This window comes from Ranitomeya variabilis, chromosome 3 (genome assembly GCF_051348905.1).
Source record: "Ranitomeya variabilis isolate aRanVar5 chromosome 3, aRanVar5.hap1, whole genome shotgun sequence".
Taxonomy (NCBI): Eukaryota; Metazoa; Chordata; class Amphibia; order Anura; family Dendrobatidae; genus Ranitomeya; species Ranitomeya variabilis.
Window position 1 is genome coordinate 725,601,411 of NC_135234.1, and position 72,089 is coordinate 725,673,499.

Sequence of the window (72,089 nt, forward strand, 5' to 3'; positions counted from 1 at the left end):
TCGGGGAGTCTCAGAGCCCCGTCTTTAGGATCGGGGAGTCTCAGAGCCCCGTCTTTAGGATCGGGGAGTCTCAGAGCCCCGTCTTTAGGATTGGGGGAGTCTCAGAGCCCCGTCTTTAGGATCGGGGAGTCTCAGAGCCCCGTCTTTAGGATCGGGGAGTCTCAGAGCCCCGTCTTTAGGATCGGGGGAGTCTCAGAGCCCCGTCTTTAGGATCGGGGGAGTCTCAGAGCCCCGTCTTTAGGATCGGGGAGTCTCAGAGACCTGTCTTTAGGATCGAGGGAGTCTCAGAGCCCCGTCTTTAGGATCGGGGGAGTCTCAGAGCCCCGTCTTTAGGATCGGGGAGTCTCAGAGCCCCGTCTTTAGGAACGGGGGAGTCTCAGAGCCACGTCTTTAGGATCGGGGAGTCTCAGAGCCACGTCTTTAGGATCGGGGGAGTCTCGGAGCCCCATCTTTAGGGTCAGGGAAATCTCAGAGCCACGTCTTTAGGATCGGGGGAATCTCAGAGCCCCGTCTTTAGGATCGGGGGAGTTTCAGAGCCCCGTCTTTAGGATCGGGGGAGTCTCAGAGCCCTGTCTTTAGGATCGGGGGAGTCTCAGAGCCCCGTCTTTAGGATCGGGGAGTCTCAGAGCCTCGTCTTTAGGATCGGGGGAGTCTCAGAGCCCCGTCTTTAGGATCGGGGGAGTCTCAGAGCCCCGTCTTTAGGATCGGGGAGTCTCAGAGCCTCGTCTTTAGGATGGGGGGAGTCTCAGAGCCCCATCTTTAGGATCGGGGAGTCTCAGAGCCCTGTCTTTAGGATCGGGGAGTCTCAGAGCCCCATCTTTAGGATCGGGGAGTCTCAGAGCCCCATCTTTAGGATCGGGGGAGTCTCAGAGCCCCGTCTTTAGGATCGGGGAGTCTCAGAGCCCCGTCTTTAGGATCGGGGGAGTCTCAGAGCCCCGTCTTTAGGATCGGGGAGTCTCAGAGCCCTGTCTTTAGGATCGGGGAGTCTCAGAGCCCCATCTTTAGGATCGGGGAGTCTCAGAGCCCCATCTTTAGGATCGGGGAGTCTCAGAGCCCTGTCTTTAGGATCGGCGAGTCTCAGAGCCCCATCTTTAGGATCGGAGAGTCTCAGATCCCTGTCTTTAGGATCGGAGGAGTCTCAGAGCCCCGTCTTTAGGATCGGAGGAGTCTCAGAGCCCCGTCTTTAGGATTGGGGGAGTCTCAGAGCCCTGTGTTTAGGATCGGGGGAGTCTCAGAGCCTCATCTTTAGGATCCGGGGAGTCTCAGAGCCCCGTCTTTAGGATCGGGGGAGTCTCAGATCCCTGTCTTTAGGATCGGAGGAGTCTCAGAGCCCCGTCTTTAGGATTGGGGGAGTCTCAGAGCCCTGTGTTTAGGATCGGGGGAGTCTCAGAGCCTCATCTTTAGGATCCGGGGAGTCTCAGAGTCCCGTCTTTAGGATCGGGGGAGTCTCAGAGCCCTGTCTTTAGGATCCGGGGAGTCTCAGAGCCCTGTGTTTAGGATCGGGGGAGTCTCAGAGCCTCATCTTTAGGATCCGGGGAGTCTCAGAGCCCCGTCTTTAGGATCGGGGGAGTCTCAGAGCCCTGTCTTTAGGATCCGGGGAGTCTCAGAGCCCTGTCTTTAGGATCGGGGAGTCTCAGAGTCCCGTCTTTAGGATCAGGGGAGTCTCAGAGCCCCGTCTTTAGAATCGGGGGAGTCTCAGTAGCCATCCCCCACCAAACAGCAATTTATCTTCTATTTTTTGGATAGGCAATAATTTATAAAGATGGGAATAATCTCCCCCCTCAAAAAAAAAAAGTGTATGATAGAAAAGAAACAAATAATCCGCGCAGTCATGCTAATTCTTCCCAGTATGACAGTAATTAGGTGACAGGATCCCATCCCTTACACTATGCAGCTGTTCCGTCCACATTTATTCTGACACCGGACGCGTTTCCTATGGTCCGCACAAAGTGGAGGAAAGCTTGGGACAGACACCTGACACCGCGCAGCCTCCCACTAGTGTGCGTGTCAGTGGCCTCCGTGGGAGCCCAGGTCCTGCATCGCCTGCTGCAGACACTGCCGCAGAGCCGCGGGGATGTGTGAGCCGGGCTAGGCAGCGGGCGGTAGGACCCGGGAGGACGCGGCTTGGCAGGAAGGCAGTAAGGCTACCTTAAACCCAGCCCAATGCCTGCTGCTGCGCCACTCTGCGAGCTGGATGGAAGAGCCTCAGCAGCAGCAGCAGCTTCTTCATCAGCGGCAGCGGTGTGCCCGGCACAGACACCTGTTCCCAGGCTGCAGCCCCGGCGCCCTCCTGCAGCTGCCACCTGAAAAGTTTCCGTGCGGTGCTCCCGATGTGTGCGGCGCCTTCTCCAGCCCAGACAGCGCATGCCTCCCCGGGGTCCGCACATTCTGACGTAGCCTGGACATCCTCGAACAAGCCCGGCTGCTGGAAGTTGGCACGAGCACTGCTGGTCTTCTGCCCAATGGAGGGAGTCCACCTTCCCCCCCTGAGCGCCACTGCAGGGGCTGACCAAGGACGCGGAGCCCGGCTCGCCTGCTGAGATGCGCGGACAGCACTATGTCACCAGTGGCTCCTGCTGCTGCTGCTGCTGCTTCTCCCTTCAGGTTTGACCTTGAACCTCTTCAGCCCCACGACCGTGTATTATTGATGGATTGAAGAGGAGAGGCGCCATCCTCCCCCCTCCCTCACTGAGTCACTCGCAGGATCCCGTGTACACATATATACACACCTGCCCTCAGCGCCTCCGAAACCGCAGCTGCCTCCCCAGCGCCCACACCAGGCTCATGGCTCCCTTGGGTGAAGTTGGCAACTATTTCGCAGTGCAGGATGCTGTGTCTTTTGGAAACGTACCTGTTCTGCCAGTGGATAACCCCATGTTGTTAAGTGACCACCTGAGCCAGGCTGAGGCTGGGGGGCTGCCCAGAGGCTCCGCAGTCACTGACTTGGAACACTTAAAGGGGATCCTCAGAAGGAGGCAGCTTTACTGCAGGACTGGATTCCACTTAGAGATTTTTCCTAATGGGACTATCCAAGGGACAAGGCAGGATCACAATAGATTTGGTAGGTCATTGTACACGGTTACATTCCATCTGCAGGTAACTGATGCATCAAGTTTTTGGGGGGCACCAAGTTCCAAAGTTCATGCTTGGACCTGGTTGTGGCATGTACTGATTGAGTACTTGTCAGGACCCTCAAATTGGGGGACACCAAGTTCTGGACCTTGCCATGGTATTTGTTGGTTATTCTAGGTAGTTGTTGGTGCCCCACAATTTGAGGGTCCTAAGTTCTGGACCTTGCCATGGTATATGTTGGTTATTCTAGGTAGTTGTTGGTGCCCCACAATTTGAGGGTCCTAAGTTCTGGACCTTGCCATGGTATGTGTCGGCTATTATTCTAGGTAGTTGTTGGTGCCCCACAATTTGAGGGTCCTAAGTTCTGGTCCTTGCCTTGGTATGTGTCGGCTATTATTCTAAGTAGCTGTTAGGACCCTCAAATTGGAGGACACCAAGTTCTGGACCTTTCTATGGTATATGTTAGTATTTTGCAGTCAGGACCTGCAGTTTGAGGGGGGCACCACGGTTATTCTGAGTAGTCAGGACCCCCCAGATTTGGGGGCACCAAGGTCTATGGTGCATGCCTGGACCCTGCTGTACATGTAGCTGTCAGGACCCTCCACTACAGCGCCCTGTGCAGCCCCCTCCTGGCTATTATTGACCCCTTCTATTTAGAGGTGTGGTGCAGGGGGGTGATGCACAGATGTGTGTGGCCATTTGCTTCCCCAAATTCCTCTGTGATCGCAGTGCAATCTGCAGGATCCCGGGCTAAATCCCAGGGACATGGACTCATTTTACAGCGCACATACCATGGGGGCTGTTACTTCTATAGGGGGCTATTTGTGACTCAGCATTAGCGCTGGAGACTGGAGGGCGCATAGCAATACTAACCCCCAGCCCAATCCCCTGCTTCCTTTTATTAACCCCGGAGATGCTGCTGGGACATTGATCTGCATTGCTGCAAGTTTCAGAAATGTTGCAGCTGCTTGGACTGTGTGCAGAGTCCCATCCAGCCACCTGATCAGTGTGAGGCATGTTCAGAGGACAGTGCTGTCAGCGTGTCATCTGCAGATGCTCTGGGAGGATGGTGGGAGTAGTGGATGCTGGGTGGGTGATGGGAGTAGTGGATGCTGGGTGGATGCAGGGAGTAGTGGATGCTGGGAGTAGTGGGTGATGGGAGTAGTGGATGCTGAGAGGATGATGGGAGTAGTGAATGCTGGGTGGGGGGGCGCTTTCATTGCAGCAGTGGCTGCACTGGGAAAGTACTTGCATGCTGTATTCTAGGAGGTGTGATCACTGCTATCCTGTAGGGGCAGGACTGTGTGATGGGGGTCCAGGCTATGCTGTATGGGGGCAGAACTGTGTGATGGGGGGTCCAGGCTATTCTGTATGGGGGCAGGACTGTGTGATGGGGTCCAAGCTATGCTGTATGGGAGCAGGACTGTGTGATGGGGGTCCAGGCTATGCTGTATGGGAGCAGGACTGTGTGATGGGGGTCCAGGCTATGCTGTATGGGGGCAGGACTGTGTGATGGGGGGGTCCAGGCTATTCTGTATGGGGGCAGGACTGTGTGATGGGGTCCAGGCTATGCTGTATGGGGGCAGGACTGTGTGATGGGGTCCAGGCTATGCTGTATGGGGGCAGGACTGTGTGATGGGGTCCAGGCTATGCTCTCTGGGGGCTGGACTGTGTGATGGGGGTCCAGGCTATGCTGTATGGCGGCAGGACTGTGTGATGGGGTCCAGGCTATGCTGTATGGGGGCAGGACTGGGTGATGGGGGCAGGACTGTGTGATGGGGGGTCCAGGCTATTCTGTATGGGGGCAGGACTGTGTGATGGGGTCCAGGCTTTGCTGTATGGGGGCTGGACTGTGTGATGGGGTCCAGGCTTTGCTGTATGGGGGCAGGACTGTGTGATGGGGGGTCCAGGCTATTCTGTATGGGGCAGGACTGTGTGATGGGGTCCAGGCTATGCTGTATGGGAGCAGGACTGTGTGATGGGGGTCCAGGCTATGCTGTATGGGGGCAGGACTGTGTGATGGGGTCCAGGCTTTGCTGTATGGGGGCAGGACTGTGTGATGGGGTCCAGGCTATGCTGTATGGGGGCAGGACTGTGTGATGGGGGGTCCAGGCTATTCTGTATGGGGCAGGACTGTGTGATGGGGTCCAGGCTATGCTGTATGGGAGCAGGACTGTGTGATGGGGGTCCAGGCTATGCTGTATGGGGGCAGGACTGTGTGATGGGGGGGTCCAGGCTATTCTGTATGGGGGCAGGACTGTGTGATGGGGTCCAGGCTATGCTGTATGGGGGCAGGACTGTGTGATGGGGTCCAGGCTGTGCTGTATGGGGGCAGGACTGTGTGATGGGGTCCAGGCTATGCTGTATGGGGGCAGGACTGTGTGATGGGGTCCAGGCTATGCTGTATGGGGGCAGGACTGGGTGATGGGGGCAGGACTGTGTGATGGGGGTCCAGGCTATGCTGTATGGCGGCAGGACTGTGTAATGGGTCCAGGCTATGCTGTATGGGGGCAGGACTGTGATGGGGATTTAGGCTATGCTGTATGGGGGCAGGACTGTGTGATGGGGATTTAGGCTATGCTATATGGGGCAGGACTGTGTGATGGGGATTTAGGCTATGCTGTATGGGGGCAGGACTGTGTGATGGGGGCAGGACTGTGATGGGGGTCCAGGCTATGCTGTATGGGGGCAGGACTGTGTGATGGGGGTCCAGGCTATGATGTATGGGGCAGGACTGTGTGATGGGGTCCAGGCTATGCTGTATGGGGGCAGGGCTGTGTGATGGGGTCCAGGCTATGCTGTATGGGGGCAGGGCTGTGTGATGGGGGTCCAGGCTATGCTGTATGGGGGCAGGGCTGTGTGATGGGGTCCAGGCTATGCTGTATGGGGGCAGGACTGGGTGATGGGGGCAGGACTGTGTGGTGGGGGGTCCAGGCTATTCTGTATGGGGGCAGGACTGTGTGATGGGGTCCAGGCTTTGCTGTATGGGGGCAGGACTGTGTGATGGGGATTTAGGCTATGCTGTATGGGGGCAGGACTGTGTGATGGGGGTCCAGACTATGCTGTATGGGGCAGGACTGTATGATGGGTATTTAGGCTCCCACATCACCCATTACTTCTCTCCTGCAGCAGCAGATCTCCCCCCACGGGTGACCCACCATGCCTCTAGCTGTCCCACCCCATTAGGCTCAGGCACGATGCAGTGCGGTGTGTGCAGCGCCCGGTACATTGGGGAGAGCAGCGTGGACTCGCTGCATTGCTCCCAGTCCGGGCTCCACGCCTCCAGCAGGTGTCTAGTGTATGTATGTGTGTGCCGCGCCACCGCTGGGTCCTGAGCACCGCCGGCTTCTCCCGCACGTGGTGAAGCCCGCACAAGGGGAAAGAGCAGCAACTGCGGCGCTACTACAGACATTACGGAAATCGCTCAATTTCCCCAGTGTTTAGAATTGACAGGACATTTATTAACCTGTTCGTTTCCGAGAACCACTATGGCAGAAGGGGAGAAACTGTACATAGCAGTTACCTACAATATTAAAGGGATCAAGGGAGTTTCTCATTTATAGAGGTGAAAGTTCTATAAATTGATCATGGATGATGAAAGAAAAAAAAGCTTACTATACAGAGAATTAATAAGAAAAAACTGCACTTTTTAATTTAAAATTACATATATACATACATTAATTTACCTAAAATGCGAGGATGGTGTGTTCAACTATTATGACTCATTGGATAGTCACGTGTAGTACTAATTATTTAATTTATTATTATTATTATTATTATTTTTATTGGGCAACATTTAGGTAATTATCACGGCTGTTATTAAAAAGAAAAACATAAAAAAAAAAACCCAACGGTTATCATTAACTGTTGCCGCTATCGGTCATATGGGGTGAAACATTTTTTGGAAAAGGGGGTGTGATTTCCATCTTTAAAAACTTTTTTTTTTTATTTGTATTTTTTGTTTAGTCTCCCCTTCCCTAAGGGGATTTATAGTTTTGATCTATAGCTATATTTTTTTCTTTTTTTTTTTTTTTTCTGTAAATTTTAGGCAAATAGTTGATGACAGTCTTTTCTGATCATTCATATTGTGTAATTAGCTGAGTTTTCCTAATGTAGCAATGTTAGTATTCAATCCTAGTACAAATACATTGTTTCAGATAATAATAATAAAAAAATAAGTAAATAATAAATTGTAAATAAATAAGAAAAAAATTGCCCACTGTCAGGAAGATATATTTATTTATTTAATTTAATTTATTTATTTATTTTTAAAGGCCTGTTCAGCTTTAAAAGGCTCCTTAATCTATTTGCCTTCCACCTGCTTTCAGGTGGAATGTGTTACCTTTAGTGCACACATCATAAAAGGCCTGCAGATGATAGGAATGTTATATTGTGACCATGCTGCTGGGAATTTCCTCCTTCCTCCTTTTCTTGCCTGGCCTGAGACTTCTTTATCATTTAGTTAATATGTATTTGCTGCAGTCATTCAGTGACAGCCGGGGTTTGAACCTGTGAAGTTTTGTAAATTTTTTTTTTTTTTTTTTTGCATTCTTGTGACTTTCTTAGCCTGGAGCATGGGAAATCTGCATTTCAACTTGAGAGATTACTGCTTATCTTTCCCTTGTTTTACATGTGGATTGGTGCTAATTGGTTTAAGTAATTGTCACTGTGAAAAATCCTGAGTGCCTCGTCATGTCACAACAAATTAATAACGTGGAGAACATTTGCTGCCCCGGCGGATCCTAATTAATAATTGATATGATAAACATGGCTGTGTTTAGACTGTAGGGTTAAAAGCTACATATGTTGGAGAACGCCAACCCTGCGACTCGTCCCTTTAAATGTTTCACTGGGAGGATGTTGTATTCTGTGATCGGCTCTGATTAATAAAATGCTGTGACGGAGGCTTGGAAATGATGAGCAGAAGGGAAACCCCATTATGTTGGTTGTGCTCGGAGCTCGCACCGATTTTATGATCTAGATGTTGATCTGACAACCCGCCTTGTAGTTTCGTCTAGACCTTGATGGAATGGGAGAACCTGTGTGGTCAGGTCCAGATGGCATTGGTCTTATATGTGCATTTTTTTTTTCCCATTGACTTGGCAATATTTTAAAGTACGTCAAGATTTTCGGTGCCGGAGCAGGGATTGATCAGGAGTGATCCCTAACAAATCATGTACCATCTACTTATCATGCACATGGATAGTGGTTTGCTATATTAGTATTTCCAAGTGCATCAGCCCTACAATTTAAAAGGGCAGTCAGTTTATCATACTGCCTTCGGATCAGGCACTATGTTAAAAGAGTAGGGATGACCGGACCTGTGGACATTCAGGTACGTCGTGTTTGACCAAAGTTTGGTTCTGGTACCAGAACTGTACCTGAACCTGAAATCCATAGAAAACAATGTGGACCTGAACTTTCTATCTCTGTCTCGTGGTGTCTCTCATGGTTCGCTCCTCGCTAATAAAGAGCAGTAGGAACTGAACAAATTGATTTAAGTGTAACTCATTTTTTTGTTAAATACCTGTTCCTATGCTTAGGAGTCATGTGGGCGGTGCTAGTTATCTCCGTATGCTCAGTTACTGAGTAGAACTACCCACCGGACTCCCAAGTAAGTGATTAAAAAGAACTTGTAACCAGGTAAAAAGTAGACAGTTTTTTGTTGTTGTTTTTTGCTTTTATTTTATTCCCACTGTCCCCCCCGATTATCCCAGTTTTTGTTTTTTGTAAATCCGCCATACGGTTCCAGAGATATGGGTCTTTTTTATTTAGTGATACATTTTTTTTAATGCCTTTTACTAAGGGGGCATGGCTAACAGGCTATTTATGCTGTGCAGCCTAAAGACACGCCCCCGAGAGTATCCTGTGAGCCACTCCCACCTTAGGACGTGTCACTAAAATTAGAACTAAATAAAAAGGCCCATATCTCTGGATCCATAAGGCGGATTTTCGAAAAATAAAAAAGGTTCACTCAAGGGGAACAACAGGAATAAATTAATCGCAAAACTGGCCACTTTTGACTTGGTGACAGGTATTCCTTTAAGTGAATAAGGAATTCTGAATCATTTCTTAAACTGTACATCGATCTAGGACTTAAATGCTCCAGGGGCTCTTGAATACTGCCCTAAAGCTTGAAGGGGAAGTCTATCCCTGGTGTAGGGTCTTGGAAATGCTGTAATATAACAGATTATAGATGTTGGATGTAATATATCGAGTCTTTATATCCAAATATGCTGAAAAATTAAGGAAATCCTCGTAGGATGAGTTTTAGGGATATACTGTGCTGTGACAGGAGTGATTTTCATATCTATGAGAATGCAGAACTCGGACTGATACTCGAATTATTAAGCATCCAGATGTCTAATTGTCCCGTGTAAATCCAGCCTGAGGTCATTTAGTCTGTCTGCCCCTTATGGGAAAGAGAAGTCTTTCTTCCCTGTAAAGCAAGTACTTAGTGGTCCGTATACCATGTCGGTGACGTGAGGTGAGCTGCACCTATGCAGGTGGTGCTGTAGGAGTGGCGTTCTGTATTGCAGTCTGGCATCGTGTAGGGCATATCTAGTCTTTGTAAACCCAGTAATTCCTTATACAGTGGGCGTACCTCTAGCATCAGCAGAACCGCTGCACGCACAGCTTTACAAAAAAAAAAAAAAAAAGTAAGAAAGAAAAAAGAGAGAAAACCTTGGAGCATGCAGAATGGCAAAGTCAAGACAGGAGGTGACCTCCATCTACTGACGCAGGGCACAGAAAATGTTTTAATGCTGCATCTCCTATCCACACAGAAATGTGCTTACAAAGCCTGGCACACTGACACCGGGCACCGCTCCTCGTTCTACTGCAGAACATTGCAGATTCTCTCAAAGTAGATCTATACATAGGATCCGAACAGAACTGCCATTTTGATTTCGCTCTGCCGTTCCTGATGCCCTCTAAATGTTGGGACATGAGCGCTCACGTGGATTCCATCAGATGTTTGCAGTCACTGCAGTCTTCTTCCTCTGTGCTCGATGCTCAGTGATGCCGAGTTGTCCTCTACTTCTTGTCGTAGGATATAGCTCATGCTCGTTTTCTTACAAAGTTGCCTAAGTAAATATTAAATACAAGTTTTTATATCATATTCACATAGATCATTTTGTACGGAACCTGGTTAATGATCTATATATTCACCAATATGGCTATCACTCACTGTTCGTAAAGTCCTGGATAGTTAATCCTCCTTCTGCAGCCATAAGGAGGTGGTGAATGTATATCTGCATGTCTAACCTAAGTCTGTGTGTGAAATGTAATGAAGGCCATATTGGTCTTAACCAAGCTTTCCAATTATCACTATGAGCCTTGACCCTTTTTAGACTAGCCTTGACCCTTTTCAAACGAGCCGTGACCCTTTTCAGATGAGCCATGCCCTCTTTGAGACGAGCCATGTCCCCTTTGAGACGAGCCATGCCCCCTTTGAGACGAGCCATGCCCCCTTTGAGACGAGCCAAGTCCCCTATTGAGACGAGCCAAGTCTCCTTTTGAGACGAGCCATGCCCCTTTGAGACGAGCCATGCCCCCTTTGAGACGAGCCATGCCCCCTTTGAGATGAGCCATGCCCCCTTTGAGACGAGCCATGCCCCCTTTGAGACGAGCCATGCCCCCTTTGAGACGAGCCATGCCCCGTTTGAGACGAGCCATGCCCCGTTTGAGACGAGCCATGCCCCCTTTGAGACGAGCCATGCCCCCTTTGACGAGCCATGCCCCCTTTGAGACGAGCCATGCCCTGTTTGAGACGAGCCATGCCCCCTTTGAGACGTGCCATGCCCCCTTTGAGACGTGCCATGCCCCCTTTGAGACGTGCCATGCCCCCTTTGAGACGAGCCATGCCCCCTTTGAGACGAGCCATGCCCCCTTTGAGACGAGCCATGCCCCCTTTGAGACGAGCCATGCCCCCTTTGAGACGAGCCATGCCCCCTTTGAGACGAGCCATGCCCCCTTTGAGACGAGCCATGCCCCCTTTGAGACGAGCCATGCCCCCTTTGAGACGAGCCATGCCCCCTTTGAGACGAGCCATGCCCCCTTTGAGACGAGCCATGCCCCCTTTGAGACGTGCCATGCCCCCTTTGAGACGTGCCATGCCCCCTTTGAGACGTGCCATGCCCCCTTTGAGACGTGCCATGCCCCCTTTGAGACGTGCCATGCCCCCTTTGAGACGTGCCATGCCCCCTTTGAGACGTGCCATGCCCCCTTTGAGACGAGCCATGCCCCCTTTGAGACGAGCCATGCCCCCTTTGAGACGAGCCATGCCCCCTTTGAGACGAGCCATGCCCCCTTTGAGACGAGCCATGCCCCCTTTGAGACGAGCCATGCCCCCCTTTGAGACGAGCCATGCCCCCCTTTGAGACGAGCCAAGTCCCCCTTTGAGACGAGCCAAGTCCCCCTTTGAGACGAGCCAAGTCCCCCTTTGAGACGAGCCAAGTCCCCTTTTGAGACGAGCCATGCCCCCTTTGAGACGAGCCATGCCCCCTTTGAGACGAGCCAAGTCCCCTATTGAGACGAGCCAAGTCTCCTTTTGAGACGAGCCATGCCCCCTTTGAGACGAGCCATGCCCCTTTGAGACGAGCCATGCCCCTTTGAGACGAGCTATGCCCCTTTTGAGACGAGCTATGCCCCTTTTGAGACGAGCTATGCCCCTTTTGAGACGAGCCAAGTCCCCTTTTGAGACGAGCCAAGTCCCCTTTTGAGACGAGCCAAGTCCCCTTTTGAGACGAGCCAAGTCCCCTTTTGAGACGAGCCAAGTCCCCTTTTGAGACGAGCCAAGTCCCCTTTTGAGACGAGCCAAGTCTCCTTTTGAGACGAGCCATGCCCCCTATTGAGACGAACCAAGTCCCCTATTGAGACGAGCCATGCCCCCTATGAGATGAGCCATGCCCCATTCTAATGAGCCTTGCCCCTTTCTGACGAGCCATTCCCCTTCCATATAAACCCTGCCCTGCTCCACTCCTTGGATGTTTCTTTGGATGCAAGGGCTTGACATCATGGCATTAGGAAAATTTTGGGGAACACTGCTTTCTGGGAGGTCACCAAAGGCATCTGCTGTGCCCATAGATTTTACAGCTTTTTTTTTTTTACAGTACAAGAAGTTTCCTGATTTACCAGCAGCCTTCCAAATATTTTTGGAGTGTTGGCAATTATGTGGAAAGTACATTTTTTGGATACAAGGAGTTGGCAGGTGTTGTAAAGCTTACTTTTTACTATTTAGATCTAGGATTAGGAAAGACTAGAAGCAATGGGATGAAACTGAATGGGAGGAGACACAGATTAGATATTAGAAAAAACTTTTTGACAGTGAGGGTGATCAATGAGTGGGACAGGCGGCCACGAGAAGTGATGAGTTCTCCTTCCATGGAAGTCTTCAAACAGAGGCTGGACAGACATCTGTCTGGGATGATTTAGTGAATCCTGCTTTGAGCAGGGGGTTGGACCAGATGACCCAGGAGGTCCCTTCCAACTTTATCATTCTATGATCTACTCTACTATATGTAGAAGCTTGGACCACCCATCAGTTCAGTGTTGTTTTTATGGTGGAAACGACCACAACAGTCTCTTCTGGGCAGCATTGTCTGAATGAGCCCAATGGTCCCGCTCTACCATATGAAGGCTTTGTTACAGATTTTACACTGGGGCCCCAGGAGCCCCCAGGAGCCCAAATTGCTTGTGTCTATCAGTAGAATGATCCATAGTCGATTGCATTGAGTTATGAGTCAAGACACTGAAGGCATGCTGATACGTGTAGTATGTCATTAGCTACGAGCTGTATTGGTGAGTCTGCACAAAAAGCAAGAACTGCTGCCCCAGAACTCTGATAGAGCACCATGCCGCTGTTTTTCAAGGTGCGGAATACTGGACATAAGTCTTTGGTACACACACTCCGGCGTTTTCATATATATTTTTACCACCGGTTAGGAATCAGTAATGTTCGTTCTGTGTATAGTACAATACTTATCCGGACCCAGTCTTCTTCTGTTTCAAGCGCCGCTCCAGTCCCTTTCGACCATCTTGTGACCACAGTTTTTACTGGTCCGAAATCGCTGCCAACTGTGACTTACTCTCTTAATGTAAGTCTACGAGAGCCTCATTCGGAGTGTCATAGTCTACCATTGAGAATGACTTCCGATCCACCCAACAAACACTTCAGTGATCCGGCCGGTCACAAGGTGCAGAAGAAGGCCGGAGCGGCGTTCGAAGAGAAAGATGCCGGAATGGGACTTCTTAAAGGGTTGTAGGCGGTTATATATTCAGAGTTTCAAGTTCTAGTTGGGAATATAAAAACAGAGATGGCTGATACTGTATTGCAATGGTTAGATCACTTGGTTCCTTGTATTTGTGCCCCCAACTTCTCATCGCCCACAAAAAAAAGTTCTACTCCTATGCCAGTAACACCTTGACGCCGCGGTTTGTTCTGATCTAATGTGAGGTCAAGGGCTTCAGTGCAAGCAAGGTGAGAGAGGAGTTTCTATCATGTCTAATCTCCAGCTTTGTTTATCATGGCGCAGGCTTTCCTATACAAGCAATGGCACGCAGAAACCTTCAGAAAAGTTTCTATTATTTCTGAAAAATATCTATATATCCACCCAACCCTGCTCCTTGTGAATTGCAGGTGATTTCAGGATCAAAGTGATTGAAGGCTCAGAGCATTGATTCAGGGTTCTGGTATTTGCTTTGTTTCTGTCATTATTTTGGTTGGTGTTTTATCAAGATTCATTTCCTGAGAGTTTTTTTTTATCTGTATAAGCTGAGAAGTTTTTGGCAATTATGTTATTAAAGGAAGTTTCCGGACTGGACGGATGCGCTGCGTTAGGCCAAGTGTGGGGTCTGTCCAATATGTAGTTTAGACAGTATGAGAAGGCGCCAAACTTATGGCAGAGGCTCATGCTGGAGGATAAATGTGGTGCACTTTATGTCAGTTTTACTTTGTGCTTCTTTTTTGGTAGGTGTTTCATTTTAAGCCACAACTATGTTCATCTAAGCCACGCCCCCTTGTCAGCTTGAGGGACAAAAATTGTCTAGAGCGCAGGATGTTACTTCAAGTTTTATATATCAAAGTGAAGATGTCGAATAGTTGCGACATGGAGTTGTGCTAAAATGTTGCCACTTTTGGCGCTTTCATGCCAGAGCTGAGGAGGGGGCGGGATGCTGTGTGGTTACACCCACCTGTCAATTTCAGGAAATTTTTTTTTTTTTTTTGCCAGAAATGATACTCCTGTCACTGACTGGAGTAATATTTCTGCCGAGGTGCACTCCAGTGGTAATAAGATGCACCGAATTCATTAAGTGGCATGTGCCTCTTCATGAATTTGGCACATCTTGTTCCTGCATGTCCCTCATTAAGAATGGTGTATGAAGTGCCATTCTTAAAGGGGTTGCGCAGGATTTTAACATTGATGGGTCATCAAAGTCTGATCTGTGGGTGCCACGCTGATCAGCTGCTCCTGGTGTCGGCTGGAACTGCCCTGTTGCGGAGCTGCACCGCTCTATCAACTAAATATTGGCCAAGGATGGGTACTGCTCATCCACCACCTATTGATTTGAATAGTTGGCACATGTGCAGTACCGGCAGTGGCCACTATTCTGTTGACGGAGCTGTGCTGTGTAGTACCGCAACTGAGCCATTGTGGCTGCCGCTGACACAGGGAACAGCTGCTTGGCGAGGGTGCTGGGTGTCGCGCCCCCACCGATCAGACCTTGATGACCTAGGCCATCAATGTTAAAGTCCTAGACAACCCCTTTAATGAATTGGGGCCTGTGATTTTTCATTACCTGACAAAATGTAACAAGTTTTGGTGCATTTTCTCCAAGGCTAGGTGTAAGCACATTGTTCCTGTAACTTTATGTAACACTTTCAGTAATTCTAATTTATTTCCTAGTATTTTCCAGCTTTTTAAATCGGTTATATGTTATTTTTCCATTAGAAATGCTGTATGATTATTGTGACTTGTCCACTGTTGTTCCGAGTTATGGATCTTTGGGTTTTTGAAAATCTTCATCCCTGTGCTGATTGTTTTTAATATTGCAATGTGTGGGAGATGCTTTGGAATTATATTTATTTATTTTTGCGTAAGATATAATCAGTGATGAAATACTGATTGGAAATCTGAATGAAGCTTGTAGGCTAGTTCATATAAATTTCAAAAACTTGAGTTTCTGTTCCAAAAACTCAGAAAAAAAGACTCATTTTGCCCATACCATAAAAATCTCAAACTTTTCCATTCATTTATCAGTTTTATCCACTAGTTTTCTGTTGCAGCAGACAATACCAGCCTTATGTTGGTGAATATGGTGCAAGGCATGCAGGGGGTAGTTTGGATCATTGTACAAATGGTTCGCCTGTTGTAGGGACCAATGCGTTGTGGTCACCAATGCGTTGTAGTGACCATTGCGTTGTAGTGACCATTGCGTTGTAGTGACCAATGCGTTGTAGGGACCACTGTGTTTTAGTCACCACTGCATTGTAGGGACCACTGTGTTTTAGTCACCAATGCGTTGTAATGACCATTGCGTTGTAGTGACCATTGCGTTGTAGGGACCAATGCGTTGTAGGGACCACTGTGTTTTATTCACCACTGCATTGTAGGGACCACTGTGTTGTAGTGACCATTGCGTTGTAGTGACCATTGCGTTGTAGGGACCAATGTGTTGTAGGGCCCACTGTGTTTTTGTCACCAATGCGTTGTAGTCACTAATGCGGTGTAGTCACCAATATGTTGTAGCGACCAATGCGTTGTAGGGACAAATGCGTAGTTCTCTCTTTAAAGAAATACAAAAAAAACTCTAAACTTGTCTTAACCAATTTTGTACTATATAAGGGGTAGGTATGCATCACTTGCATTAATTTTCTAAAAGTTTTCATCCGTTCAATTCAGTTTGTCAGCATTATTGGCCGTCGTTCTGCAGCCTTAGCTCACCCAGTCTGTTAGATGTCTGTATTGAGGATCATCACTTTTAATGCCTGCCATGCAGTTCTAATGTAAATATCCAGCATTGCGTCAGGCCGGCACTGATTGTATTGCCACTCATGATCACCACCATTCCCATCAGTGTGGTCAGCCTGACTGGCGGGTCCCTAATGTGTGCTGATGGTGGTGGACGGCCGGTGACTCACAGGATACTGTGGTGGTCAGATTTGCTTGATAATATTTCCCATAAACACACACTGAGCTTGCAGTTTCTCATGTATGTAATATAGAAACCTCAGGGGAGAAATGTTCATCTTAATGTTGTGTAGCTGGGAAGTCTAGTCAAACTGGATGAGATTAATAGCAAACTCTGAGGTATAAACAATCAATGAAGGAGCCAGGTCATCACTTCACTTAGCCGCTTCTTGGTGCTGTCACGTTGTGCAGGATGATGTATGCTTATATTAGTACTAGGGCAACAGAGACTCCATTTTTCTGTTTAGTCACAGGAGCAAAAAAACCCAAAACTGACAGGAATTCTGGATCTATTCCGTGATGGACAACGACAACACTCCTAGGAACACATTACAGTACACCATGATCAGTCGGGTTCTGTCATGGTGTCCACCATTTTACTAGGAGTAATGGCTGTGTGTGTGTGTTGGGCTGTCCTTCCTGCCAGATATGACAGAATTTGAGTTGGAGGCTCGTGAAGGAGATGTGAACATGGCTTTAGTTAATTTTAAAAGGGTTGTCCACTAGTTTTATACCGGTGACCTCTACTTAGGCGTTCCCTATTCCTATTCAAGAGATTAGCGGTGGCTGCCAGGTCATACAGATGAGCTCCTAAACGGTGTATGGAGAGTCAGATGTCGGCCTTCCCCCACCAATCTGATATTGATGACCTCTCTCAAGGAAGACTCATCCATGTAAAGATAGTGCACAACCCCTTTTAACTAATTTTTTTTTTTTTCATTTTCTTCTGAGGGTAGCTATTTTGAAAATTGCCTTTGGTTCCAAGCTGTTGTAGCTGTAATTTATTCATCCGCTTTATGGCCACAATTTCTGGCCAAACTGTCCATTTATGCCTATGCTCCAGGTCATGAGATCAGCGGTTCTGCTGTTGAATTGTGTCAGTAATGTGGGGAAGAATAGACGGTTACAACACAACCGTGTATCTTCCACTTCTTTTGTGTTTGTCTCAGTCACTCCCTTGTGCCTTGTAAGGGTATGTGTACACTCTGTTTTATAGACATCATTGTGCCCGTTGAGTTTTTCTGCAAAAACGCTTCTTTTATGATTTTACCTGACGCCTTTTGAGGCCTTTGTCCTTTTTAAATAGTTTGTATTAATAGTGAGCTGTAGAAGAATGGACCGGTCACTTATTTTAAAGAGAACCTGACTGGTACACATGTTGCTCGATCCACAGGCAACATGTTTCAGACAGTGGCTGGGAACCTGATTATCCATCCAGTCTCCCATTCTGCGCAGTCCATGGTGTCTTCTCCCTGCCCGCTCCCCTTGAGTGAAAGGTCTCTCTTTGCGTGGAGAAAGGTTGAACTTGATGGACCTAGGTCTTTTTTCACCCTATGTCTCTAGGAGCCTTTATAGGGAGAACCCTTTTACTCCAGAGGTGTGGGTGGGGAGAAGCCATGGTGGTCCTGCTTCTCTGACTAGTCATCCGTTCATCTCAGACCTCAGATACTTTTAAAGCATGTTTTTGTCTGAAACGTCTCAGCTTTCCAGAATCAAACATATATGGCTGAAATCATACAGCCAGTGTCTGATACGCCCTTGTTTCGGGCAGCATGTATCCACTAAGTTCCCATTAAATGCTTTGTGGCTTTGGGAGCCTGACGCAGTTAAAAAGTTAAAAGAGACAGAAGAACAGCAAGTCGTTGTTACATTACCGTGCATATGTTTATTCTTTTTGGCTTTTTATTTTAGCGCTTTTTCAGACCTGTTCCCAGCAGAATTCGAAAGAAGGATGCAATCTGCAGATCAGTTTGCTTTTGTAAGAACGTGGAAGGTTGGTAATTTAGTTCAATGGGTGGGAAACACGTGGAAGAGAATGATAGAATTTGCAATGAAATAAAAGAAAAAAACTGTTCCATAGTACACTCGTTAGCTAGATTATTTTTATTTTTTAGGAAATGTTTGTGTAGTTGGTTTTTGTTCTTTTTTCTATGACATTCTACTTACCTGATTTCGTTATCCCGCCTTTGAAAAGTTTTTTTTTTTTATACAGATGTGATTAAATACACAAACTAAATTCACATCTAATAAATAGTAGATCCAGTGCACATGCTCCGGCAGTCTTCCCGGTCTCTATTTCTAGGCAAGTGGCTGGATTGGTCACATACCCCACTACTGGCTTCACCTCTCAGCGATGAAAGCTATTATGGCAACAGTACAGCACTTGATCGATGTGGCCACTGCAGCTGATAAGTTCCGGCCTCTCGTACACCAAGACCTGGAGCAGCGCCAAAGTGTCAGCTTAGGATCCTGGGGGAAAAGAAGAGGGCAGTTGTGTTTATTTTATGATGTTCTCACATCTGCTCCCGTTTTTTTTATTTTCTTTTATAGATTGGACGACACCTTTTAATGCGATTTCTTTCTAAACTGTAATAATTTTTAGCTCTTACAGCTCTCTCGAACAGAACCTTATCCAAATCTAGTGGACATCCTAGATGTACTAAAATATTGAGCACCTCAGATACTGTACACACTATCCAGTCTTCTGAAATGCTATAAATAAAGCTCTTAATCCCTCTTTAGATGTTATCGCCTATCCGTGTTTTCATCCTTTCATCTGTTTATCTGTTTTTTTCCAGCAGTTCCATAGAGAATGCATGGAACTGTGGTGCACGTTTGACCAATGCTCCATTCAAACGGAACTTTGCAGAGATCTGTTCTCTGGATCGGTGGGTGTCCTAGCAGTCCAACCCCTACCAATCAGCGAGTTATCACCTCTAGGTATCTACTAATCATGGGAATTATCCTTTACTACCTCTCTGTGAGAATACCTCTGTAACACCAGGTCCAATGGAGCACACCTTATTTTCGTTTTCTGCCATATTCAGTATTCCTCAGTAAAGACCCATAAAGAGGTATTGTAGTGCCCCAAAGAACTCTGTGGGTCCTATACAAATCCTCTGTAAAACTTACAATTAGTACAGAGCAGTAATACAGCCTTGCATATTAGATCTTACTATTAAAAAACTTCATGGAGTTTAACATCATGCACCAAGAGAAAAGATAGGATCCCAAAAATTTGTTAAAATTTAACTTGTCGCCAAGAAATTGCCGTCCAACCTGCAGGCACCTTATAAAGCAGGAGGAGCAGAAGAGATTGATTGTATAGTTTGTGAGAAAAGATTCCGTATAACTTGTGCTTTAATCATTTAAACCTCTTCTCTTTCTGGGATTTTTGTCCTACTAGTGATAGTTATCAATCTCCTTAAGATAGGCCATCAATATTTGATCAAGTGTGACATTCGGCTCCCTCTGCTGATCAGCTATTAGTGGTACTGCCAGAACACAGCAGTATTATCAATTATAGGGGCCGTGGCGGGGTACCACAGATCCACCCCCTTTTCATTTTACTAGAGGGTGGATCTGCAGTACCCGGCCGTGGCCACTATAGAGATGATGGAGCAGCTGTGTTCCGGCAACATCTGAGAACTTCTAGCCTCTGGTAACAGTTGATTGGTGGGAATTCCTGGTGTTGCATCCCCACCAATGAGATATTCATGGCCTATCTTAAGGATAGACTATCAATAAAAAAGTAGTGGCCAATCCGTTCAACTTTACTCCTGTTGCTGAATGTACAACCCATGGATTTACTCCAGCCTTAATTGTCCATCATGCTATCCGTGAACATTCCCAGATGTTTTATCTGTTGGAACAGGAGGACTGTTTGTTACTGATGAGCTGACTGCTTCACTTAACCCCTTCCCGACCCATGACGCCTATGTGGTGTCATGGAATGATCGCGTCCCTGCAGATCGGGTGAAGGGGTTAACTCCTATTTTACCCGATCTGCAGGGAGAGGGGGAGTGGTACTTCAGCCCAGGGGGGGTGGCTTCACCCCCCCCCGTGGCTACGATCGCTCTGATTGGCTGTTGAAAGTGAAACTGCCAATCAGAGCGATTTGTAATATTTCACCTAAAAAACTGGTGAAATATTACAATCCAGCCATGGCCGATGCTGCAATACCATCGGCCATGGCTGGAAAACCTGAAGTGACCCCCCCCTCACCCCACCGATCGCCCCCCCAGTGCTCCGTTATGGGGTCCGGTCCCCTCCGTCCTGTGCTCCGCTCCCCCGTCCTCCTGCCCGCTCCCCCCCTGCTCCTATGTCACCCCCCGGTGCTCCGACGCCCCCCCCGTGCCCCGATCTCCCCCCCCCTTATACTTACCGAGGCTCCCGGTGTCGGTCCGTCTCCTCGCTGGGCGCCGCCATCTTCCAATATGGCGGGCGCATGCTCAGTGCGCCCGCCGAATCTGCCGGCTGGCTGATTCATTACAGGTACATTTTGATCGCTGTGGTAGGTTCTAACACAGCGATCAAAATAAAAAAATAATAAATAACCCCCCCCCTTTATCACCCCCATAGGTAGGGACAATAATAAAATAAAGAAAATATATATATATTTTTTTTTCTTTTTCCACTAGGGTTAGGGTTAGAACTAGGGTTAGGGTTACGGGTAGGGTTAGGGTTAGGGTTATGGCATGTGCACACAGAGCGGATCGGCCACGGATCGGCCGCGGATCGGCAGCGGATCGGCAGCGGATCGGCCGCGGATCCGCAGCGGATCGGCCGCGGATCCGCAGCGGATCGGCCGCGGATCCGCAGCGGATTGGCCGCTGCGAATTCGAAGCAGTTTTCCATCAGGTTTACAGTACCATGTACACCTAAGGAAAACCAAATCCGCTGTGCCCATCTTCCAATATGGCGGGCGCATGCTCAGTGCGCCCGCCGAATCTGCCGGCTGGCTGATTCATTACAGGTACATTTTGATCGCTGTGGTAGGTTCTAACACAGTGATCAAAATAAAAAAATAATAAATAAACCCCCCCCTTTATCACCCCCATAGGTAGGGACAATAATAAAATAAAGAAAATATTTTTTTTTTTTCTTTTTCCACTAGGGTTAGGGTTAGAACTAGGGTTAGGGTTACGGGTAGGGTTAGGGTTAGGGGTAGGGTTATGGCATGTGCACACAGAGCGGATCGGCCGCGGATCCGCAGCGGATCGGCCACGGATTGGCAGCGGATCCGCAGCGGATTGGCAGCGGATTGGCAGCGGATTGGCAGCGGATCCGCAGCGGATCGGCCGCGGATTGGCCGCGGATCCGCAGCGGATTGGCCGCTGCGAATTCGAAGCAGTTTTCCATCAGGTTTACAGTACCATGTACACCTAAGGAAAACCAAATCCGCTGTGCCCATGGGCAGCATGTCAATTCTTTGTGCGGATTCCGCAGCGTTTTACACCTGTTCCTCAATAGGAATCCGCAGGTGAAATCCGCAGGTGAAATCCGCACAAAAAAACACTGGAAATCTGCTGTAAATCCGCAGGTAAAACGCAGTGCCTTTTACCTGCAGATTTTTCAAAAATCGTGCGGAAAGATCTCACACGAATCCGCAACGTGGGCACATAGCCTTAGGGTTAGGGTTGGAATTAGAGTTAGGGTTGGAATTAGGGCTAGGGTTTGAAATAGGGTTAAGATTAGGCTTGTGGTTAGGGTTACGGATAAGGTTAGGGGTGTGTTGGGGTTACAGTTGTGGTTAGGGTTGGGATTAGGGTTACGGTTGGGATTAGGGTTAGGATTAGGGTTGGAATTAGGGTTACGGGTGTGTTGTGGTTAGGGGTGTGTTGGGGTTAGGGTTGTGATTAGGGTTATGGCTACAGTTGGGATTAGGATTAGGGGTGTGTTGGGGTTAGTGTTGAAGTTAGAATTGAGGGGTTTCCACTGTTTAGGCACATCAGGGGTCTCCAAACGCAACATGGCGCCACCATTGATTCCAGCCAATCTTGCGTTCAAAAAGTCAAATGGTGCTCCCGCCCTTCCAAGCCCCGACGTGCGCCCAAACAGTGGTTTACCCCCACATTTGGGGTACCAGCGTACTCAGGACAAACTGGGCAACAACTGTTGGGGTCCAATTTCTCCTGTTACCCTTGCAAAAATAAAAAATTACTTGCTAAAACATAATTTTTGAGGAAAGAACAATTATTTTTTATTTTCACGGCTCTGCGTTATAAACTTCTGTGAAGCACTTGGGGGTTGAAAGTGCTCACCACACATCTAGATAAGTTCCTTCGGGGGTCTAGTTTCCAAAATGGGGTCACTTGTGGGGTGTTTCTACTGTTTAGGCACATCAGGGGCTCTGCAAATGCAATGTGACGCCCGCAGACCATTCCATCAAAGTCTGCATTTCAAATGTCACTACTTCCCTTCCGAGCCCTGCCGTGCGCCCAAACAGTGGTTTACCCCCACATATGAGGTACCAGCGTACTCAGGACAAATTGGACAACAACGTCCGTGGTCCAGTTTCTCCTTTTACCCTTGGGAAAATAAAAAAATTGTTGCTAAAAGATCATTTTTGTGACTAAAAAGTTAAATGTTCACTTTTTACTTCCATGTTTCTTCTGCTGCTGTGAAACACCTGAAGGGTTAATAAACTTCTTGAATGTGGTTTTGAGCACCTTGAGGGGTGCAGTTTTTAGAATGGTGTCACTTTTGGGTATTTTCAGCCATATAGAACCCTCAAACTGACTTCAAATGTGAGGTGGTCCCTAAAAAAAATGGTTTTGTAAATTTTGTTGTAAAAATGAGAAATCACTGGTCAAATTTTAACCCTTATAACTTCCTAGCAAAAAAAAAATTTGTTTCCAAAATTGTGCTGATGTAAAGTAGACATGTGGGAAATGTTATTTATTAACTATTTTGTGTCACATAACTCTCTGGTTTAACAGAATAAAAATTCAAAATGTGAAAATTGCGAAATTTTCAAAATTTTTGCCAAATTTCCGTTTTTTCACAAATAAACTCAGAAATTATCGACCTAAATTTACCACTAACATGAAGCCCAATATGTCACGAAAAAACAATCTGAGAATCGCTAGGATCCGTTGAAGCGTTCCTGAGTTATTACCTCATAAAGGGACACTGGTCAGAATTGCAAAAAACGGCAAGGTCATGAAGGGGTTAAAGACTTTTTTCTTAGGAAAAAAACTTTTTTTTTCCTTTTCCTAGAAACCGTGCCACATGGAGTTACAATACCAGACGCAAGCTATGAATAGATGTGGCACTTAAGACGGTCATGTTTTTCTAATCCAGAACATCACTATCCATATAAAATGACTAAAAATATATATATATATATATATATATATATATATATATATATATATATATATATATATATACTGCTCAAAAAATAAAGGGAACACTTAAAGAACAGAATATAACTCCAAGTACATCAAACTTTTGTGAAATCAAACTGTCCACTTAGGAAGCAGCGCTGATTGCCAATCAATTTCACATACTGTTGTGCAAATGGAAAAGACAACAGGTGGAAATTATTGGGAATTATCAAGACACCCGGTTTGGCAGTGGGTCAGTAATGGCGTTGGGTGGCATTTCTTTGGAGGGCTGCACAGCCCTCCATGTGCTCGCCAGAGGTAGCCTGACTGCCATTAGGTACCGAGATGAGATCCTCAGACCCTTTGTGAGACCATATGCTGGTGCGATTGGCCTTGGGTTCCTCCTAATGCAGGACAATGCCAGACTCGTGGCTGGAGTGTGTCAGCAGTTCCTGCAAGATGAAGGCGTTGAAGCTATGGACTGGCCCGCCCGTTCCCCAGACCTGAATCCGATTGAGCACATCTGGGACATCATGTCTCGCTCCAACCACCAACGTGACGTTGCACCACAGACTGTCCAGGAGTTGGCGGATGCTTTAGTCCAGGTCTGGGAGCAGATCCCTCAGGAGACCATCCGCTGCCTCATCAGGATCATGCCCAGGCGTTGTACAGTAGGGAGATCATACAGGCACGTGGAGGCCACACACAATACTGAGCATCTTTTCCTTGTCATGAGGCATTTCCACTGAAGTTGGATCAGGCTGTAATTTGATTTTCCACTTGGATTTTGAGTATCATTCCAAATCCAGACCTCCATGGGATATTCATTTTAATTTACATTGATAATTGTTATGTTTTATTGTTGTGAACACATTCCGCTATGCAATGAATAAAAATTTGCAACTGGAATATTTCATTCAGAGATAGGATGTGGTATTATAGTGTTCCCTTTATTTTTTTGAGCAGTATATATATATTTTATTTTTTTAAATGTTTAACTGTCATAATAAAAAAATGTAAAAGCTAAAGTGTAATAACTTTCCGGATAAAGCAAAATATTTCCAGTGAAAATGGAAATTTTGTCCCTTTACAGGAACAGAAAAATAATCTTTCTGTGGGAAAACCCAATAATCGCCCCAACGCCTTCTTTTAAGAACCTTGGATGCCTCTGAGATATGCGGGTACATAAAAAAAAAAAAGATTAAAATGGGAGGAATTAACAAATAGCGATTTTTGAAAGAACAAATGTGCTTTTAACTTGGCGCTGTCTGTAGAGCAGGTATTTTGGACAGATTATAGGATTTCTGCTCTTGATCGCACATTTGTCCCGTACATGTTCTATTGTTTCCTCGTAACTGTAAAGCCTGCCCTCCGATTATTCCTCTGAGTTTCTTTTAAAGATTTCCCGTAACTTGTGCAAACCTGTTGGGAAAAGCGCCTCCTCTTGGCTCGACATTCCTAACTTTGTTGACTTCGAGCTGTCTAAGCATCCTATTCTACTGAAAGGAAAAAATAAGGGAAAAAAAAGAAGATAAATGCTGTTTTCATAAGAAAGAAGAAAAAAATGAACAGCAAAAACGTCAAAAGAAGAATGGAAAAATCCATTGAATTACCTTTATGTAATCTCCACCTAGAAGACATGAATTCCTTTCTCTTCAGGCCTGGAGGGGGTTAGGATTATGCGATTGTGTCTTGCCCGTAGGAACAGTTATATGTAAAACCTAGATTAGGCGCTGCCCATTGTTCACCTTGGCAGCGTAATTTTGTTTCTCGTATAATTAGGACCTTGTTGAAGCTGATATCTTCCTACGTCTAGTTATTTTTGTGATATTGCATCAGTTTATGAAATCGCCAAAGATCTTGTATCCCAAATATATTAGAATATCATGAAAATTTTACTACTAGATGTCCTAGAATTGGGCATCACCTCAAAGCTTCTGAGTTCCAATACAAAATTTGTAACGGAGGCCTCCACGTGCCGTCATGTCCCGTTTATAATACTGGAGGTTCGTGGCAGAGGGGCTGAGGGCCACCTCAAGCATTAGGGCTCCAAAATGACTGCTCTTTCTGCTCCTTTTACACTTCTGATCCAGCTCACTACCTAAAGCAGAGGATGGATTGTTTTGATATGTTCACATCCATGTTGGACGCTTTAGAAGCTAAAATCACAGGCATGGTAGTTTCTATGAGGTAAAATATTTGCCTGCCTGATTATACAGGGAAATGTTTTACCTCACAAAGAATCATCAGTGTTCCAGTGCTGTCCTGCCTGTGTATTCTCTTGGGTCCTCCTCTGCCCTGGAGATGTAGTATGTTCAGACCATGACCCTGCATGATCAGACACGGCCATTACACAGCAGGTGCACATTTATTAAGATTATCCCGGCACAGGAACATTTTTTTTTATCACATCCAATTGTGGAACATATGTTTTAATTCCAAGATCTATTGACTTAAAGGAATTTATTTGTGGGACAACCTCCTTAATGTTGGCCATACATATCAGATGGCTGTCTAATGAATGTCTGTCTGACACATCATCTTGATGTGCTCTGTATGGAGTGAGGAAAGTAAGGTGCTTCCTAAAACAAAAAAAAACATCTACCAGAAAGTTGTTTGATGCAACTAAAATTGGCGGGTTCTCCTGACTTGCATGGGGTCAATTAAAGTACGTTCAAACTGAACTTTTTGATGTGGATTATGAAACCGATCTGGTTGAAAATTCATGTTAAAGAAAACTGCCAACATATCCTTAGGCTATGTTCACACATTGAGTTTTTACTGCATTTTTTTTTAAATGCAACGTTTACAAAAAGCAGGTTTTGCTTAGCTTTTGCTGCGTTTTTATTCCTGTGTTTTGTCAAGGTACATTTGTCTTTTGTGCATAAGAATTTTTTTTATGCATTATAATCTGATTCAACTTCATTAGGATTTGGTACCAAAAATGCAGCAAAACTTGATACCTGCATTTTTTTTGCAGCTTTTTTTTACACATTGCTTTCAATGAGTGAAAAACTCTGAAAAAACGCTGAAAGTGACATGCTGTGTTTTGCAGGCCTTCTTCTGAAATCTGCGTCCCCTTTGATCAGAGGTAAGGTTACTCCATTCACACGTCCAATTTTTCAACTTACGAGAAAAACAGACCGGTTATTCTGATCGGAGTTTGAGCGGAGTGTCGTATTTGTTTCCCACCTCCTGCATTCTAACAGTCCATGAAAATTGGATGTTAATGTTATCCAAGCGTGGCCTGATTATTATTATTATTTTTGTTTTCTGTTCTTTTTATTTTTTCATGAACCCATTTATTTGCATTTCTGATTTTTGATCCAACCCTCGGATCAAAATTGGACATGTCTCCCATGCTTTCTGCGGACTACTCGATCCAAGGAAAAAAAATCGTACATGTGCAAAGCCCCATTGAATATCATAGGTAGGAGTGCGATCAGTGAAAACCACGGATAGCACTCGTACGTGAAAATCGGACGTGTGAATGAGCCCTAATACCGCATGCTGTGAGAGGGAGGGTGAAGCGGCAAGAAACATGTTAATTTGGTGCAAGTACATTGTAAACTTCTAACATCACATCAACAAATGGCCAATCACTAAGAAAGTGTGGTGTGAAGAAATCTGCATATTTTGGGTATTGCTTGTCTCTCTTAAATGCAAAGTAGCAGGTGAAAACGTTTGTTTTTTTTGGGATGGGGGTGGGAGAGGGTTTAGAGGTTGCTGATGGTTCCCAGTTGCTCTCTATCAAGATTCCAATACAGTCCTGCTTGTACAATTAGGGTATGTGCACACGTCAGGATTTCTTGCAGAAATTTCCTGAAGAAAACTGGAAATTTTCTGCAAGAAATCCGCATTTTTTTTTTTGCGTTTTTTCCCCGTTTTTTTCGCGTTTTTTTTTTTAGCATTTTGCAAGCGTAATTGGCCTGTGGAATGCTAAAGTTTTCCAAGCGATCTGTAGCATCGCTTGGAAAACTGATTGACAGGTTGGTCACATTTGTCAAACATAGTGTTTGACAAGTGTGACCAACTTTTTACTATAGACGCAGCCTATGCAGCATCAATAGTAAAAGATAGAATGTTTAATAAAAATAATTAAAAAAATGGTTATACTCACCTGCAGACAGCCGATCTCCTCAGCGGCTTCCGTTCCTATAGATGGTGTGTGTGTGCAGGACCTTCGATGACGTCGCGGTCACATGTGACCGCGACGTCATCGCAGGTCCTTCACACACACCATCTATAGGAACGGAAGCGGCAGCATGCACCGCTGAGAGGCGGGAAGACTCCGGGGGCCATCGAAGGTGAGTATATGACTATTTTTTATTTTAATTCTTTTTTTTTTTTACCAATTATATTGTGCCCAGTCCGTGGAGGAGTCTCCTCTCCTCCACCCTGGGTACCAACCGCACATGATCTGCTTACTTCCCGCATGGTGGGCATAGCCACATGCGGAAAGTAAGCAGATCAATGCATTCCTAGGTGTGCGGAATCCCCGCAATTCCGCAAATTTAATGAACATGTTGCTTTTTTTTCCGCGATGCGATTTGCGGAAAAAAATGCAACATTTGCACAAGAAATGCGGAATACACTGAAAATGGGAGGCATATGTAAGCGTTTTTTTCGCGTTTTTATAGCGAAAAAACGTGAATAATACTGAACATGTGCACATGGCCTTAGTAAGAAATGCCTGATAGAGCAGTTGAGTCCAAACATCTTCCCGCAATCAGACAGAGGTGTAATTGTCCTTGGCCTGGAGATTATTTGTTCAATGTTTAGATCACAGTCCTGATAAAGTTGTGACAGTAGGAGATAAAACGCCCAAGCTGTATGAAAGGTGATAGTTAATGGACTGTAGGTGCAAGAAATTGTAGAATTGTGAAAATATTCTCTCCTAGAATGATAAGAACATGTGATCTCACTCTTAGGGTATGTGCACACGTTCAGGATTTCTTGCAGAAATTTCCTGAAGAAAACCGGAAATTTTCTGCAAGAAATCCGCATTTTTTTTTTTGCGTTTTTTTTCCGTTTTTTTAGCATTCTGCAAGCGTAATTAGCTTGCAGAATGCTAAAGTTTTCCAAGCGATCTGTAGCATCGCTTGGAAAACTGACTGACAGGTTGGTCACACTTGTCAAACATAGTGTTTGACAAGTGTGACCAACTTTTTACTATAGATGCAGCTTATGCAGCATCTATAGTAAAAGATAGAATGTTTAAAAATAATAAAAAAAATAAAAAAAATGCTTATACTCACCCAGACATCTCCTCAGCGGCGTCCGTTCCTCTTCCTATAGCTGGTCTGTGCGCGCAGGACCTTCCGTGACGTCACGGTCACATGACCGCTCACGACCAATCACAGGACAGTGACGTCATCGGCAAGGTCCTTCACCGCACATCAGCTACAGGAACCGAAGCGACAGCATGCAGTGGAGGCGGGAAGACATCGAGGGTGAGTATAGGACTATTTTTTATTTTAATTCTTATTTTTTGACCACTTATATGGTGCCCAGTGCGTGGAGGAGAGTCTCCTCTCCTCCACCCTGGGTACCAACCGCACATAATCTGCTTACTTCCCGCATCGTGGGCACAGCCCCGTGCGGGAAGTAAGCAGATCAATGGACCCCTAGGTGTGCGGAATCCCCTGCAATTCCGCATTTTAATGAACATGTTGCTTTTTTTTCCGCTATGCGATTTTTTCGCGGAAAAAAAGGCTACATTTGCACAAAAAATGCGGAATACACTTAAAATAATGGGAGGCATATGTAAGCGTTTTTTTCGCGTTTTTATAGCGAAAAAAACGCGAAAAATACTTAACGTGTGCACATGGCCTTAACCCTCCACAAAATCTAAATCTGATGATGTAGATGACTAATTAACCGTACAGTAGGTGTCAGGGGCACAAGAGGGTCATAAACTCTTCGTAGATCAGTCCTGATGAACAACACCTTAGTGAAATTTCTTAAGTCTGATGTACAGTTCTAATTTGGAGTAATTAAGAGTGAAACTTGTCTGTGTCAGCCTCGAAGATAATGGATCATTCTACTCATAGATGTAACAGCTGAAATATTCTTTTCCTAATAGGCCATATTAAAGAATCCTGTCTCCTCCCATCAACATTTTTATCTTCTTAATATATCGCAGTCATCATATTATTATACAGCACTGTGTACTTACAATTGCTCATTTTGACTTCCTACCCAGATAATTCTTTTCTTTTCCAGTAGGTGTATGACATCACGTTATTAAAAGTTGACTAGATGAATCCTTCTAAACAGGAGGTCAATTTTCCCTGTATGAGTCACTTCAAAAGTCCCTGACATGGGGGAAGAGAGACCAGCTAGGTCAGGTGTTGAAGAGGGGGATGATGAATGCATGGACAAGAGACTTTCTGTTTCTACATAGAGCAGAGAAAAGAGAAGAATTATCTGGGTAGAAAGGCAAAATGAGCAATTGTAAGTACACAGCGCTGTATAACATGATGACTGCAATATATTAAGAAGATAAAAACTTTGATGGGAGTGCTTTAATGTCATAAAGGAGTTAGGCAAGGAAAGGTCAAAGCTGGAATTGTGTTACATAACCCCTCTCTGGCAATCCCCAAAAAATTGGATTGTATATGTTTCCTGGTAGCAATAAATGAAATTATTGTGCTGGTATAAATGCTGACTGGACTTCCCATACCCTATACCTGTTTCAGCTGCAGAACTGGCCAAGTCTCATCAATCACTGTACTGCTGGATGCTGATGCATAGGATTGGATTGAACTCATTAATGCAGACTCTTGTAATGCAAGTCAGTATTCAGTATGCTTTAATTATGTCTTTTGGCCCCCATAAAATAGCATAGTGGCCCAGAATTCTAAGGGATTTACAGTTTTCTGCTTCAACCTACAGATTTCATTGATGAAAGGAGGTCAAAATTGACAAAATTACCTGTGTTGCATTCAAAACACATTGGCTCTACTTTTTACCAATTCTCTATTATATAGGTACTACCGGTACTTGAATTACTCCCTTTATGATCATTGATGATTCATGTAGATTTACAGTGTATGGTCTATGACTTAACGATGTGTGCCAAAATCACCTGTGTTATGTACTGCTTGCGAAAAGCTAGTGATGAGCGAGCCCATGGATGTTCGGATTCGGCTCAACAGTTAAGAAAAACTTTGGTTCGGGTACCAGAATAGTACCTGAACCTGGACCTCATTCGCTTGAATGGGGGGCCCGAACATCCAGTGTTTGCCACGCAGCAAATATTACCTCTGATTAGCGGTAAAATCATTATCGTCGGTCAGAGAGCTGCGATTCCCTACAATTTTTTGACCACCAGCCAAACTAAAGCAGACAGCTGGGGGCTTGTATTCTTAGGCTGGCAGGGGCCATGGATATTGTATTAGTAATGGATAGGTGTCTTATAGATTAGTACCAAATAGGTGTCTTATAGACACCTCTCTATTACTAAGCCATGGGCTTGATGTCACCAGGCAACACAAAGGTGACAGCAACCCAACAAATATGAAGCCCCCCTTGCCACCGCCACAGGGCATGTGGGAAGAGCCAGGCAAAGTGCCACAATTGGTGCATTTAATAGATGCGCCTTTTCTAGGCAGCTGCGGGCTGCTATTTTTAGGCTGAGGGGGGGTCAATGTCCATGGCCCCTTACAGCCTGAAAATACCAGCTTCCAGATGTCTGCTTTAGCTTTGCTGGTTGTCAAAAATGAGGGGGACCTCACGCCGTTTTTTAAAACGATTTAATTAAATAATTAAAAAAAAGAGGCGTGGGGACCCCTCTATTCTTGATAGCAAACCTTGCTAAAGCTGACCGCTGAGGATTGGAGCTAGCAGTTGTCCGTTTTGCCTGGCTGGCTATCAAAAATACAGGTGGACCCACTCTGATTTTTTTAATTTTCATTATTTATTTAGAGCACAGGCATCGGCTGATGAATACTCCCATCAGCCGCCGCCTGCTCTCACTGTTATTAGTGGCAGCAGGTGTAGGAGTAATAGTCCCATCAGCCGAAGCCAGTGACCAAAGGTAAACTTTTTACCTCCGATTAAAGCTGTGGGCTTACGCTGTCATCGGGCAGTGTGGGAGCCGCAGCTCTCTGACCGGAGGTATTAATCTTACGGCCGATTAGAGCCACCGATGTTTCTCATCTGTCATGCAGATGACAGCACGAGAAACACCCGGTGTTCGATGTGGCGAATCCGAACAGTAACATGGATTTCCTGGTGAAATCAGAGATCGGGGTTCGTGCCTGAACAGTAGGTGTAAAGTGCAGACCCCGAACTTTGCTGTTCGGGTTGGTCCATCTCTACTAAAGTCTCATCTGCTTTATGGGGTACTTATTAGGATTAGGATTCACTAAACCATCTCAGACAGATGTCTGTCCAGCCTCTGTTTGAAGACTTCCATTGTAGATGTAATTTTTGTTTTTCTTGCCCAGATGTAGATGTTAAATACCATTCTATTAGTTGCTGCCCATTGTTCAAGCTTATCTAGATCCTTCTGAATTTTTTTCTCTGTCTTCTCTAGTGTTGGTAGTGTTAGCTGTTGGTCCAACAGCTAAAATGGACACATGGCCGCTGACTAAAATTGCCCACTCACAGCCTCCAAAATTGCCAAATGGACCTGCTCACGTTGAACTATGCAGGAACCAAGCAGGACAGGCAGCCCTGACTTTAGTTTTGTTAAGAGTCAAATATTAGGGAATTTTTAGAATTGCTATTTCTTCAAAGGAATCTCCAATAAGAAATTATACCTATTTTGTAGCGTAGAAGCCATATACACGTCAGGCGGAAGTGCACTGTGAGTGTCAGTGTTCTTAGACTGATTTTTCCAAGTGCATTCAATGCACTTCAAGGCTGATTTGCATGACTTCTACATTAGATTTTTAATGACGGGCACATCATATTTTCACCAAAAGTAGTATAATTTTTATTGGGCAACAAGTGCCTATACAGCCATACCTCTACTTCCTTATGTAAAAACATACTGACTGGTTCACTTTAATGTATTTGGTAACCCTGTTGTTCTTGGTTGCTAAAGGGGACTTGTCACTTTCTCAAACATATTTATTAAATAACTAGTGCAAACTGTCTCTTCAGAGAGGAAGAGGACTAGAACTCTAGTGCCACCTATTGGAAGTAGCAATCCTAACAGTCAATGTCGACCCTTTAACGAGCCTTGTCACATGACTTAGGATAATAGCCAAACCAGAATCTCAATTTGCAGACTCAACAAGGCATCAGTATCAATGGGGTTCCCAACAGTTGGACCCGCTATGATCAGTCGATTCTCTTATGTAATGGAAAATGTTAATGTCACGATCCATGTTTGGATCTGTGGCAGATCTGGTCTCTCATATTAAAACTTTTTTCTTTTCAGGCTATCGGGGGCTAATGCAGTTTCCCCCCCCCCCCCCCAGTGGCCGCTGGTGTAATTGCACTGCTGCTAGTTCTGCTGATGTGGGTGGTGACTACTCCCACCTTCCTCTAAAAGGTCACCTGATGCATCAGCTGACTGTTGGTTATATAGGTCCTTTTGGAGATCAACCAAGCTGGAGTCAAGAGCTTGCTGGGTTCAGTGGTGCTTCAGTTGAATTCTGTCATTTGGTGCCTTACTCTGCTGTTCGGTGCATTTCAGCAGAGAAACGCTAAGTGTTGTTTTGTGTTTCCTTTTCCCCGTGGTGTTTGTCTTACCTTACCTAGTGTTGTATTAGTGCAGCGGTGGGACCAGTGCTCTCACCTGCCAATTCCCTACTTAGGGATAAGAGCAGGGCAAGTGAGGGACTAAGTATTCTGTTCGGGGATGGGTTGAAAGAACCCATATAGGGACGCTAGTAAGAGAAGGGCACATCCTCAGGTGAGTGTAGGAGGTGTCCATTCCCCGTTCCCTACCGACAGGGCCCACCATTGTTAAAGTGTCCCCGGTGTACCCTTGTGTTTTGCCGTTTTGTGACCGACCACTAGTCGGGTCGTGTCACGCTAGGACAGTCACTTCGTGACAGTTAAAGGGAACCTGTCACCCCCAAAATTGAAGTTGAGCTAAGCCCACCAGCATCAGGGGCTTATCTACAGCATTCTGTAATGCTGTAAATAAGCCCCCGATGTATCCTGAAAGATGAGAAAAAGAGGTTAGATTATACTCACCTGGGCGGGACGTCCTCTTGTCTTCATGCTCCGGCGCAGGCGTACTTTGTCTGCCATGTTGAGGGCAGAGCAAAGTACTGCAGTGCGCAGGCGCCGGGCCTCTCTGACCTTTCCCGGCGCCTGCGCACTGGGAACGCCCCTGGGTGAGTATATTCTAACCACTTTTTCTCATCTTTCAGGATACATCGGGGGCTTATCTACAGCATTACAGAATGCTGTAGATAAGCCCCTGATGTCGGTGGGCTTAGCTCACCTTTGGTTTTGGGGGTGACATGTTCCCTTTAACTTCTGGAAATCATTCTTCACCAATAGAACAGCTCTAGGGATTATATTGGAGTATTCCGGGAAGTGGTTGCTCAGATGAACACTACAGGTAGCGAGAAGGACCATACATATTGTGTACATTGAGAAACATGTGCAGTCTTGGCTTGCAAACAGGTTAACAATGGGTTGGTATGGCTTGTAAAGAAGAGTGAAAGTGACATGCGGCGTTATCCAGGGATAACATATTGAAGATATTTGCATGAGCGAGTCATACTAAGCAGAGGAGCGCTCCGCTCTCTGCCTCTGTCCGTATGGATTCCATTATTTGTGAGACATTTGGAGAGCAGTGTGTGGTCCACGGGCAGCACAAATCGAGGAACAAAGGGACAACAGGAGGCAAAGGAAAGGCCAGAAAATCAGTTACTTGTGAAATATTGGTTAATGGATGAAGAATGTTCTAGGCTTTGACCGGCATTGTGTGTACGTGTACGTGTATATGTTGGTGTGTATAGAATATATGGATTTAAAGTAGTCGTTCGTTCTTGAGACTTGGTCAAATATCCATTTGCCATCCATATCTGAGTTTGCCGTTAAGTCTTAAGGTTGACATGTGGATCATGTAACTGTGGCAGATATTAGGCAAATGCTTTGTGTACATAGCATGATATGGAAGGCATTTTATTAGGAAGCTCTAAATATTCCTACTACTTGTACCACCACTAGTGCAACTACCAACTAGTACAATTTTTTCTGTGTGTTATGTAAGAAATTATAGACCCCTTTTTAAACAGGAAAAAAGGATTGGTTGAAGTTGTTTAGTTGTTTGGGTTGTATTTGGGTTGAGGTTAAAAACGTAATAAATATAAAATGTAAGTGGTACTTTTTTATTCTTTAAAAAGGAATTATCAGTTCTTTTGAAATCTTTTCATTAGGAAGCCAAGTGAAATTATGGATAACATTTTTTTTTAAAGAAAGTATTACAGGACTACGGTAATTCTAGATAATTCCTTTATCATTTTGTACATTTTAAATTTTTTGTTTTTAGAGGGGGATTAGTGGGATGGGGAAATAATAATACTAATAATAATTATTATTATTATTATTTATTATATCATTAGATTATAATTATAATATAGATTGACTCATCCCCTTTTATAAACAAAAATATAGAAAATGAAATATAACAAGAACTTTCTTGAATTTGTACATAATAATATAACAAAATATATACTTGTCCTAATTATATGTGTGTGTATGTATGTGCTATATCAATTTTTTTTTTACATATTTCCATTAAAAGGAAATTCTACAAATATATATTATACAATATATTTATTTACATAATTTTCCTTTATGATATAGAGATAGAAAAAGAGTAAAAAATAAGAATAATTATTATTTAATATTATGAATATGTGAAATTTTAATTGATATAGAATACATATTAATCAATTATTCTTTATTCATTTTTTTTGTAGAACACCAATATCTTCAGAACGATGTGTAAAAATGTTAATTTGCTTTTGGGTATTTATAATGCGATTTGTTTTTAATTTATTTTCATAATTACTAATATATTGTAAATATTCATCACAACCTCCTTACACTTCTTCAGGTTAAAAAAAAGTCACAAAATGTAACTGTCAGAGGCCAAGTTATAACATAACCTGTAATAATATTAAAGTATTATTTTGTCTATAAATATAGCTATATAGATATGGTATATAATTTTTTTTATTGCTGTATTCAAAGCAAGTTAATATGATTTTACTTTTTAATTGAGAATGAAATGCTGTTGACTCAAGAATTGCTAATCGTGGATCACGTAAATGCCCTGAATAATGCATAGACCAATTTGAGGAACGCATCCCTCCATTTGATCCCTGCTTTATTTTTGAGCTGCACATGTTGTTCTCCGGGGATTTAACCCATGCTTTATTAGATTTGTGCAGCACATGGCTGGTATTGATTAGTGCATGGTCTATTTTGTAAGAGATTCCAAATTAATTGTGCAAAAATCCATGTAAGTGCTTTTTTATGAGGCTCGGGAGACGGTGGACCCAGTAATATGGAAGTGAGTTATTCTGCTGTAACACATGAACGCAGGCTGCGGCGAGCTCTGGACACATCGGCTGCTTCATCTTCCACTAAAAAGTGAATCTTCTTTTTTTTTTTTTAGATTTTGACCATGTGTAAGTCAATGAAATTGTGTAAATTGCCTCTAAACTTCGAGGGGAGAATTCTTCAGCAACTAAATGACTTGCAAATTGAGATTAAGAATAAAAATGTATTTTGCAGTCTATTTTGATTCTCATTATTTTTCTGTCTTTCTAGTCATTATATAGCCATTGGTCCTTACAGAGGTTCTTTAAAATTGATGACCTATCCACTGGAGATCTGACACCAGACACCTCCACCCATCAGCTGCTATTGGCTCCATGGCTGGATGTAAAAAATTGAATGGAGCCGAACATCATGGCTCCATTTAGAGTGTAGTAGCCACTGCCAAGGACAGCAGATCAGTTCCTGCTCTTGTAGCTGATCTGCAGTTCTCAGAGCTGACCATGGCAGATTGGCTGAGGTTCGACATTTGGCACTTGCACCCATCTGATATTGGTGACCTATTCCTATGATGGCTCATCAATATCCTACACCTTTAAACAAAACCATCACTTGATTCTATAGATGATGACGTTGATCAACTTGCTGTATTTCAACGTCTGATGAGTTCACATCACTGACCGAGTACATAGGAGCCCGGTTTTCGGAAGCGTGACCTATCCTTTATTCTGAAAGGCAGCCTATTGGCAATCTTACTACAATGTGCAAACATAAATGGACATAGTTACATAGTTATGTAGGTTGAAAAAAAACCTTGGTCCATCAAGTTCAACCTTCCTCCACCAAATGTACATTTTGTCACTAATTTAACAATAACCCACAATGTTCTGTATCAAGGAAATCATCCAGCCGTGAATAAAAGCTGTTATAGTGTCGGCCATTACTACCTCTTGTGGTCGGCATTCCACAGTCTGACTGCTCTAACTGTAAAGAACCCTTTCCTGTTTAGCTGTTGGAATCGCCTTTCTTCCACCCGTAATGACTGCCCCCTGGTCCTTAGTACGATCTTTGGACGGAATAAGTCATGTGCCAGTGTTTTGTACTGACCATACATATTGTGCCTCTGAGTTGACTTTTTTTTAAACTAAACAAGCCGAACTTTTCCAACCTCTCCTCATATGAGCGGCCTCCATCCCTTGTAATAATCTAGTTGCAGTCTTTGAACTGATTCTAACTTCTGAATATCCTTTTTAAAATGTTCAGCCCAAAACTGGATCCCATATTCTAGATGTGGCCTCACCAGCGATTTATAAAGGGGTAATAATACGTTGGGATCGCCGGATTTTATCTCTGATTTCATACATCCTAAAATCTTGTTTGCTTTTGTGGCTCCTACTTGACATTGAGTACTGCTGCTCAGCTTACTTGTAACCAGAATACCCAAGTTCTTCTCTTGATCTGTAGTCCTGATTATACTCTCATATAATGTATATGCAGCAGTAGGATTACTCCGTCCTGGCTGCATTACTTTACATTTATCTACATTAAATCTCATTTGCCAAGTGTTTGCCCATTCAGATATCTTATTGAGATCGTTTTGCAATATTGTAATGTCAAGGTCAGATTTTAATATCCTACAAAGTTTGGTGTCATCAGCAAAGACTGACACTTTACTCTCAATCCCATCCACAAGGTCATTAATAAAGAGGCTAAAATGAATCGGTCCTAGTACAGATCCCTGCGGTCCCCACTGCTCCCAGTACAGATCCCTGCGGTCCCCACTGCTGACTCTATCCCATTTAGAGAATGTACCATATATGACAACTGTTTCCTGTCATTTAGCCAATTCCTTACCCATATGCATATAGTTTCCCATAGGTCCTTGCTTCTGTAGCTTCACTATAAGGCTGTTATGTGGAACTGTAACTGGCAAAATCCAGATAAATCACATCAGCCTCATTACCTTCATCCAGATTTGCACTCACCTCCTCATAGAAACCAAACATGTTAGTTAGACACAACTTATTCTTCATGAATCCATGCTGGTTGTCAGTTATTATATTATTATCTACAACATATTTCTGCAGGTCATCTCTTACAATGCCTTCAGAAATTTTGCATACTACTGATCTCGGGCTTACCAGACAGTAGTTGCCTGGATCCACCTTCTTACCTTTCTTTAAATATCGGTACCACGTGAGCCTTCCTCCAATCCTGTGGCACCACCCCTGTTACAACAGAGTCTAAGAATATGAGATACAGTGGTCTGTCAATTATTGAGCTTAACTCCCTCAGTATCCGTGGATGAATGCCATCTGGGCTGGGGGATTTGTCAATGTTTAAATTGCTCAGATGTAGATGCAGAGATCTTTCTTATAATCTTTTTACTCTCAGACTCGCTATGTTGACAAGAAGGCATCTTCTACATCTAGAGGTAAAAAGGTTTAATAATCATCATCATCCTCACCACAGACGGTGACTCTTTACTGTACGAGCAGTGAGACTATGGATTCTTTACTGTTACAGCAGTGAAGTTATGGAACTCCCTACCATGACATGTTGTATTGATTGATTCACTAAACAAGTTCAAAGAAGGCCTGGATGCCTTTCTTGAAAAATTTAATCTTCATATAATTTAGTAGATTTCTACTTAAGTTGTTATCCTCCATGCTCGGGTGCTAACCGAGTGTCTTTGGTGTGCTCTAATACTATGTCCGAGTCCCCGTGGCTGCATGTCTTGCGGCACTGAAGTATTAAAAAATATTCCTCGACCTTTAGTAAAAATATGTTGTAACTTTTATGATAACGTTCCAGTAGTGAACCCTCTAATAATAGTCATGAATATTCTACTTCCTGCATTGTGAACCTTCTTCTACCTGAAATATTAATCAGCAGCTTTAAATTGTCAGCAGATAATGCCACCATGCAGTTCCCGGGAGGATTTTATGTTTCGGTAGATTTTGCCGGTCCTGTATATATTCTAATTCACCGGCTAGGAGTAAATTTATTTCGGGGGTTGGCTATGTGGATTGACAGGGGATGGCTGCTCCAAGGTGCTCAACTCGTGAAAGTGCGGAAAGCCTTGACACACTATCCAATCAGTGCTGATAAAATGGATTTGAAGGCAGTGTGCACGGAGCTGGAATCGCAGAGCGCGCCGTTCAGATGCATCTCTGTTAAAATGTGCAAAGCACATGAATCATTTATGAGACAACAGGAATGAAAGGTGAAATGTTGACAATAAAAGACTCTGAAGTGTGGTGTAGATAGATTTTAAAATTGCTCTCGGCAAATAGGGTCAAGTTATGTCAACACATTTGCCTCACTTTGCACGCCTAACCTGCTCTGGTTGCACAATCGGACAATTTGGCTTTATGAATTCCACTGTAAGGGTAGGTGCACACGACCATTTTCACTCCGTCTGACAAAAACTGTCTCATTATTCTGATCAGACTGATGAGAGTTTGCTCAGAGTGCCATCAGGTTTTTCTCGGAGGTGGAGAGAGAAAAAACAATTTCTTCACCTTTTCATACTGTCAGCCCGTGAAAATCAGACCGCGCTCTGATGTCCTCCAAGTGTGGTTCGATGCTCTTCACGGACCCATTGACTTGCATTGCGAATTTCGACCTGATATGGCTACGTTTTTTTTTTTTTAATATCATGGGTACAAGTAATATCCGTGAAAACCACAGATATCACTCGTCCGATATAATCGGTCATGTGTATGAGCCCTAATTGGAATTTTTAAAACATTGTCCCATCGGTCCATGTATTGATAATGCTTTTAGGAGAGTTTATTTATAAAGATTTGTGTATTAGTTTTTAATTTTAGTTTTTGTAAGATTTTCAGATATGGAGCTGGTGATAAAGCTCTCAATCCGATAAAGGGAACCTGTCACCCCCAAAATCGAAGGTGAGCTAAGCCCACCAGCATCAGGGGCTTATCTACAGCATTCTGGACTGCTGTAGATAAGCCCCCGATGTATCCGGAAAGATGAGAAAAAAAAGTTAGATTATACTCACCCAGGGGCGGTCCCGCTGTGGTCCAGTCCGAGGCCTCCCATCTTCTTACGATGACGTCCTCTAATTGTAGTCACACTGTGGCTCCGGCGCAGGCGTACTTTGTCTGCCCTGTTGAGGGCAGAGCAAAGTACTGCAGTGTGCAGGTGCCGGGAAAGGTCAGAGGCCCGGCGCCTGCGCACTGCCCCTGGGTGAGTATAATCTAACCTCTTTTTCTCATCTTTCAGGATACATCGGGGGCTTATCTACAGCATTACGGAATGCTATAGGTAAGCCCCTGATGCTGGTGGGCTTAGCTCACCTTCGATTTTGGGGGTGACAGGTTCCCTTCAACTAATGCCGATCAAGTAGATTGTTGCCGGTTACATGCCTCTTTACACAGACGTCATGACATATACTGATGAGAACAGAATGATGGCTACTATGATAGTTTTGTCCCCATACTGAAGCATGTTATTGGCAGCACATTCTCTGTGCTGCCGATCAATTATTGTTTATGCTGTCGAAACAAAAGAAAAAAAAAAATCTGATCTCCCAACAAACAAGCCTTTTACACATTCTTCAAATGATCGCCGACATTTTTACCCAGAATGAAACATGGGAATTATGAGCTCTCTTACAAATACTCATTCACCGATTCTCTGTCAGTGTAAACGCACTTTTAGAAACGGGTTTTACCCAGAGGTGTAGATGGAACTTGAGGATGTGAAAGTGGTAAATTGGCCTTGCAGATATGGTTAAAAGGGGTTTTTGAAGCCCTACAAATATATAGAAATATATTTCGACTTCTACAATACCCTTGGTGATGTCACGGATTTGGTCATGTTCTGTATCAGTGACCACTTCATCTACATTTTTCTAGAAACCATAACTGTGGTCACTGCTACTTTTCATGTGCAGCCCAATGAATGATTGAGCTGTGTCTATTCATCGATTAATCTTGTAGGACCGGATGGGATCATGGCAAGAGGTAAAGTCCAAATAGATGTGTGCTAGAAAGATGCCTTATCACCAGGTCAAAAGAGGCCAGTTTGTGGTCTTTTTTGTTAAATCCACTTTATTTTTGTTTGGGGTTTTTGTTTATTACTTATTGTTATAGTCTTTACAAGGGGGTGTGACTCACAGAAGTATGTTGCATAGCAACCTAAAGACACCCCACCTCCCCCCCAAAAATCCCACACCCTCTTGGAAAAGATCTTAAGAGATTACAGAAGTATATCGGCTCATGCCTTCATCCTGAAGAACGACGATGTCGCTCATTCTAAAGAGCAAAAGTCCGACATGCAGACCCCTCTTTTTTTTTTTTTCCTATAGTACTTTTAGTGTGACAGGTTGGAAAGTTATTTTATGCATATATGTTCCTGAGAATAAATTAGGTAAATCATTAATATGAGGATTTAGATAATGACTTACTGACTGGACTTATTTAAAAAAAAAATAAAAATAAAAATCACACAAAAAAAACCCAACACAGATGCAATTTTTGGATCTTGTGACTTAATGATTGCCTGTTGCTTTATACAGTCATATGAAAAAGTTTGGGCACCCCTATTAATCTTAAGCTTAATGTTTTATAAAAATTGTTTTTTTTGCAACAGCTATTTCAGTTTCATATATCTAATAACTGTTGGACACAGTAATGTTTCTGCCTTGAAATGAGGTCTATTGTACTAACAAAAAATGTGCAATCTGCATTCAAACAAAATTTGACAGGTGCATAAGTATGGGCACCCTTATCATTTTCTTGTTTTAAATACTCCTACCTACTTTTTACTGACTTACTAAAGCACTTTTTTTGGTTTTGAAACCTCATTGAGTTTTGAACTTCATAGCCAGGTGTATGCAATCATGAGAAAAGCTACTTAAAGTGGCCACTGGCAAGTTGTTCTCCTGTTTGAATCTCCTCTGAAGAGTGGCATCATGGGCTCCTCAAAACAACTGTCAAATGATCTGAAAACAAAGATTATTCAACATAGTTGTTCAGGGGAAGGATACAAAAAGCTGTCTCAGAGATTTAACCTGTCAATTTCCACTGTGAGGAACATAGTAAGGAAATGGAAGAACACAGGTATAGTTCTTGTTAAGGCCAGAAGTGGCAGGCCAAGAAAAACATCAGAAAGGCGGAGAAGAAGAATGGTGAGATCAGTCAAGGACAATCCTCAGACCACCTCCAGAGAGCTGCAGCATCAACTTGCTGCAGATGGTGTCACTGTGCATCGGTGTTGCAAAAAAAAACATTTTTATAAAACATTAAGCTTAAGATTATTAGGGGTGCCCAAACTTTTTCATATGACTGTACGTATGTTAAGCTGTCTACCAAAAGTCTCCAAATATCACCTTCTGATGTTTAATTTAAGGCCGGGGTCACACTTGCGAGTGCAATGCTGCCGACACTGCGGTGGCAGTTTCTCGCATTGCACCTTCACGTGATTGTATAGCTCGTAAATCCTTACATTTGGCCTTTACACTAAACTCATATGGTCATAGCAGAAATATATGAGAATTATATATATATATATATATATATATATATATATATATATATATATATATATATATATATATATATATATATATATATATATATATATATATATATACAAATATATATATATATATATATATATATATATATATATATACACCATGTGCGTGTGTATGTGTGTGTGTATATATGTATATATATATGTATATATATATATATATATATATATATATATATATATACACACACACATACACACGCACATGGTGTGTATATATATATATATATATATATATATATATATATATATATATATATATATATATATATATATATATATATATATATATATATATATATATATATATATATATATATACATACATATACACACACACAATTTTTTTTGGGGTCTGTCACGCTGGGACTTGTTGTTCCTCTGACTGTGGGGCGGGTCACGATGCCTTCCTTGGATTACAAAATCTCAGACATATTGTGTTTCCAGGACATAAAATGAATTCCGTTGTATTAATGTACTATGTGCTAATTCACCGGGATTAAAAATAGAAGCGTTTTTACTGCACAGTCACAACATGATGTAAAGAGGGATTTCAGGGCTGGGTGCAGTGTGCCGCTGGGTTTATTGCTGTGACACTCTCCTGCTATCTGCAATGCATCATTCTGATACTCTGTTAGGGGGGAAAAAAGATCTACTCATTTTAACCTTTTCTATAAAGCCTAGGACATGGACATTGGAACGCATAATACATGGAAAACTTTTTACCATTAGGTTATCTATGTATCTTGCAGTTTATTATTATTTTAGTACATGTCTTTGTGTAGTGTTGTGTTTTTTTTTTTTTTTTAGTTTTGTTGTCTTTCCCCTCCTGGTACTAAATCCTCATCATCACCTGTATGTTCCAGAGCTTAGATTTATAAGGCTGTGAGGAACATTTGCGTGTTGGAGATAGCCAGATACTATGGATGAGACTGGGAAGTGGCTGCTTTACACCACAAAGGCCGTCTGATAGCAGTTAGATGCCAGAGGAAGCAGTTTTATGGCCCAGATGATGGAGGCTGAACAGGCCAATGGACAAGTGAGATGGGGATAAGGTGGCAATGTGACGAATGGATGTTTGACGAGCAGGGGAACGTCATGGCAAAGCCGAGGAAAGGCTCCGCCATATTTGTCCTAAAGCTTTAGCTACGTAACACTGATTGTAAAACGTGACATTGAAAAATATGGAGGCATCACAACCCATCACAAGTACATTATCTTACACTTTATTGTGCTTGGCATCTGACAAACGCAGAATACTAGTGCAAACGTTGGGGAAATGCCAGAATTAATGTTACTGCTTGATCTAATTTAGCTTTTCTTGTCATTAAATGGGTATTACCATTTCCAAGATCCTATCCCAATATGTAGTAGGTGTAATAATAATATTAACAAATGGCTCCATTTAGAAATGTAGTATAGTTCTTCTGATTCACTGTCACTTACCTCATGTGCAGGGCATTGCAGTAGCTTAGGAGGTAAGCATGGTTATGACCACTCGCATAGTGACAGTTAGCTGTTAGTGGTCGTAGCCATGGATACCTAAGCTACTGCAATTCCCTGCCCATAGAGTAAGAGGCATAGTGAATCAGAAGAACTACACTGCGTTTCCAATTGACGGTATTTGCTAATATTACAGCTACTACAAATTGGGATAGGATCTTGGAGATTGGAATTACCTTTAAATATATTTTTAGGATATAGTGGATTTGCCCCTTTCCTCTCAACCTGTCTGAGAATTTTTTTAATCTAACATTAGAAAAACTGTCACTTTTTATTTTTTTTTTCCAAATAAACTGCAGACAGCCCGTGGGACAGGAGTGGCACTATTTCTGGAAGTCAGCACCACTTTTTTTTTTTACTTCTGCGTTAGCTATTATAAGTGTGACCATTAATTTATAATTATTTTTATATCTTGTCTTTTGCAATGTTTTTTTTTATTTTTTTTATAGGAATCCTGGAATTTATAAGTATAGCTGTGGGTCTCGTCAGCATTCGAGGTGTCGACAGCGGACTGTACCTAGGAATGAATGAGAAAGGGGAACTGTATGGGTCGGTAAGTTTTTCGAATTTTTCTACTGTTGCCGAAATTCGTTTGTCCACTTGTCTTAGACATTCCTATTTGTTATGAAATGCTTGCAGATCCGACTTTTTATACCATAATAATGTATTGTCCAATTTTTAATAGTAAAATTTAGTCCACATAGAGAAGAAGTATATGTACCAATGCTTAAAAACAAAAACGCCCACAATGGAACAATTTTGATGTATGATAAAATACAATTTAGTTTTTGCAGGTTTTTCGACAATGTTTTTTTTTTTTTTTTAAATCGTGACCTGTGAAAATTTTGGCCGGAGTCAAGGCAAGATGATGTCTAAATTTAAAGGAGGAGTGGGGAGGGAGTTGTCACCAGACTGCACTGTTGGATGAGTTAATGTGTGATAGATGTACAAAAGTCAGATGTGCTCAAAAACGAATTGAAATGCACAAGAATACACCGCATTGTAAGGAGACCACCATAAATCAAACCTGTCAGTCCCCCGCTGGTATTCCCCTGCATACAGATCTTCATTCATGTGCCTGATAATGTCCTAAGGGTGAGACAGCTTAAGGCCTGGTCAGAAAGGGAAGCAGAACTTGCATAATAAAGTAACCTGAGGGCTTTCAAAATAAAGTATGTGAGGACATCTCCAGACAGAACAACACAGAGCATTTAAGCAATACGCATCTGACATAACCTTTATGTCAGAGGACAAAGTGAGAGATCACACAGGCCTACAGAAAGATTTGCAAACATAGCACTCTCTTGCCGTCCCTTTATTCAACGGCCATGAATCCACAGTTTTCAAGTAAAGACGGCAATGGGCACCAAATAAAATAACAATAATGGGGGAGTTGGCTCTTACATGGGGTACATCGATGATGTACACAGTGAAATTGCATTCAGAGGGTCAAAGAAAATTGCAATGAAAAGTGGCCTTCAAGAGAAGAGGTCTTCTCAAAATGATGGCCGGTATGGAGGAACTGATAATTGTCACTGGAAATTTGGTCTGGATAAAGAGGAGGACTTATCAAATAGGGGTTGTTTTTCAAGAGGTTTCACTTTATTTCCTAAATGCAATTTAAGAATAGGATGAGCTGTCTGATATCTGAACCGAAGACATTCACAACATTTCAGATTTATTTGTAAATCAATGGTGGTCTTACTAGAGATATTCATGGCATATCCATCAGATAAGCCATTAATATATGATAGGTCTGCATTTCGATTAAGAGGCGAGACTATTTGCTTGCTTGCGTAGAATTCCTAAACCAAAAATTGGAGACAGTCGCCAAATTTCCACTCACTGATGGAGGGTTTGCTTTTAGATTAGGGGGCCCCCATTGTGGAGGTAAGCAGGAGCTTCAGCTATCAGACATTTATCGCATATCCTGCAGATATGTCACAAATGTCTCTTGTGAGACAACCCCTTAAATAGTTGTATTGCCTTTTTTATACTGAAGTCTGCCAATCGATCTGTTAATTATTGTATGATCAGCGTAGTTAGCCTTGAAACCCTTAGAACACGAGCTACTCTTTGTAGAAGTGCCCTGATCTGGTTTCTAGAGGTGGAACCCCTTTCTTAATAGTTGGGCATTGTTGTGATGAGTTAACTCCTTTACAATGAGTTCTATGTTGGAAAACAATATCTAGTTCTGGGTCAAGGCTTGTTTACTACTGTGGTGTTGAAGGGTTGTTCCACTATTTTTATAGTGATGACCTACCCTATGGCTAGGTCATCAATATCAGATCAGTGGAGGTCCGACAACCAGTACTCATGCTGATCAGTTGATTTTAGCTGCAACCAGTTGTGGAGCTGAACAGTGTAGCTTCGGCAACTGTGTAGCAACCACAGCCGGGTACTGCAAATCTGCCATTATTTTATTCGACAGAGCTGTGCTGTTCATTCGACCACTGCTGGTGCCGAGAAAAACTCATCAGTGGGAAAGCCATGTGTCACACCTCCCAACATACTTATATTGATTACCTATCCATCAATCTAAAAGTAGTGGAACAACCCTTTTTAAGTAGACTGAAAGTGACTTTGAATAATTAGATGGCGTAAGGCTTGTAGTAAATAAGCAGTCACCATAAAACCAGAAGGTAAAGTGAGAGTGCTCTGCCATTTACGGGAGCTATATATTACACAGAACAGAGTGGTTATAAAAAGTTTCTTGCTCTGGAGGACCTTGTCTGGCATTATGTAGAAAGCCCATCAATTTCAGTAGGCACTGTGTAATAATTACCGTAGTCCTCGGGTGGTATCTAGCAGTGGACACTTTCTGTTCATTTCTCGTTGTGAATTACAGTTGATCTCTTGGGGTCCCTCCTAATATTTTTAGCTTGTTACTTCTAATCCACGTTCACTATTAGCTATATCTGTGGGCATTGGGGAAGTCTAAGATAGAGTTACATCGTGTCTTATAAGTGATATTGAAGCATGTTTTCTCTTTTTGGTCAAACGGAACTTACAGACTTGTGCACACACATTCACTTTTCTGAGTGGGATGTGTGAACTTGTCCCAGAGAACAGTAGTTTTCACACATCTGTGTGAATACTCAACAAATCACTTTGATACTGCCATGCAAATTGTGTGAATGCTGAATTGTCAAACAATGAGCAATCCATAGGTGTTGGCTACTACAAAGAGCAGTTAACACATTTCTGAAGAAGGCAATGATGAGGAAATGATTGCATTGGCCAATTTCCTGCCACATTATTTTACATGTGTTCTCTTTGGTGTCAGGAGGTACATTTTTTGTATAGATTGGAATTTTAATGGTTAGCTGTAAGGAATGTTCTTCTTCAAAGCATCCCACTGGTTAACCTTGCTGTTTTCTTTCCTCAAAGTCTGAATCTTCTCCCATGTTCTGATGGGTTTCCAGATAATCATGATACTATCCATTCAAGTGCGTTACACTTCCGGCCACATCGATGTACTGTCTTACAGAACCCACTATAGCACAAACTGCTCTCTTTAGCCACTCTTGATTGTGAACCTTGCTTGTGTCTGGCCATTCTGATGTATGGCCATTGGCCAACGATAAGGATGGGCCATCTCGTCAAGATTGAACACACTTTTTTTTTTTTTTTTTTTTATTTTGTTGACTCAACAAGAGTCAACTACATTCTATCCTAATTGGGCATATTGGAAGGGGATGTCCTCATAAGGTAGGCTTTTGTAGGAAGTATAAGAATATTTTCATCCAAAACCTCAGAAGCATGGGATGCTTTAGGCTTGAACTTGATAAATTCAAGCATCTCTAAAGCTGACCATAAACAGTACGTAGCTGTTTGAACTGGCCTGTTCAGGCATCAGCTATTTATCCTGTAGACTGACTATTAGAAATAAGCAATTTTATTCAAGTGTAATTAAATTCTTCAATTAAAAAAGAAAACGACAAAAAAAACTTGTTCTTCAGAGTATGGATTTTTTTATTTTTTTGCAATTTGCCTTGCAAATCCAGCAAAACGGTGTCCATCTAGGCCAGCTTTGGAGATCATCCTTGGACATGACTGCACAGTGGCATCAGAGGCCTAGTCAAGCCCAAAGCCATGGCCAAAGAGAATGGGCCAAGGGAAAAAGAAGAGGTCCAGGGGACTGTGTGCTGCTAGAATGGAGGAATAGGTGAGTATTAAAGGTTTTTTTACATCACATGTTTATTATGCTCTGGGTCTGGAGAGATCCCAGAGCATAATAAGGAACATTCAATACTAGGAGAATAATTTTGCTGAAATCAAATTTCCCTATAAGATCATCTCAATTTGGCAAAATTTTAATTTTGGCAGGTTCGATTTTTCTTTTCCTCATACACAAACACACACCTGGCTTGGCTGAGAGACATGTATTTGGCCGAATAGACATTGGATGCCGTACGTATGGCGTCTGTGTTGTTTTTTTTTTTTGTTTTTTTTTTTATTCCTAACAATAGACTTGAACAGGCGAGTGTCATTCAATTTATGGAAGAAAATAGCTGCGATTTTACACGCAGATTCGGTCCCTGAAAAATATTGCTCGTCTGCACTGCCCCATCGAATAAAATGGGACCGAGTAGAATTAAAGAATTAATTTTTTATGTCAGACCAAAAATATGGAGGTGTGAACAAGCCCTAATAGTGAGTTTTTATTGTATAATAATCCATTACAGTTTCTAAAATATAGCAAAAGAAATAAAAATGTTAGAGCCATAAAGTTGGCAAAAACATACAGATCCAACAACAATGGGTATGAAAGGAGCGCTATGCTGGTAAATGATTTGACATTAGGGATCTGTCAATATCTCTAGTCTAGGAAGAGGCCTAGTAATTTCAAGCATCTCTTCAATGTTCCAAATTCTGAACAATGACTATATTGTGACATGGAAGACCACATTAAATGTTCCATTGTGTCAGTCAGCAAATATCTACGGGTCACAAAAATGCAAAAAAGTCTAGGAATACATTTTTCTTTTCCCACCCATGTGTTTATAACTGAGAACTGCCAACAACCACAGAATCCACAACACACATTGTTCAGATAAAGGGACCGCAAAATTTAATGTACTTAGTAATGCATGTAACCGAGTTTTACGCCTCCTAGTTCTGGTTTGTGGAGTGATTCTAGGTCAGTTTACTTCAGATAAATCTATTCACACACAAACTACAATGTCGCCTTTTTTATGATATCAGGAACATCATAAATGGTGCTACCTATGGCTGCCAGATTTTGGATACTATTTACCTAGTGTCCTCATCTGTATCGGACAGGGGTACCAAGGGCCCACCAGTAACATTGATTATGGGGGCTCACTCTTCAGCCATGTGCAAATATTATTCACCAGTGATGGAGGATACTGTGTGGATTGCCACTGGTCTATGTAATTTTGTTTCTGTGCCAAGCTCTGCTCATGTAGTGGGTCCACTCCTGCACAGGGACCCACCGGGAGATTTACCTGTTCCCCTATGGTCCAGTCCTCATCATATGTTGCTAAATCCCAAATAATTCTGGGAATCTGCAATGCCATGGCATGTCTACATTCATCAAATTTTTACGAGGAATGTCCATAGAAATCTGAAGGTTGATGGAGGACCCTCCCAGCCTAACCATTTCAATGTCATGATTGCTATACACCATAGCATTGAAGTGGATAAATTGCTATGATCAGAACTAGCTTCAATCATGGGTGTCTGGCGTGGAAAACAGCCAGCACCCACAGGATATAGAGTTTGCTCAGTGCATGAGCACGCGGCATATAAATTCTACAGATTTCTGCCATATATAGACGGTAGTTATCAGGAACAGTGGGCAAATGCCAAGAAGGGAGTGAGGCCACCTAGTAAAGGGTGCCCCCAGATCATGGTCCTCATGGGAGGGCACTTCTGCACAGGGTTCCACCAGGGGATTCACCTGTTCACCTATGGTCCAGTCCCCATCATGTGCTGATAAATCCAAAGTAATTTTGGGAATCTGCAATGCCATGGCATGCCTACAATCAGATTTCTACCAGGAACGCACATAGAAATCTGGGGTCTCGATGGTGATGATGGCAGGCCATCCCTTTCTAACCATTTAGATCCCATGGTTGCTGTTCACCAGAGCACCTAAGTGGATAAACTGCTATGATCAGAACTAGCTCCAGTCACGGGTGTCTTCTGTGGAAAACAGCATCTATTAGGTATGGAATTTACTGCTTATAAATTCTACAGATTTCTGCCATACATATGTAGCAGATGTCAAGAGAAGTGGGTAAATGCGAGGCATTGGGTGAAGCCACTCAGTTAAGATCACAGCCCCCATGGTGGTTGTGTGGTCTTCTTTCAATGGTCGTATGCCACTGATTTTTAGGACTTTGGTATTGCGTTTCCCCATACAATCAGGGGCATAGACGTAGAGGAATATAGGCTGAACATTATGGACAAATGTCTTTTTTCGGCCTTGCTAACTATGTTACTATGCTACTATGTAGAGGTGGGGGGTAATGGTAGCAGTAGAACGTAGGTCCTGCTACCCAAGGAGACCCAAAGGTCTCTTTACCACATAAGATGACAATGGTATAAATTAATCATGTTACAGATTTTGTATTGGAGCCCAGGACCTTCGGGTTACGTTTCCAAGGACAATTTCAACCATAACTGCAGATTATATAGTTATCTTACATAGTCTCCAACGTACCGTATCTATACATTCTGCCTGTGTGGGGAAGCCCTCGGAGTCGGCAAATTAACCAGTCTTGTAGAATAAAACCTTCAGTTGTTTATATAACAGAATTTTTTAGATTTCTTTTGTAGTTTTATAAAGTGGGGTAAGACAGGTGTGGGGGAGGGGATGAGCTCTTTGTTTGCCTTCCATGCACTGTACATGTCACTCCCAGTTAAGAGATTCCTCCGGTGATATTAAATAATGCATTTTACCATCCATGCAGATAAATAATTAAAACTCTGAAATAGCCCACTGATTAGTACATACTATAAAAGCCTTCGGAGCACCAATCATTAAAGATCCCATACAGCGTGTACTGCCTCTCGAAATGTAGATATGGCGTGTTCTCGATAAAACGATCATTTTAGCCATGATTAATTTATTATTGGGGGGGTGCGCTGCCTATAGGGAGTTCAGACAGAGCTTTTCATGAGAAAATTACAGCTTTTAACTGTGCAGATCATTTAAGGTGTCTCCAAGGCGAAACGGTTGAGAACCAAGTCTTCTTTTATTTTTGTGGGACATCCATAAGGATTGAGGTGCAACAAATACTCTCATTATAATTAATATAGAATTATTAGAATATTGTAGAAATTATTTGAATTACTTTCAGCCTGACCTTTGGAAATTTGTATGAGGAAGAAAAATGTAGAATAAAACCAAATTATACAGTATAATCCCCTCTAAAATATCTTGCCGAATAAGTAGTGGCCTATCGGGATTCCCAGACTGTTTAAAAGGAATTTTTGGTGCTGTCATACAAATGTATGGAGAGAGCGGAAACCTCTCCACTGACATGGGAGCACGGCAGGGCTCCAGCCTAGAAAAAAGAAATAAATATTACGACTGACACATATCTTATATTTATGTCATAATAAAACCGCTTTCATAATTCTTGGTGACCAATCACAACGCAGCTTTCATTTTCCGAAAGACCCATAACATAAGCAATGAAAACTGCACTGTGATTGGTTGCTATGGGCATCAAAGACCAGGTTTTTCTTTCACACAATTTAATAAATCTTCCTCATCGACAATAACTATGTCATGGGGTACTAATTCAGGATCCACATGTAACACTTTTTTTGTCTTTATTCAAATGAATTTTTTTAAAGTTTTGATAAGGGGAATAAGAGAAAAGTGAATATAAAGATTGTATTTGGCATTTTTAGAAGTACTATTCCTCATCAGACCAGGAAATGACTAATTGATTTGCAACACTCAGTCCATCGGCCTAATTAGTAATCTGTGACCACTGGATGGAAGCCTTGAAAACCACCTTTTGCATTGTGGCATCCACGTGTCTTGCGGCTCCTCTGATTAGCCAGCCTAGTGCACGTTACATGTGCGTCCAACCGCAGTGATGTCGTTAAGCCAGGCCAGATAATCAAAAGCAGAGAAATAGCTTAGGAAGTAGAAGGTAGTTCTAGGGGTTCCCATCTAGCATCGACAGATTATTGACCTAGCCATTGAACCAGGTCCTGCTGTTCCGCTTGTACCAACTCTACTACATTTATATGACACTATCCAATTTTGCTTCCCTCAAAAACAGAACAGTGCAAAACTGAGAACCATGATGGCTTCTGTGTGCATTCAGTTTTTTCTTACTCCAGTAAATTTCAATGACCTAGTTTGATCTGTGAAAACTGAGTTTTTCCTGAATCGAGCACACCAAGGCTGCTTTCATATTGCTTCTGAGCACCCATTCAGTGGCCCCGTCAGGGCTTACGTTTGAACCCCTGGAAAGACGTGCCTTAAACTTAGGCGCAAATGGGGCCATAGACAGTAATGGTGCCGGCAGAGCGAATATCAGCTCTGACGTACGTCATTTCCAGGAGAGTACGTCTACTGGACGTGGACACTCGGACATAGTAGACTGCTCACATTCGTTCGCATTACTCACATTGGCAGTACCATTGCTGTCTATATCCCCGTGGGCACATAAGTTCGGATCCCGTTTTGCTGGGGGTTTGGACTGAAGCTCTGACGAGACCAACGAACGTGACCCTAAACACAATGTGAAAGCACCCTAACACAATTGACTTGAATGGGTGACTGATCTTCTATAAGTGCCTCCTTTAGTCCTAATATGAATCCTTGTACCTCCACTCGTGACTAAGGGTATGTGCTCACCTTGCAGATTTCCTGCGGATCCGCAGCGTTTTTTCCAGCAGAAACGCTGCAGATCCACAAGTGATTTACAGTACAATGTAAATCAATGGTAAAAAAAAAAATGCTGTGCTAATGGTGCGGAAAATTCCGTGCGGAAACGCTGCGGATTAAAAGAAGTAGCATGTCACTTCTTTTTTGCGGATCTGCAGCGTTTTTGTACCCATTCCATTATAGAAATCCACAGGGGTAAAAAATGCAGTAAATCCGCACAAAAAACGCGTCAAGTCCGCACCTGCGTTTTCTGCCAAGAGATGCAGAATCCGTACCAGAAATTCCTAAGGCTAATCCGCAACGTGTGCACATAGCCGAAAACCCAAAGGACACAATGGATCACAGTTAGATTCACATGAGACATGAAATTGGCCTATTGATTTATATGGACTTCTCTCTGAAGTTGCCAATACCTTAATTTCGATTTCTTGACACTTGTGTTGCCAACCGGTAATTGGATTATAGAATAGAATCGGTTATAATTACAACAAACTGTCATACGTTATATTTTTTGAACACCGGTACGGCTAAAGGGCAGGCACCCATACACATTAGATAAAATTATAATAAAATGGTGGATTTTGACCACACTGAATGATCATTGGCTGGTTTGGTGAAATGCACAATCATTCACTCAAAAAAATCTTTATGAAAATCCTCCCGACCGGTGTTTTGAATGATTAGCTGATGATCAACAATGGCTGCAACGTTGTCCCACAAAAGCCAATATTGGCTTATGCCGTCTAAGATGTCTTTGGGTTAGTTCACAAGTTTTGATTGTTTGTTGGAATGTTTTCATCTAATGTGTCGGCCTTAAAGGGAATCTGTTATGAAGTTTTTACTACCTCATCTGAGAACAGCATGATGTAGGAAAGGAGACCCTGATTCCAACGATGTATAACTTGGTTTAATGGGTGCAGCAGTTGTGATACAATTAGAGTTTTAGATCTAACATAAGCAGAGCTCAGAAAGCTGCCCCCGCCCACACCACAGCTTTCTGTGTGCATAGTCTATTGACAGTGAGCTGCTTATCAGAGGTGGTGTGGTTGGACTAAAGGTACCGTCACATTAAGCGACGCTGCAACGATATCGACAACGATGCCGATCGCTGCAGCGTCGCTGTGTGGTCGCTGGAGAGCTGTCACACAGACAGCTCTCCAGCGACCAACGATGCCGAAGTCCCCGGGTAACCAGGGTAAACATCGGGTTACTAAGCGCAGGGCCGCGCTTAGTAACCCGATGTTTACCCTGGTTACCAGTGTAAATGTAAAAAAAAAACACTACATACTCACCTTCTGATGTCCGTCAGGTCCCTGGCCGTCTGCTTCCCGCACTGACTGTGAGCTCCGGCCGGCCGTAAAGTAAAAGCAGAGCACAGCGGTGACGTCACCGCTGTGCTGTGCTTTACGGCCGGCCGGCGCTCACAGTCAGTGCAGGAAGCAGACGGCCAGGGACCTGACGGACATCAGAATGTGAGTATGTACTGTTTTTTTTTAACATTTACACTGGTAACCAGGGTAAACATCAGGTTACTAAGCGCGGCCCTGCGCTTAGTAACCCGATATTTACCCTGGTTACCATTGTAAAACATTGCTGGCATCGTTGCTTTTGCTGTCAAACATGACGATACACGCCGATCTGACGACCAAATAAAGTTCTGGACTTTCAGCAACGACCAGCGATATCACAGCGGGATCCTGATCGCTGCTGCGTGTCAAACTCAACGATATCGCTATCCAGGACGCTGCAACGTCACGGATCGCTATCGTTATCGTTGCAAAGTCGTTTAGTGTGAAGGTACCTTAAGGCTTGCATGCACTGTGGTCTGGGCAGTAATAATAGAAAGTGATGAAACATTCATTGTATGGAAACAAAAGCACAAAGCCAAATAAGTGACAAATCCCTAAAATCTGTGTCTCAGCTGCAACCCCATTCTGTCCACAAATTATAGAGCAAAAACCTGCTGACAGTTTCCTTTTAATTGTGAAAGATCACATTTATTTACCGTTTTAATTTTTACCTCTTGTATAGTAGATACAATAATATGAAGCAGTGCTTACTACAATTACGGTAACTTTTTTTTAATATGTATTATGAGGATCCAACTGCTGGTCCCCCACAATCCCTTGAATTTTTGTTCATGGCTGAGTACTGCTTCATATGAATCATCGTTGGGGTTCATTCACACATTAGTTTTTCACATGAGTGCTATCCTTTTTTTTTAACAAATAGCACTCGTATGTATAACAGTCGATGGGGCTGTTTACACGTCTGTGGTTCGTGCAAAATCATGGAGACTTGTCAGATATTGATCTGCGTGTTGGATGAAACTCTAAAATGGAAGTCTATGGGTATGTGAAAAAATCGGACATCACCCAGATGCCATCTGAGTGCTGTCTGTTTTTCAGTGACTGATTAGGAGAAATTGGAGAAACTGTTTTTTTTTCCCCCACCACTGAAAAAATTGCTGGCACTCTGCTGACATTCTGCTGGCACTCTGCTGACACTCACTTATAACTCAGTCTGTTTTTTTCTTGTGTGTAACACAAACTGATTTCTGAATGAGGCCTTACTGTGATGGAGCTAGTGTGTAGGAAAGAGGCCCCTATTCTGGTGGTTGATGACGCCTCCACTGATCACTCATCTACTTGATAGGTGTTTTTATTTTTGTCTGGAATATATCTTCAAGAATCAAATTGTACCAATCTAGGACTGAAGGATTAATGAAAATTAGCCATTGATGAAATAGCCAACCTTTTGTTGTTGGAGGATCTTTTGTGATATTGAGTTTTTCAGATCATCTGGGTGATCAATGAGTGGAACAGGCTGCCACGAGAGGTGGTGAGTTCTCTTTCCATGGAGGTCTTCAAACAGGCTAGACAGACATCTGTCTGGGATGATTTCGTGAATCCTGCATTGAGCAGGGGATTGGACCAGATGACCCAGGAGGTCCCTTCCAACTCTATCATTCTATGATTCTATGATTTGTCGTCGCATACAGTTCCTCCTTGAAGCTCACACCTTGCTATATATGATCATGCAAAAATTTTGAAAAATCTATTAGATTACTGCACCAACCTTGTTGAAAAATCTGAGCATAAATGTTAAACTTTTCTTCTTTTCTTCCTTCCAGGAAAAGTTGACCCGAGAGTGCGTATTTCGAGAGCAATTTGAAGAAAACTGGTACAACACGTATTCATCGAACCTCTATAAAAACGTGGACACTGGACGTCGATACTATGTAGCATTGAATAAAGATGGGACTCCAAGAGAAGGGAATAGGACTAAACGGAATCAGAAATTTACACATTTTTTACCTAGACCTGTGGACCCAGAAAAAGTTCCTGAACTTTATAAAGATATACTAAGCCAAAGTTGACAAAGACGCTTATTTCACTCAAGCCCTTAAAAAAAAAGGAAAAAAAAAAAAGTAACCACTATATTAAATCAAAAAAAGGTTTCACCGATGGGTTCTTATTGGTTAGCTGGGTCATCACATCAGCTGCACTGTTGCCAAACTTTGTCGCATGCATAATATATGATGGAGGCTTGGATGGAACATGCTAATTCTGTTCTGCACTTAAAGGATTGTCCTCCTGGAGGAAAGGCTGTGCCCACGAGTGCTTGATCTATTACAAAGGCAAAGAGCTAAAAAAAATATAGAAACAAAGCAAGAAGGAATGAGGCCTGATGCATGCTGGGAAAAATAGACATGCTTTTAAATTTTTGATCACCCCTTAATTCATCCTATATCAGCATAGCTGCCATATTTCGGTTCATCAAGAGTTTTGGCTAAAGGCCTTCTCAAGTTATACGCTCATTTACAAAGGCATGGATGGGTGCAGTCTTATTTTAAAAAACAAAACAAAAAGACTTTTCAGTTAACTGCTCAATGAGGTGCCATCCTAATGAGCATAAATCAAAGACCTCTTAGAGAAAAAAAAGAGAAAACAGCAAAAAAAAAAAGAAACAAAAATGTTAAAAAAAAAATACTGTACAAAAACAAACTTTAAATTTATTTATAGAAATTCCAAAGGCAACATTATATTTATTTTATATATTTATTTATTATATAGAGTTTATTTTTAATGAAATATGTACAGGCCAGATAGGCATTTTCGAAGCTTTAGGCTCGGTAAGCATTATCTGTTAAAGACCATTATGAACCTGTGGTAAATTCATGCAAGTTTATTATTAAGGTGCATGGATTAAAATAAATAATAATAAAAAAAATGGAAGAAAACCAATAATGACCCTCTAGGTGACAATCTGCTCTGTGGCCATTTTTCTGTTAAGTGCAACCACCTTATGCAAACACCATACTGAATTATTCACTGACTGTAAAAAAAAGAAGCCGGTCCTTTTAAATAACCCTATAATCCAGTTGTCTCATGAATATAACTTCTTTTTTTAATAAAAACTGGATTCCTTATGCCTGGTGTGATTTGCTAGGGGTAGATAATGGCCAGCCACAAATTTTACCCTACAGTGGCCACTGCGGGGGAAAATGTATTTTTAGGTGACACAGCCATTTATTCAAGTGAGTGGCTGTCTGTGTAAGGCCGGGGTCACACTTGCAACTGCAATGCGAGAAATTCGCGCAAGTCTCTCGCCTCAATACCCGGCAGTTCGGACCGGAGCGTTCAGCTGCATAGAAATACATGCAGCTGCACACTCCGGTCCTGGTGGCAGTACCGGGTATTGAGGAGAGAGCCTTGCGCGAGTTTCTCGCATTGCAGTTGCAAGTGTGACCCCGGCCTAATACTGTGTTTCCCAAACTCCAGTCATAATGGGCCCCCAACACAAGTTTTCAGGGTTCCCTTAGTATTACACAGGAGGGAACATGTTACAGTTCCTGATGCCTTGATAATAATTCCATCATGTGCAATACTAAGGATATTCTGAAATGATGATCTCTTGGGGGGGTCGTTCGGACTGGCGTTTGGGGAAACATCGGTGTAATATATGGATACGCTGGGTTCATCAGAGTGGAGTCATTCTGGCACATAGTTATTTGGACAGTAGTTGTCATGCGAAGACAACCACCCCCTTCTAGGGGTCGTCCCATCTCGCCAAGTTGGCACAGGATAGGTAATAGCTTGCTGATCACTTGGGACACAACTGCTGGGATTCTCAGTGATCCACGCTAAGGATGTGTGCACACTTGAAAAAGCGCTAAAAAAACCTCCCAAAAGAATGATCACATGCACAGCAACGTCAAAACGTTTTTCTGTACATCTGTTGCGTCTTTTGTTACTTCTTTCAACGGCTTCGAAAGCCACGAAGCGGCTAAAAGAGGTGTCTGGTCCATTCTTTTGGTAGCTACCGCTTGGAAGATACTGATCATTCTGCTTTAGAGTCCCCGAATAATTCTGTATGGTCCTCTTCTGTTTTTGTTTTTTTTTGTTTTATTTATTTTTTACTATTTTGTCTACACTTTAGACAAGTTGTGAGTTGTACAAACACTGCACTCTTGTTCGTTTGGATTTCGAACTTCACCTTTTTATTTTTTATTTTTTTTAAGACTAGAATTATTTATTTTTCAATTATTCCAAATTTTTTTTTAAGTTTCCAGCAGTCTATTCCAGTGTTACCTGTCAACCCTCTCGTGTTCACTTTCACCACTGTTAAAGTCTAATCCAAAAGGAAAAGAACCATGCCAGGCTTCCAATTTTTATGCTGTAACCTTAAAGGATATGTCCTTTCCATCGGTTTCACCATCGTCAAACTTCTCTGCGGCTGAAAGGCACCTAAGGTTTACTATATATGCATATTCATATATATATATATATATATATATAATCTACCTGTCTATTACATATTGAATCAGATGATACAATTATCGTTATGTTTTTTTTTTTCATTTTTTGTTTTTTTTTTTAGAAAATGTCCTGGAGCACATTATAATCTCATGGTTTTTTTTGTCATAGTTAAAGGCTCTGTGCAGTAAAATAAAATGTAGGTGCCTTTTTTTTCCGCACAGCTATGTAATAATGGCTACTGGGACTATCAGATGTAACACAGCAGCTGCAAATAGTCCGATATGTTTGCTAAAGCTTGAATAACGTGGTGGTTATTAAAATTAAAATGCAAAACCCAGGTTAACGGGATAACTCTTGTACGTACATGTGCACACCGTATCTTCTACCTGAAAATACAGCCTTCCTAGGGGTCAGTGTAACATCTGTCTATTGAAATTGCTTTCAGCGTGAACTATCATAAAACATTAGCACCCTATTTTTTTTATTTGTTTTTTTCAAATAACTTGCAAAATGAACATTAATAAATCTTTATGAATAACGACAAGGGGAAAAGTATTATCCTTTTTTATTTATTTTCTTTTATTTACCTTTTTTTTATTTTTTATGCTTCAATAATTGTCTGCACATCACAAATTCTGGACCCTTCATAGGCAAGTTTGAAATGTGTGGTACGTTTTGAAAAGGACAAAAAAATATTGTAATATTTTTTAAGCAATAAGCATAGAAATAAATATTTATTTAAAAGTGTTCTGAAATGTGTAATTGGACACAAAGGTATATATTTTTTGTATTCTTCCCCGTTAGGTAACTATACACATTGTGACCTTATTTGCTTGTGTAACAATCGACTATATTTTTCAACATGTTGGTCCCATCTGCGCTAATGAAGGATTGGATTTTAAAACATTGGGATGAAGAAGAAGAAGCGGAAAAGGGGCCTTTACTGTTCCATTTTCATAAGGAAATGTTTCACCTCTGTTTTGTGCCAGGGTCTGATCCTACTTTTTGATAAAAAGGAAAAAAAAATAGATCTCCTAAACATGATACGCATTACTCCTAGGGATGTACCACTGGGAATATCATTGATGCATCATTTCTAATTTTTACTTGCATGATCTAGTCAAATTATATCACCCAAGGTCACTTTTTTTTTTTTTAATGAAAATTGCATCATAAATTGAAAATGGAAAAAAATCCAATCTCTAAGCCTGCGTTCCCACAAAGAGTACCGTATTTTTCGGACTATAAGACGCACCTAAGTTTCCGAGGAGAAAATTAGGGGAAAAAAATTGAAGCAAAAAATGTGGTCAGTTCTGTACTAATATCCCCTGTCCTTGTATATATGGTCCCCTCATCCCCATCCTAGCAGGCGTGGCCCCCTCATCCCTGTCTTGGCAGGCTTGGCCCCCTCATCTCCATCCTGGTAGGCATGGCCCCATCTTTATCCTGGTATGAGTGGCCCCATCCCCATCCAGGTATGATTGGCACCCATCAAAAAAAAATAAACCCACAAACTATTAAACTTACCTTCCCTGCGCTCCTTCGCTGCATCTTGTTCCGATGCCAGCAGCTAATTTATGCATTTATGCTTGTAAGCAGCGCATGGCAAGGATGTCATACTACTTACAAGCTGAGGACAGCTGCCAGAACAATGCAGATGTGACCGCTGGTCTATGTAGTTCACTGAGGCACTCTGAAATTGGATGGCTAATGCAAGAGATACACAGAGACTTATTGAACATTCATCAAACCATTCTTAAAGGGGTTGTCCAGGTTTGGAGATCAAGTCTGCTGTCACTCTAGGTGACTGCAGACTTGTGAATCCTCACAGCGTGCATAGTGCACGCTGTCAGAATTCTCCTGTGCCGGATTTGCATGCTTCCGGCCATATTCCGACTAGACGTGTCCAGTTATTTACTCATTTCACTTGAAATCAACGAGGTCGCGCACATCTAGTTGGCATGTGATTGCATTTATGCAAATCACATACTTGCGGTCACGTGCCTGCCTGGAGAATCCTAACCGCGCACTGACAGGTCTGCAGTCACATAGAGTGACAGCAGACTAGAAGCTCAAGCCCGGACAACTCCATTAAGAATGCATTGATGAATGATTGTGCTGACATTCAGCGGGGCAGGAGTTCTCCTGGCTGTTAGTCCTCAATCATTTTTGTGATGTAGTTGAGGACTATTGCAATATTACGTCGCATGACTTCAAGTCTTTGTGTTGCCAGGATTTTAATTTGCATTATTTGTCCCAAAGTCCCTCCACATCCCCTAAACCCCCCCAAAATATAATTGGTAACACAATTTTTTACATTAAACGAGATGTCTGTTGCTTTCAGAAGATTCCTTACTTAGGGCATGCGTTCACAGAATCCTTGTTAAAAACACTAAAGGTTGAAAAAATAAAAAAAACTATACAAAATGAGTCCAAGAAAGAAACAGTGATGTGAGAAAGTGTTATGAGAAGAAGGTTTACTGCATCATAATGGCAATGTTTTGATCAGAGGTGTAACATAAAGCTTTCGAATTCCATTGGAAATACCGTAACAAAACCACTACTATCCAACACCGTCTATAGTACTGGTCTCCGCAGACGGCGTGACACATTATGACACCATGCAGTTCATGCAAATTGCATTAATAGAGGTGGAGTTCCTAGATCTTCTTTATTAAAAATTAAAGGCTATCACTTATAAAGACTGGAATATTTAAAGCGAAATAAGTAAGGCCTGTTTCAAACATATGTCTTTTTATCATCCGCCAAGAACAGACAGTTTTTCATCCATTTGTGCTCAATGGGCCCCGATTCATTATTAGAAGGTATAGGAAATATATGAACTATATTGGTGACATTAAAAAAACAGTAATCTACATTTCAGAAAAAAATGCTTCACCTTACAAAACAGTTTTTATTGAATCAAAATAATTTCACATGCAAAATATGAGCAGAAATTAAAAGTGCTTGACATTAGACTGTCGTTGATACGATTTTTCAGGGTTGTCCCTATACAACATCCAACAGTAATCTTCCATCATTGAGTCTTTCCAAAAACCCTGGTAGCAGTGTTCCATTACTTTAATGTCCTGGTGAAGCCGCTCGCCTTATTCATCGCTTACATCCCCAAAATTTTGATGGAAGAAATCTAAATGTGAATGCACAAAGTGCATTTTCAGAGATATGCGACATCCAAGACACTGGTATGCACTTAGCAGTTCCCCAACACCTTCAACATATTCTGGAGATTTTTGTTTTCTTAAGTTTTCACCGATCCACTTGAAGCTTTTCCAAGATCTCAATTCCTTATCATTTAGAATTCCCTCAAGCACATTATCTCTCATACGCTCTCTGATCTGAGGACCAGCAAATACCCTTTCCTTTAATTTTGCTAGTGAAATGCTGGAGAATTTCTGTGAAATGTACTGGAACCCTTGTGAATTTGTCTTTGCCATGGCTTTCACAAAGTTTTTAATCCCAACTTTATATGTAGTGGAGGAAAAAAGATTTTTGTTGGAGCAACTAAAGGATTATGCTGAACATTGTCTCTACCTGGAGCATAGATGTTTCTCTGTCCCCAATCACGACGAACATAATGCTCTACTGTGTTTCTACTGTCCCATAAACACAAGAAGCAACAATATTTTGTGAAACCTCCTTGCATTCCCATTAGCAGACCAATCACTTTCAAATCTCCATTGATGATGCTTATATTGTATAGCATCCAAAACAACTGACAGATTTTCATAATTTTCCTTTAGATGACATGAGTGAGCAATAGGGATTGATGGTTTCATATTTCCATTTTGAAGCAACACTGCTTTCAAACTTCACTGGGATGAGTCAATAAACAATCGCCAATCTGCAACAAAATACTTTTGATTCAGTTATTCAAAGAGGCCATTCTCATTGTTAGAGTACACTATTGGTCCATCAGCTGTGAAAAATTATGTTAAAGTGTTACTTCTGTTTCAGTAATAACACACTTTGACATCATCATGAAGTAGATTCTTCTGTTTCAACCTAGATGCAAGAAGCTCAGCTTTATCTTTTGACAATGAAAGGTCTCTGATGAGATCATTTCATTCATGTTGAGTAAAGCGTTCTGGCTGCTCCATCAGGTACATACTCATCTTGACTTGAGGTCTCCATGTCTTCACCAGTAGCTTCAGCTCCATAGTCTTCACATTCTACTTCATTTTCATCTAATCCAGACAACGGTGGTACAGGAACTGGCAAGGTACCATCATGTGGAACTGGCGTAATCGCAGATTCAAGTTCAGGGTTATTGAGCTTATGTTTGTTCTTTGTAGAAAAGCCCTTCAGTTTGACAAAACAAAAGTAGCAGTCATCACTATGGTTTTTGGGTTGTCTTCAAATCATGGGAACAGCAAATGGCATAGTCACTTCCCTCATATTCGACCAGTCAAAAAGACCATTTGGACAAACTGAGCATATCAGACGAGGGGCCCAGCTTTTGTCTTAATTACCAAGTGGACACTTAAGGTACATCTGGTACATCTTTTAATATCATGAGTGATTGAACGTACTTGGCCTTTTGGTGTAAAAGAACCACACACATAGCAGAATCTGTTTGGATGATTCGGAGCATTTTTCTCCTTTAACCCCTTTACCCTTGAGGGTGGTTTGCATGTTAATGACCGGGCCAATTTTTACAATTTTGACCACTGTCCCTTTTTGAGGTAATAACTCTGGAATGCTTCAACGGATCTTGGCGATTCTGAGACTGTTTTTTCGTTACATATTGTACTTCAGGTTAGTGGTAAAATTTCTTCAATATAACTTGCGTTTATTTGTGTAAAAAATGGAAATTTGGTGAAAATTTAGAAACTTTTGTAATTTTCAAACTTTGAATTTTTTTTGCCCTTAAAACAGAAAAATATGTCACACAAAATAATAAATAACATTTCCCACATGTCTACATCAGCACAATTTTGGAAACAAATTTTTTTGGGTTAGGAAGTTATAAGGGTTAAAAGTTGACCAGTGATTTCTCATTTTTACTACAAAATTTACCAAACCATTTTTTTAGGGACCACCTCACATTTGAAGTCACTTTGAGGGGTCTATATGGCAGAAAATACCCCAAAGTGACACCATTCTAAAAACTACACCCCTCAAGCTAATCAAAACCACTTTCAAGAAGTTTATTAACCCTTCAGGTGCTTCACAGGGATTAATGGAATGTGAAAGGAAAAAATGAACATTTAACTTTTTTTTAACTAAAATATAAATTTAGACTATTTTTTTTAATTTCACAAGAGTAAAAGGAAAAAATGAACCCCAAAATTTATAATGCAATTTCTCCTGAACATGCCAATACCCAATATATGGGGAAAAACCACTGTTTAGGCGCATGGCAGAGCTCGGAAGAGAAGGAGTGCCAGTTGACTTTTTCAACGCAAAATTGACTGGAATTGAGATTGGACGACTGATACCCTTGGGAAAATAAAAAAATTGGGGACGAAAATATCATTTTTGTGGGAAAAATATGATTTTCGATTTTCACTGCTCTACGTTATAAACTTCTGTGAAGCACCTGAGGGTTCAATGTGCTCACCACACATCTACATCAGATCCCTGAGGGGTCTAGTTTCCAAAATGGTGTCACTTGTTGGGGATTTTCACTGTTTAGGTACAACAGGGGCTCTCCAAATGCGACATGGCGTCTGCCAATTGTTCCAGCAAATTTTGCATTAAAAAAAGTCAAATGGCGCTCCTTCACTTCCGAGCCCTGCAGTGCGCCCAAACAGTGGTTTTCTCCGTCGTATGGGGTATCGGCGCACTCAGGAGAAATTGCACAACAATTTGTATGGTGTAATTTCTCCTGTTACCCTTATGAAAATGCAATATTTTGTGCTAAAAACATTTGTGTGGGAAAATTTGATTTAAAAAAATTCACCAAATTTCTGATATTTTCACAAATAAATGCAAGTTTTATCGAATAAATTTTACCACTATCATGAAGCACAATATGTCACGAGAAATAATTCTCAGAATCAGTGGGATTCGTTGAAGCATTACATACATACAGTGACACTGGTCAGAATTGTAAAATTTGGTCTGGTCATGAAGGTAAAAACTGGGGGATGAAGGGGTTAAGCTAGAAACAGGCTGCAGAATACCTACTTTTACTTCCTAGCCACTGGCACCTATTTAAGCCTCTGTGACCTTTTCTTTCAGGTTTTGTCTTGCTTCCCATCAATCATGCTTAGGCACCCTTCAGAACGCATCCTTAAATTGACCTCTTAGGGCTCATATTCACCTGTGAGAAACTCAGATTAGTCTCGCACGTCAATCCCGGGCACTGCACCCGTCACTCGGATCGGAGCGTGCGGCCACATAGCAATACATGCAGCCGCACGCTCCGCTCCTGAGTGCTGGGTGCAGTGCCGGGCATTAATATGCGAGACTCATCCGAGTTTCTCGCAGGTGAGTATGCGCCCTTAGGCTGGTTTCACACTAGCGTACGGGAGTGCTGCGGATGGCAGCGTACTTCCTCCCTTCTTCCTCCCTGAAACCACACCCACGCTCCGCCTACGCCTCCTTGTGTCCTGCAGTGCAATGCGTACCTATCTTTATCATTGGGTATGCACGGATGTACGCTGTTTGCGGATGCCTCTGCATGCACCATTTGGACGCTGCGCCAAATTGTGCTGAATGCAACATGTTGCATTTTTTTGCGGTCAGCACAGCATGTAAACGGCGCATGCAGAGTCATCCACAAACAGCGTATGTCCCTGCGTACCCAATGATAAAGATAGGCACGCAGGGTACCGCAGAACACAAGTAGGCGTAGGCGGAGGGTAGGTGTGGTTTCAGGGAGGAAGAAGGGAGGAAATACGCTGCCATTCGTAGCACTCCCATATGCTAGTGTGAAACCAGCCTTACAGGTTAATTTTACAGCATCCATCGCCTTGGCAAAAGCCTGCACAATGTACCATAAAATAGCCTATACTGTGGCTAACACTAGTCAGCCCTAAACCAAATATTTCCCAAGCGACCTATCCCTTTAAGGTGCACCACTTTACTTTGGCTAACCAGGGATACGTGAATGAGCCAGACTGCAGCTATTGGATAGGCCTACCATTTCTTTCCATGAAAAAGATAAAAAAAAGTGCACTTAACCGTGTATGTAGAAAGTCACAACTTTATTCGGACAACATTATAATAACAGCAAGGGAGAGTGTAGAAAAAATGCGGACAACGATCGTTTTGTGCCTCAGCACTTCAACGGGTCCAAAACCTGGTTTAGGACCCGTTGAAGTGCTGAGGCACGAAACGATCGTTGTCCGCATTTTTTCTACACTCTCCCTTGCTGTTATTATAATGTTGTCCGAATAAAGTTGTGACTTTCTACATACACAGGTAAGTGCACTTTTTTTATCTTTATCATGGACTGTTATGTATTACTTTGCAAGTTGCACCCCGTTGTATAAAAAGGATCTGATATCGGCTCACTAATGAAGGGTGATAAAAACAACAGAGTCTAGCCTTACAAACAGCAGTGCGGAGGTCTATTTTTTTGTTTTTTTGTTTGAACCTACCATTTCTTTCTCTAACCTGCTAACAAACCGCTTACTCCCAACAGCGCAATCACGAATCCTTGCATCAACTCTACCAACTCCTCCTCATGGCGCTGTAACACGGCATTAACGAGTCCCAACAAACTCTCTGCTAGCAACCTTAGGCAAATCGAGGACTGTCAACCCCATGACAATTCTGCAACAAATATTGTTATTTACTCAGAGAAATACAGCTGATAAATACACTGTACATACATTGAAGAGCAAAAGGGTAAAATGTTTTGAACTTTTGATTTCCAAGCTCCATATCTCACTATCCACTACTGCTTCGAATGAGAGACTACCATCATTTTATAGACAATCGTCTTGGCTATCTTATACATAATTTTGACTTGCAGCTATTTAGCATATGATTAGTTATGCAGATTCTTGTCATGTCACTGCATTGTTACTGTTTTGCTCCTTGTGGTGGAAAAATATTTTCCTTCCTGAATACTACAAATTACAACCTGTTCTCACATTCCCCAATAGCTCAGTGTGTTATTAGGTTGATTCCCAAGCGAAAGGTCACTGGTTTGAATGGAGGAGCAGCCATGAAGGTGATTTCACAAGAAAAACATCACCCAGCTCATCGATAGCGGTCTCTTGGCCAAGAAAATTGCCAAATTGCATCATGGGAGTGCCATGACAGTTGGAAGAATACAAAATAAAGTCCGTCCATCCATTCAGAAGCCAAAAGGCGGACATCCAGGCAAAATATCGGAGTCAACAAGTAGGCTCATCATAAGGTCTATGAGTTCTGGGGTGACAAACACGGCGGTGGAAGTGGCTCGTATGCTTCATAATAGTGAGCTAACAGCACCGTGTGATGCACATTACACAACTCGGGAATGGTGGCCCAAAAAAACATGAAGCCTCAACCTATCACTGGTTGACAGCGATCTCTGTAAGCACACTTATAGAAAAAAGCTGTCAATCACTGATAGGACCGCCCACTGGACTGAAAATCCCAGAAAGGGGAGAGACTTACATGATTAAAACACATCTGAATCTTTTCTCACAAAGCTAAATATCACTCTGCTCCTCCTGCTCTATAACATGGTGCCTGCAGAGTGGATGGCATTTTCATGGTGACAGGTTCCCTTTAACTTTTGTCACTGTTCTTCCACAATGCCCAACTTCTCAAAAAGAACTAAACAAGAAGTACACATTATGAGGGGCGTGGCCTGAGCATGATGTGAGCAGTCATCTGAGGCAGGAGCTCCCGCTAAGTATAAGCTATATGCAGGATTGCAGCCTGTAAAATTGGTGGCCAGGTACCTGAAATTATTGGGGAATCAGTGACCGGTGTGGTGCCTGTGGATCTGAGTGCCTGCGGGGCAATGACCGGCAGAAGGAGCTCCAGGAAGGCGACTGGGGAGCAGGAGAGAAAGACCCAAGATGGCGCCGGCCAGGAGGAAAGGCTGTCAGAGGAGCCTGTGATTGTGGGGGAGGATCCTAGGAGAGCAGATGCAGTACCCAGGCTGCAGCGTTTCGCACGACAGACAGAGGAGATCCGGAGCCCAGCTGTGACAGGCAAGGTGAAAGATAAGCCTGTGCTGCACAGAGATATGGAGGAGCTGGGGGAGGAGGAGGGAGAGGACAGCGATGGTGGGAGCCATTCTGTGCAGGAGAAGGAGGAGGAGAGCGGGGGAATCATGAAAGGCTCTGTGCTATGCATCAAGGGAATGCAGATTCCTGAGGAGCCCACTCTGAAGGATGTGTTTAAGGTGGTTTTATACAGTCACAATACTATCACCAATATGGCTGCGCAGATGGGGGTCATGCAGGCAGACATGTCCAAAATGCAACACTCCTTGCACGTGACTAAGGAAAGGATGGGAGAGGCGGAAAAACGCATTAGCGGTGCCAAGGACTGTATTTCTAAGGCGGATAAGGCTACAAAACGCATGAGTGCTGCGATTTCTGCCATACAAGCGAAAACGGACGACCTTGAAAATAGGTCCAGGCGCAATAATGTGCGGCTGATTGGGGTGCCTGAAAAGACGGAAGGCGCGGCGCCAACAGAGTTCTTTGAAAAATGACTATTAAACCATATTGGAGCCGACAAGTTTTCTCGGATGTATGCTATTGAAAGAGCACACCCCATCCCTATGTATCCCCTCCCCCCTGGGAGTCCTCCTAGACAAGTGCTAGTCAAGGTCTTGCACTACCGTGACAGAGACGCCATTCTCAGACATGCCAGAGAGAACCCGGATTTGCAGATAAATGGCTCCAGGATTTCCATATTTCCAGACTTTTCCATAGAGGTGCAGAAGCAGAGAGCCAAATTTGTCCATATCAAGAAGAGGCTGAGGGAGATCGGCGTCACTTACTCGATGCTGTACCCAGCCAAACTAAGAGTGGTCGCTGAAGGGAAAGTGCACTTCTTCACGGAGGATAAAGATGCACTCGGATGGCTGGACAGCAATGAGCAACATTTGCATCAAGCGAAATTAAAGGACTCAGTGGGATGATAGAACGGTTCTTTCTTATTCTTGTTTCTCTTTTACTGCCTCTTTTTTGAGGGATCCATTGGCTCCTTTTCCCCCCCCTGGGGTTTTTTGTGTTCTTATGAGGCGGGGATGGGCCCTTGTTGGATCTCGAGTTGAAATTTAAATAGGCTTCAATCCACAAGTCATGTGAGAGTCCCAATAGTTTGGGACAAGTGGCGGGACTGTTGGACGGGGTTAACAGACTGTTCCGGATAAAGTGCGCTCTCCCCTCCGTGTTAGGAGGGGATGGAAGGATGGGATGGGGATTTGTTGGGGATGTTTCTCTGTTGTGTGGGGGGAGGGGGGTGGGGTTGGGGAAATATTTGTATAATGTACATCACCATGTTTACTGTGGTTGTGGCTTTGGCCGCAAATGGATGAAAGAATGTGGGATAATATGTACTGAGGAGGGAAAAAGGCGGGAAGAATGAGAATTGTGAGTTGGAATGTCAGGGGTTTGGCGTCTGGTGTGAAGCGGCAAGCTGTGTTCAAATTTCTGAATGATGCCAAGCCGTCAGTGATCTGTCTGCAGGAGACTCATATGGTGAAGGAGAGAACGCATTTTCTGGCTAAGAGATGGGTTCAGGTGGGGTACCATGCCACATTTTCAGCTTATTCCAGGGGGGTCAGCATCCTCATCTGTGCCGCGGTACCTTTTGTGTATCACAAAGTGGTTATAGATCAGTCGGGTAGATTTGTATGTTTGCTTTGTAAATTGTACGGATGTCTGCTGTGGCTGGTTTCAATTTATATTCCACCACCATATTGTGGAAAGGTTATCCACAGAGTTCTGGGAATATTGGAGGAGACACCGGGGATACCGTTTTTGATAATAGGGGACTTTAACAACATTCCAGACGCACACTGGGATAGGGGGAGACGAGAGCCGTTGAAGTCGGGTGGTAATTGCACACCATTTGGTGCCATCCTGAGGGAAACTGCTCTGCATGATTTATGGAGGATTTCTCATCCTGGGGTGTATAAGTATTCCTGTTTTTCGTCCTCTTTCGCTTCTTTGTCAAGAATAGATCTGGCCTTGGGCAATTCACAGATGTTGGGCCTTGTAGGGGAGGTAACGTATATGGCTAGAACAATATCTGATCATTCCCCCATGAGTATGATACTGGAGGGTGTGGGATCCTTGCCTGCTGGGGGGTGCATGTGGAGGCTGGCTACACCTTATTGATTTAGATGGACACATAGGGGGGGAAATTAAGGAATATTTTAAAATTAATGCTGGGTCGGCTTCGGTATTGACGGTATGGGAGGCCATGAAGGCCTATTTCAGAGGGCTCTGTATTAAGGGGATATCCCGAATCAAGGCAGAAACAGACAGGAAGGATCGGATGTTGATAAAAGAGTTGGAGGAGGCTGAGGAGGCATTAATTAACGATCAATCCCCAGAGGCACAGGGAAGGTTAAAGGGGGCGCAGAATAGAGTATGTCAGATGGCAATGAAAACAGCGGTACGTAGAAGAATGTTTCAAACTGCCAAATACTTTGAAGAGGGGGACAGAGCGGGCCATCTCCTTTCCAGAATAGTGACGGCGCAGAGAGATTCCACACATATAGTCGCTTTGAAGGGAAGGGATGGGTGGGAGCACACTGGTTGCAAAGCAATTTTGGAGGTGATGACGGAGTATTACTCGGATCTTTATAAATCACGGGTACAGCCAACGATGGAGGAGGTGGATGGTTTCTTGACAGGGGTACAGCTTCCCAGACTCTCAGTGGCCGATCGGGGACTTCTCGAGGAGCCGTTTAATTTGGAGGAGCTTGACGCCGCATTGGTCTCTATGCCCAATGATAAAGGGGTAGATGGGATCCCGGGGGAGGTGTATAAAAAATATAAAGAGATACTGCTTCCTGACTTATTGGAGGTGTATGCTGCTGGTCTGGTGGAGGGGGAGCTGCCGAGGTCCACGCGGGAGGCAATAATTGTTGTACTGCCAAAACAGGGTAAGGATCCAAGGGATCCAGCTTCGTATCGCCCAATCTCATTATTAACGATAGATATCAAAATCTTGGCCAAGATGTTGGCTAACCGTCTTAACAAGGTGATAACAACACTAATACACCGGGACCAGTCCGGATTTATGCCCAATAGTTCTACAGCGTGTAATCTTCGACGAATGTTTCTCAATATGCAGGTAAAGGTGGACAATATGGGTCGGAGGGTTGTGGTGTCTTTAGACGCCGCTAAGGCATTTGATAGGGTGGAGTGGCGGTATTTGTGGGCGGTCATGAAGGCTATGGGTTTTGGTGAGAGGTTCATACGTTGGGTGCAGCTGATGTATGCGTCTCCAAGAGCCAGGATACGGGTGAATGGAGTCTTGTAAGGGGATTTCCCTTTATATAGGGGAACGCGGCAGGGGTGCCCCTTGTCTCCTCTGCTGTTTGCAATTGCTGTTGAGCCCTTGGTGGCGGCAATACGGAGGGACAGGGACGTAAAGGGGTTTCGGTATGGAAACTATGAAGAAAAAATAGCCCTGTACGCTGACGACGTGTTATTGTTCTTGGAAGATGCACAGGAGTCTCTGGGGGCCGCTATGAACAGTATTTCTAAATTTGGGGCTCTTTCCGGATTATCTATTAATTGGGAGAAGTCTGTGTTGTTGCCCATGGACGCGGCGGCTCCTCTGACTCTTGACCCTGGGGTTCCCTTAAGAGTAGTACATGAGTTTAAGTATCTGTATGCAAAAAGAAGTACAGGCAGGCACCACCGCCAGGGATCACCTCTCGCATACTACAAAGCAGCACAATAAAATAAACAAAGAGAAGAGTAGTATGCAAACAAAAGGGATCACCAAAAGTATTTACCAAAGTATATCAATTTTTATTAAACCACACTCTTAGAACACTACACAAAATAGTTAAAAACACTGCCCCTGAAGAAGCCAGTTCGCTGGCGATACGCGTTGGGCACCTGTGCCCGGTGCCACCCATTTATACATTTTTTCATCTTTTATCTCGCCCTGATACATCTCTTGGGGAGGCTACCTGCGAGACCTGGTATACTTTGTCAGGTAGTATAGGACGCCTTAGGGTCTGATGTGCATTTAGTCATGATGGGTACTTGAATTCTGATCCTTTAGGTAGCTTTCAGGGTGGCACTGTGGTTTGACCTTATCATAGGTCTGGGTTATTTGATTTGTTTTGCCATGTGTGTTGCAAATTTTAAGTGTTTTTAACTATTTTGTGTAGTGTTCTAAGAGTGTGGTTTAATAAAAATTGATATACTTTGGTAAATACTTTTGGTGATCCCTTTTGTTTGCATACTACTCTTCTCTTTGTTTATTTTATTGAGTTTAAGTATCTGGGCATTGTGGTTTCGGACAAAATAGAGGACTATGTGCGGCTCAACCTGACTCCTTTGCTTGGGAAGTTCCAGCAGAAGATTGGGGCCTGGAAGAAGCTATTTCTGTCGGTCGCAGGCAGAGC

General features: G+C 43.0%; 1 protein-coding gene across 1 annotated transcript; it reads left to right on the forward strand.

Moving 5' to 3' along the window:
* Window positions 1-1,937: 1,937 nt before the first annotated feature.
* FGF9 (fibroblast growth factor 9) lies at window positions 1,938-56,781 on the forward strand. Its single transcript, XM_077298383.1, has 3 exons — window positions 1,938-3,061; window positions 44,374-44,477; window positions 55,939-56,781. Exons 1-3 carry the CDS (start codon window positions 2,785-2,787, stop codon window positions 56,182-56,184), a joined length of 627 nt encoding a protein of 208 aa, XP_077154498.1. The 5' UTR covers window positions 1,938-2,784; the 3' UTR covers window positions 56,185-56,781.
* The last annotated feature ends 15,308 nt before the right edge of the window (window positions 56,782-72,089 follow it).

Coding starts and splice junctions, on each gene's coding strand:
- FGF9 (XM_077298383.1), top strand. CDS start 2,785: ATGGCTCCCTTGGGTGAAGTTGGCAACTATTTCGCAGTGCAGGATGCT. Junction 3,062..44,373: donor GCAGGATCACAATAGATTTG/GTAGGTCATTGT, acceptor TTTTTTTTATAG/GAATCCTGGAATTTATAAGT. Junction 44,478..55,938: donor AAGGGGAACTGTATGGGTCG/GTAAGTTTTTCG, acceptor TCTTCCTTCCAG/GAAAAGTTGACCCGAGAGTG.